This window comes from the organism of the source record quoted next, unplaced genomic scaffold (genome assembly GCF_019419815.1).
Source record: "Pyrus x bretschneideri cultivar Hongxiangsu unplaced genomic scaffold, Pyrus_bretschneideri_v1 Contig45, whole genome shotgun sequence".
Taxonomy (NCBI): domain Eukaryota; kingdom Viridiplantae; phylum Streptophyta; class Magnoliopsida; order Rosales; family Rosaceae; genus Pyrus; species Pyrus x bretschneideri.
In genome coordinates this window covers 3,890,145-3,960,879 of record NW_025999779.1, presented here as the reverse complement: position 1 = coordinate 3,960,879, position 70,735 = coordinate 3,890,145, and the positions used below count along the sequence as shown (strand labels likewise).

The following is a 70,735-nucleotide window of genomic DNA, read 5'->3' as shown; positions in this document are numbered from 1 at the left end:
TAATACAAAGTCTATTAGGAAAGATCTTCTAGATCTCGAAAGATTCAAATCTATCTCTACTTCGGATTTACACAATCACAATATGTATTAGAACATATGTCACAACACCCCCTAGAAGTAGTTGATGAAGTTGTCTCGTCTAGTCGGCACAAGTAGTGAATGCAAGTCTCAAAACAAACGGAAGAATGCATGGGTAGTAAAACTCACAAAACCTCGCTATGGCAAAATCCAAGGTGGGACAAAAGCCCATAGTCAAAAGAGAAAAGTGAGAAGTTGCATTCAGTCCAAACTATAGGTTTTCATGACACAAGTAGGACATACACAAGGGTATGACTAACCCAGGATGGGTGCCTCATCAAAACCTAGTCAAGTAGAAAAAACCCAGTGGGAAAAATGCTCCTAAACGTAGGGAAAATAGTACATTAAGGTCAAGTGAATATACTTCTGGATACTCTCCTTGAGTTTGACAAAACTTCCAAATGAAACTATAAGCATCGCAAATGAGAAAGTTATGCATACCAATTCCTCAAACAAGCTTCTGGAAGGTAGACTTCAAAAATGACTCCGTGTAGAGGTTAGCAAGGTTGTCTGGGATCGGATTGCTTGACTTCAATCTTCTGATGCTTGTGCTGATGTAGACACAATATGCTTGGTGTTGACTTATTGGATGTATCATGATCTAGTTGATATATGCGGTGTTGTTTTCATGGATCGTTGTTGGGACTCAACGATGGATGAAAATCGCATGGAGTTCGAATATGCTCAACAAGAGTTTTTAAACATATCTCTCACGTGATGAAATATAGTGAGTCTTGGAACCATTCAAAGGTTTTGCAACTAAAGGTTTATATTAGGGACCTCCAAGATATTGCAGTGGCCTTATGGTAAAGACATTACCATTCGGGAACATACCCTGTGCGGTCAGATAAATAGTCTGATTCAACGAATCCCACATCATTTCGAAGATCAAGGAGGTGTGATCTATTCAGAGATGCATAGGGATAGATAAGCCCAAATCTATAGTAATGGAAAAATGTCTTTAACACCAAATTTGGTGGTGGCGTGTAAGCGCAGTGTTGCTTTATGCGAAAAGATTATCAGCACATAAGATGTATGATTTAGTGCATTGAGCTAAGTACAACAAACGCTAATTGTATTTAGATATGGTTGCCTCACGTTCCAATATGGAACTTTATGCTCCATATCCTCCGTAAAGATCTCATTTGCATTTAGCGTACAGACGATTAGGATATACTTGAACGTAACACCTTTTGGGTCTAGTTCTTCTTTAGGTGCGAGTTAATGTAAACACGAATTTTCCTGAAACAAGAACACATGTACAAAATATATTTTGTATTAATTTTAAGGGTACAATCTCTTTTACAATTTGATCATCTGATTCTATCTTCGTAAAGTGTAGATTTGTGAATAAGCTGTTGATCCAAATGGTTGTCGGGGCTTGATCTAAGGATGAATAGTTGTGTGGATTTGTTAATGTTGTTGATCCATAGGGCTGTCGGGACTTGATCTTAGGATGAACGGATCTTCAAGGTCCTTCGCGGCTTGATCTTAATGAACAGTTGATGAACGGATTTTCAAGCGCTTTTGGGCTTGATCTTGAAGAATGGATGTGTGGATTTGTTGATGTTGTTGATCCAAAAGGCTGTTGGGGCTTGATCTTAGGATGAACGGATGATGAACGATGAACACTTTCTTCAAGGGCCATCGTGGCTTGATCTTGAAGGAGGATTTGACGAAGAACGAAGAGGGCTTTCTTGATTCTTCGAGATTTGCTTGAAAGCTTTAGAGTTTCAAAACTTCAAGGTTTTGGTGTGATGTGAATTGGTGAAGTGAAATGAATGAAATTAGCTTCTATTTAGAGACTTTTTTCAAGGCTTAATTTTGAATATAATATTAAGATGAAATAAATCATTTCTGCTAAGTGTTGACATATGTCGGTATCAGAAGCCAATCACAGCGCGACACGTGTCGATATCAGAGGCCAATCACAACACGACATGTGTCAATGTCAGAACAAAGCTAGAAACTCTCTTCTATAAAAGGGGATCATTCTCCCACAATAATCCCTAATGTCATTTATACTAAACTATTCACTAGAACTCACTAAAAGAGAGTTTGAACCTATGTATTTGTGTAAACCTTTCACAACTAATGAGAACTCCTCTACTCTATGGACGTAGCCAATCTGGGTGAACCACGTACATCTTGTGTTGTTTGCTTCTCTGTCTTTATTCATTTACATACTTATCCACACTAATGACCAGAGCAATCTAGCGAAGGTCACAAACTTGACACTTTTTGTTGTACCAAAGTCCTCGCCGATTTTGTGCATCAACACATTTAAATGGTCCTTCAAAGCATCACTTCTCAGTGACTCACCCATGCTTGGCAGCTTCAGTGTAAAGAGCCAACATTATATCAATTGTCCTGGAGTATTTGTTGAGGAAATTTAAGACCCACCAACAGTTGAAGACAAGCACTCGAGAGCAATTCTAGGTAAGCAATCAGGTAAAGGTTCTGGGCAATCAGGTCCAGATCAGAAGTTTGATTTCAGGTTCTGACTGATTGCTTTCTTTCTCCTTGTCTTGCATGCAAGAGCAAAGGCAAAAAAAAAAAAAAAAAGAGGAAAAAAACATGATACAAAATACCTTTGCTTTCACCCTTGATGATATGAGATACTTTTTCTTTTGAAGAAGTAGTGGATGAATCAGCAAATGTATTTGTTGCGCTTGTCTCCACATGCTTCGATCTACCGTTTCCATTTGCCTTATCCGTTATCCAAGCATCTGGTATCTTCTTTGGAAGTACCTCAACAATTTAAGATGTGTACTTGAGAGCAGTGCTGGGTAAGCAATCAGGCAAAGGGTTCCAGACAGTCGATTCCTGATAGGAAGCTTGATTCCAAATACCGACTGATTGCATTCTTTCTCCTTATCTTGCAGGGAATAACAAGAATAAAGGAAATGACATGGAGAATGCATGCTTTGAGATACTCTTGCTTTCGACCATAATGATATGAGATACTTTTGCTCTGGTGTGACCTAGTAGAAGAGGTGTTTTTAGGGAGGAAGAAAATTGAGTATGTTGAGAGGTTTGGTTGTAGATGCATAGAAAAGCCAGGCGTTTTGGAAGTGTGCCTTGCCGTGGAGGATGAATGTTGACATATATAAGGATTTTAATAGCAGGTAGTGGGGCGGGTGTGGCTTTGTTACCCACGCTTATTGGCAAAAGTGTGGTAGTTGGAATAGTGAACTCCATGCGTTTTCAACTTTGTCAAAGATCTTTGACAAAGTTGCACGAGTTATCTGACAAGCTAAGGTTGCGTCTGAAAAGTGTTTACGGATTTTATGCAGGAAAATCCAGCTTTTGAAATTCGGAGAGTGGTGTCTCTTCCATTTTTGGATTGGTGGCTGCATTGCCTCTCCTTTTATAGAGGTATTGATCATATTCAAGATGCACACTTTGAAGATTGCCGTTCGTGAAAGTTGTCTCTAGTGTATTTTTGAGATTTTACTCCATCTAATCATTTTCTTTTACCTTTTTTTTTTTTTTTTTTTTTTTTTTTTAAATGGTCTACCCATCTAACATCTACTTAGATTTGAGTCTCGGGAGCGATACAGGCATGCCGCATCAGGGAAATATATGGCGTCCATCATTCTTATCTTCGAATGACCCTCTTATAGTTGAAGACTCCGTGATAAGGGATGTAACAATGGCTCAGGTAGTAGCTAGGAACCTCCTTACTCCTAAAGATAATAGGCTACTTTCAAGACGAACTGATGAGTTGGCTGTTCAAGACTCCCTAGCTTTCAGTGTTCAGTGCACATGCTCTGTGTTTAATATGGGCTAACGTTTGCTTGCTCGAACTTGCCAAGTTGAATCATTGATGGCCAAGGTGGCAAATCTTAAATAAGAGATCAGACAGCTCAAGCGCGAGAATAGAGATTGGCACCTGCTTGCAAATAATTATTCGACGAGCATGAAGAGAAAACTTGATCAGCTGCAAGATTCTGAAGGTCGGATTCAAAGTGACCATCAGAGGTTTGTGGCTGTACTCCAAAGACACTTTTTGCCTTTGTCATCTAGAGCTTGACCAAGTATTGAGGCTCTGAATAATCAACCTCTGGTGCCTCTTCTCCTTGGAGTTCCGCCAAGTACTGTGGCGTCACGTGAGTAACCTTTGTGAAGGCTTCCCTTTCTCTCCTTTTTTTTTTTTTTTTTGGTAATTTCTCGAAGCTATCAATTGACATGCTTTTTTTAATTCGGTGTATTGTGCTAAATACAGATAAAACATACATCTCACTAAAATGTGTTACTTCCTTTTTTTTTTTTAATTATACTTTTCCAAGGTGGCGTCATGCACCATCCTTCCCCTATTTTCTTCTTTTCATTAATTCTGTCACCACCACCTCTTTTCCTTTTACTTCTTGACTTGCTAACAGTAACTTACACCTTCTTTTTATGTGCATGTACATGTTCTGATGACGAGTATGGTAGATTGACACTGCTGGGTTCCTTGCTGCACCGTATGCAGACCATTTTTACTTGCACAGTCACCGTATTGCACTATTCTTTGCATTATTCTCTGCATGCGGATCATTGTTTGCACATTCATCTTATTACATTTTTCATTGCATGCGGATTGCTCTTTGCACAGTCATCGCACCATTATTTGCATAGTCGCTGCATTTTATTCGCTTCTCTAGGTTCCTCGATGAGATTCTTCGTCTGCATCCTTTTTTGCATGCAGACTCGCACAGTCACTGGACCATTACTTGCACAGTCACCGTACTTCATATGCTTCTCTGGGTTCATGTACATACATACATATATATATATATATATATGGAATCGCACTATCACTGCGCGACCATTGCACAATCGCTACAATACCTGCTGTTTTACACCGTCACTGCACTGTTGTCCGTTTGTTGCTTGTGGTGGAGGAAAGAAAGAAGGCTTAAATCATGCAACCTTTTATTGAAGTCAAAGCAACCTAGTAGCTGGTGTCTTTTTAATGTTATTTTCTGCTTGTGGCGTTTTCGTCGAGGAAGAGGGAGAGAAAAGCTCCGCACACCAACTCAGCCATGGTCACAACTATGTCGTCGTCGAATCTTGACAGGGCTTGGAGTACTGCCGGGTTGGAGTCGAAAACCTTCACCAGCTCCAAGCCTTGGGATTTCAGAAGCTGCACCACCTTGTACACCGACGGCAGATTGTATGTGATTCTGCCATAGTTTACTCCCACCGAGCCCGCATCTGCTGGAGATGAAAAGACCAAAACGAGGAGCTGAAAGGCGATGACGTGGCTTTCCATATCTAGAGCTTCAACATCATTTGTGGTGGCTGCAACTTTGTGCTCTGCGTATGTGGGAGTGAGGAGAAGTGGCACATCAAGGGCTGGTGGGTCAGCGGGCCATGAAACCACCACTCGAGGTCGGGGGAATGCACGTGGATAAGCTACTGGTTATAGGTGGAAGATCTGGAACGCCTCCGTTTGAGGAAATTATCAGCCAAATTTATGCTCGTGAGATTCTTGATCGAGCCGAGAGAAGCTGGATATGGAGTTGGAGCTGAGGTTGGAGGAAACGTTTAGATGCTGTTGAGGAAGCAGACGGATTTAAAGGAGGGACAACGATGTGCAACTCGACACACTTTAGGTCGGCGATGAGAGCAAGCCGTGGCTAAGAGACATAGGAGAAGAATGAGCCAAGTGGGCTGCTTGTCCAACCAGCAAAACTAGCCGATCTCTAGGTTTTTGTAAAATGGAGAGCTGGGTCCAAGTGGATTTTGGGCTATGGAGGAGGAACTGCCTTTGGCCTTTGATGAAGGCCTGGATTTGTATATATATTGTATATATTTCCTTTTTTTTTTTTGAAGAAACTGTAATATTATTTTTTTAATTTGTAATGAAATTGACTTTCTTTTAATAAAACCTTTATTTTGATGTGACTGAACTTGAAATTGAATATTCGAGCTGTTTACATACCCCTCCAAAGAAGAGATCAAGTCATAACGTAGTTCAAATACATATGTTTTTTTTTTATGCTGTATGCAGTTTATGCTCTTGCAGGCCAGAAGCTTTTGTTGTCGCCTTTTATGCTCGTGCAGACAAGGAGCTTTTGGTGTTGATTTAGTGCCATTTGCAGTTTCAGCTCGTGCAGGCAAAAATCGTCTTGGTGTCATTTGCAGTTTTAACTCGTGCAGGCAATGAGCGTTTGTTGTCGCCTTTTAGGCTCGTGTGAATGAAGAGCTTTGTGAATTTGTCAAACGTTCTTGGAGAGGCATTCCTTGCAATCTTCATAGCAAGGAGTCTTGACCGAGTGATTGAATAAGTCTCTGGGGAAGAAATCGCGCATCGTGATGGCAACGGATGATCTTCGTGTCACAATTTCATCATCTTCAACATTTTCATGTGGCTTTGAAGGTTGACGATAGCTACTTTGCCCCCTTTCCGATTGGTGAACTTGTGGAGGAGACGTATGCTTCTTGTGCATTTTCTATGGAATGACATGAGTCCATCCTTCAACTTCACTTGACTTGACTAACACGGATTTGGAGCATGCCCCTAGCGGTTGAGGTGAAGATTTTGAGTCGAAAGAGCCAGAAGTGACGGTGGTATAGTTTAACTTCACTACATCATTAAGATCTAGCTCAATGATTCTTTTTTGAGCCAACTTCATGATGAGATCTTTCAGCACGAAACACTTTTCCGTTGGATAACTGATGAAACGGTGGAATTTATAGTGCCTTGGACTGTTAGTACGATTCATCTCTTCCGGCCGTTTGCACTCAGGTAGGTCGATCACCTTTTTGTCAAGCAAGTCTTTCAACACCACATCAGAGTAAGGGAATGGATAAGTCTTCTCCTCCAGCTCCTTCAAAATGCGTCTACGCATCTCTTGATCACGAAAAGCTTTGGTTTGAATCGCCTTGCCTCGTGTAGAGATTTTGACTGGAGCTGTGTTGACCGTCATTGCTTCCTTGGTGGGTTTCCACGCAGCCTTATCCACCTTTGGCCCCAAAACTTTGTCGTTCTTGTAGTTGGCGATCGGTTCTTTCTTCCCATGATGGGCGATGCTTAACTCCATATCATGGGTGCGGGTGGCTAACTTCTCAAAGGTTCGTGCTTTAATGCCTTGAAGGATGTGGTGTAGTCCCCATTGCATGCCTTGAACGCACATCTCAATGGCGGAGGTTTCAGAAAGCCGATCTTTGCAATCCAGACTTAATGAACGCCATCTATTGATGTAGTTGACGACAGGTTCATCATTCCACTATTTCGTACTGGTGAGCTCCAGCATGCTCACAATGCGGCGATTGTTGTAGAAGCGGTTGCAGAATTCCTTTTCTAGCTGATCCTAACCGTTGATAGACTTGGGCTCGAGGTCGGTGTACCAGTCAAAGGGGTTACCTTTTAGCGAGCACACGAACTGCTTGACGAGGTAGTCTCTTTCCGTTCGAGCATTGTTGCAAGTTTCAATGAAATAGGCAATATGTTGCTTTGGGTTTCCCTTTCCATCGAACTGTATGAATTTTGGCGGCTGATAACCTGTCAGCATCCGAAAGTTATCAACCTTCTTGGTGTATGGCTTTGAGTACAGTAGTGCATCATGCGAAGTGTCTCCCACCTGTGTTTTGACGGTGTTGGCAATCATATCCTGGATATGCTGTATGGAAAGATAACCTATGAGTGTCATTGCTTGGTCTGGCTTCTCCTCGACTTTCTCCACCAAAGGTTTCTTTTCTTCGTCGGCTTCTCTCTTTAATGGATCAAATCGGTTGATGAATGCAGTGATTTGCAAGTCTTTCTCCTCTGCGGTCCTTGTGAGCTTTGCAATTGCTTCACTTATTTGAGCTAGTTGTTTTTCAGTGGAGGTAACGCCGATGGTCATGACTTCTGCAACTAATAGACATGACTTTCCTTCAGACATCCAGGGTGCTGACTAAGAACCTCGTTGGCCGTTTTGGGATGTTATCTTGTGCGGCTCAGCAGCATGCTCCCCTTGCTCCCTTAGTTGCACCAACTTTGAAGCGGCATGCTGAGGAGCGGTTGTGGAGCCAATGGATTGTCCGTTTATGCCGGAAGTGCTCAAGATCCTTCCCTTGGTGGTTGTTAGAATGACTTGTCCCTTGTTTGATGCCATGGATTTTGAGGTGTGTTCGGATTCCTTAACGGAGAAAGAGATGAGAGGTAGAAATTGTCCCACTGGGCGTGCCAAATTTGTAAACACGAATTTTCCGAAAACAAGAACACATGTACAAAATATATTTTGTATTAATTTTAGGGTTACAATCTCTTTTACAATTTGATCATCTGATTCTATCTTCGTAAGGTGTAGATTTGTGAATGAGCTGTTGATCCAAAGGGTCGTTGGGGCTTGATCTAGGGATGAACAATTGTGTGGATTTGTTGATCTTGTTGATCCAAAGGGCCGTCGGGGCTTGATCTCAGGATGAACGGATCTTCAAGGGCCTTTGGCTTGATCTTGATGAACAGATCTTCAAGGGCTTTTGGGCTTAATCTTGAAGAATGGATGTGTGGATTTGTTGATGTTGTTGATCCAAAGGGCCGTTGGGGCTTGATGTTAGGATGAACAGATGATGAACGATGAACACTTTCTTTAAGGGTCGTCAGGGCTTGATCTTGAAGGTTAAGAGAAGTTTCTTCAAGAGCCGTCAGGGCTTGATCTTGAAGGAGGATTTGACGAAGAATGAAGAGGGCTTTCTTGATCCTTTGGGATTTGCTTAAGAGCTTTAGAGTTTCAAAGCTTCAAGGTTTTGATGTGATGTGAATTGGTGAAGTGAAATGAATGAAATTGGCTTCTATTCATAGACCTTTTCAAGGCCTAATTTTGAATATAATATTCAGATGAAATAAATCATTTCTACCAAGTGTTGACACATGTCTTATTTGATGACTTTTCTGATTTTGTTTGATTTTTTGTTGAGTTACATGATATGTGTAAAATTTATGTGATACGTGAACGTTGAAATTTTAATTATTGGTCAACATATATTTCACCGAAATTTCAATGTCTACAGTTAGTTTTCTCAACTCTAGCCATTTTGGATTTTGAACACGCAGGGGCATATATCCCTAATTGATCAAATATTCACTTAAACGGGTATACCACATCCGCTCGGATAATTCTGCATCCGGATAGTGAAGGCCTCATCAAATGAGAGGGTGTTCTTGTGGTCTAGAGCTATTTGAATCGGTACATGTAAGTCCTTTGGAAACTCCATGTCGGCTTCGTATTAGGATCCCAGAGATATTACAACCATGTTTGTAATGCTGCAATCAATCACATGACTCATGAGAGAAACCTTGTGCCACAAGGCGTCATATCACACTATTTAATTCATCTAATTCGTCATGGATTGATTCTTCTAATTGACCAATTAGTTCTATGTTGACATTAATCAACGAAATTGATTCTCCTAATTGACCAATCAGTTTTATGTTGACATTAATCAATTCGTTATCGTCGCTTTTCATTTATATTGGTAGTAACCATATAAATGAAACACCATATAAATGGAACAATTAATTGTTGGATTTGTTGGAAATATCAGTGATACGGATACTACTTCTCCTACAACAAATATATAAAAATAATATTAGTATATCACAATATGATTACCACAATTTATCAAATAAAATAAACCAAATGCAATAAAATACTTATCTTTTGTAGGGTAGAAATGCTCTTCGTCCATGCTTGATTAGAATAAGATTTTAGGTTAAGGCGTGTAATCACTGTCCTTAAGAGTAGATTTCGTCCCTCTAAGACAATGTCTTGGTGTAGCAGGTTATGGTGCCCTACCCTCCAGGATACAACAATTTATGATCCTTGTAAGCATACACTTGCAATACTTGGATCGGATGAACAACTTGATTTTCCTTTGGTATATAAAACTTGAAAGATATCACTTGGAAGAATGAAGAATCAATAATGGATAGATGGCAAACTAGGAGCTCATATTTGAAAAAGGAATAGAAGAGAATATTTATAAGAAATCAAAATGGTGTAAAACGTTATACTAAATAATTGCCCCAATTAATGGGTTAATCAAGTTGGAATCTTCAAACATAAAATGTGATTTAAGAGCCCCAACATTATAACTCCTTTAATGCGTCAGTTTTAGTTTGCAAATAAAACTTCAATTAAGATTAAAAGAAATCATTAAGAATGATATTAACATGACTAATGAGTTGCTTTGACTAATGAGTTGTATTTTGAAATACCCAATCAAATATCCAATAGGATTAAGTACCAAAAACCCCCTAACATTTTAGTGTCATTCTAAATTGGTCTCAACTTTTTTAAGCATTCCAAGCAAGTACCCACCTATTGAAAATTTTAGATTCGTTAACTCCCTGTTAATTTTTCATTAAATGAACATGTGGCAACAATGGGTCACACTTATTTTTTACTTGGGCACTAAAATAATAATAAAATAACTCCAAAAAAGATAGAAAGATGAAAAAAATAAATAAATAAAAAACAAATTCACGAATAAAATGGAAAACAAAAATGAAGATCCGGAAATCTCCTAACAAAAGAGAGGGTTAAGAATTCGCATAGGGTTTCAAGGAGCTTGTTTCTACTCATATTGATTTCCTCATTCGCCGATTTTTTAATAGTAAAACTTCCAGTTCTTCTTTGTGGGTGGTGAAGATGGTGGTGCTCGTATCATGATAGTCCATAATATTTCGGCAACCTTAGGACCTTCTTCTTGATGTTGGCGGCTTGAGTTGTAGGGTGGAGTTTGTGGTTATGCGTTGGATTTCGAGGTGATGGCCTAAATGGGGTGGTGTGACTGTTACTTGGTGTAGGTCATGCTTCCATGACATTCTATTGATGTTAGAGACAAAGTAAGCCTAGTTAATTTAAGAGAAATTTAATTAGGACTTACAGATGTGAGATTTTCAATAAGTTGGATACTTGTTTAGAATGTATAAAAAAGTTGATGCCAATTTGAAATGTCAACAAAAGATTGGGGGGTTTTAAGTACTTAATCCTTAATTGTTTTCCTTAATAAAATTTTATGCAACATAAATATATATATGTATATATATAGGGGTTGAGAAGGATGAAAGAGGAGAGAGAGGAGACAATCTGGTAAGCCTTGGCTACATACGGACGAAGAGGAGAATAGAGAAAAGAGAGGGGGCAGCAGGTTTGAAAAAGGAGCGCAACAACCTATTTTATGGTAATTTTTAACGCATGTGGCTACAAAGCAGGCAGCCAACCAAGTGGGAACCCAAGACAGAATCATTTGTAATTTTGTTAATATTTTATTATTTATTTTTATCCTAATCACTAAATAAATTTATTAAAGTATTTTTTAAGATTCAAGTTTTAAGATTCAAAATTTTGAATCTCTTTTCATTAATTTTTTCAAAATTTTAAGGTTATTTTCATTAGTTTTTCTATAAAATAAAAGATAAGACATTAAAACAGGAATAAAATCAATAATTGTAAAGTGATCTAAAACCTCATTTTAGAGTGTGTGTATCTCCAATTGAAAAATGAACTAATTGGGTGAATGTGAAAAATAATCTCAGGTCGGAAGGTTAAGAAATTTTGTAAGGGTTTATAAGAAGTTGCACACTCTGTAATGTGTGTGTGTGTATCTCCAATTGAAAAATGAACTAATTGGGTGAATGTGAAAAATAATCTCAGGTCGGAAGGTTAAGAAATTTTGTAAGGGTTTATAAGAAGTTGCACACTCTTTGTAATGAGTCTAATGACAATTGATTTTAAGGTGAAATATCAACTTTCTTCATCAATTGTTCATGTGTTATGCTTCAAATTTGCTGCACGTGAGAGACGTTTGAAGATGTAAAGAATTATCTCATATCAGAAAGTTAAAACCTTGTAAAGATTTATAAGCAGCTGATTCAATCCTCCTATTACTAATTAATTTTGAGGTGAAATCCCAACCTCTTTCATTAACACAACGCAATTTTCTTAGCCGAAATAGGCTAATTAAGTATAGCGCTTTACCTTACCCATGGACCAGCCATGACAAAGCATTTAATCTTTCAACCATGTCAGACTTTCAGTTGGCACTTTTCCTTTCATGCATGAATTTCTCACGGACTTTCAACTTCCTTATCTGCTTTAGGCTACCAGGTGGGCACATGACAGTTGAAACAAGATAACAATAACGTCCATTTCTTGACTCAGAAAGCAATACGTATTAGTCTGCATAAAAATTTACTGTATGTCTAAACCATCTGATGAGTTATTAATTAATTCACTCTGTTTTGTTTTACTTGTTAAAAAGAAAGAACATAAATTGCTTCTCAAATCTAAGCTTTGCTTTATGAATTGTGATCAAGGGACAATATCTTATCTGATGATGAAAGACTTACCTTTTGGTCTGCAAATCTTTCATGTATTACTCCTTAAATTACATGAACTAGATTCTCATGGTTTCTGGTATTTCTAGATTTTGGTGCGATCACAATCTATCAACTTCAAGGAATGGCTAAATTATGCAGCAGTGTAATGGTTTTTCATGGATAGTACATGTTTAAGAACATGGAATAAGAATTGAAACATCTTGGTGTTTGGATTCTTCGCGTTTATATTAACACTTCCGGACTTGAAAATTGGTGAGCTCTCCCTGAAAATCCATAATTAATTACTTAAAAATCAGACCAACTAGGGTGCTAGTTGATCTGATTCTCTTTCCTTACTTTCTTTGTATTTCTAGGTTCTCCAATTTCTTACTTCCCCCATTTTTTTAAGTAAATATGCCATAACTTCATTCAACAAGGGTGGAGAAACTGAATGTACTTGACCACATGACTATGTGGTAAGTTTATTGAATACTAGCCTCTCCACATGTGGTCTCGCGCATAAGAGAAGTCTTTTTTTTTTTAATCATGGCCGCTATGCACTTCTTAAGATGTGTTGCGTTAAGGTGTAGTCGTACCAGTTAGAGCAACATGCTTAGGCGCAACCATACTGGTTAGAGCAACATGTTCTCTCATATACACTTAAGTTTGAATTCCGCTCTTCATAATTTGGATTAGATTACTAATTACAACCGCTCGAATACAAGAATTTTGAATCTAAAATTTTATGGTTAGTTTGTGTGTGTAAAGGTAATCTTTTCAACTATTTTATTTTGTCGTTAATTATAAAGAGATACAACTTACCAAAATTAAAGAAATGCTAGCTAAACGATTGATATATAGTAGTGTCAAGATACCACTAATCAAGGTGCATTAGCAGAACTGGGTCTATTTTTTGACCTAATCACTAATTAGAACAGCAAACCATATATTTGATTGACAGTGAGAGATTGAGAGATTAATGTTTTGGGATCAGACAGAATCCCTTTAACTACGGTGAGTTTTTCTTAGTGAGACAACGAATGTTATTATAATGCAGTTGGTAATTCTTTTTTGTAATTTTTTGATCAAATCCAAATGTGGTTATTTTAAGAAGGTTTTAAACGTACCTTATACTCTTCCTACCATTTGCTGCCTCTTCATTTTTTACCCTTTTTGTGTCTCTGCATTTCCCTATTCTATTTAATTATTCTGCAAGTCTGTTTCTCTTATTTTGTGTCCGTGTGTAGAGAGAGAGAGAGAGAGAGAGATAGAGAGAGAGAGAGGGGGGGGGGAGCATGGTTAACATTTCGAGTGATCAAAATGTGAGTGATTTTATTCAAAATTTACAATGATTTCAGGTCTTTTTCATCTGGTTGCATGTTTATTAGGGTTTTTACATATTTCTGAACTTCAATCTTTTTTGATGTCTGACAGAGCGTTGATGAACTGAAACACAAGCTTCTCTGCAAAATATACGAACTAGATACAGTGAAAATGATGGCGAAAGAGGAGGTGAGCAAGAACGAAGAAATCATGAAGCAGTTATTTCAACTCTGGCAGATTACTTGCCAAGAAAGAGATGAAGCAAGAACCCAGTTGCAGAAACTTGTGAATAAGTTAGTGCCATCATCCATACTAGATGATCAAACTTCAATCTTCTCACCACAACTCAATATCGAAAACCCGATCCCCCAAAAAACCCTAGACCCTCCTATGCTCAAGGAATCAGATAGTAATTTTGTGCCCTCCCAATCTTACAACTTTCATGCCTTTGGTTCATATCCCACAAACAGCAACTTGGGTTCTTCTATCTCCTTCCCAGGCCTGCAGCCTAATCCAAACTTTCCGGATTCGAACAACTTGGGGTTTACGAAAAATGTTGTTCCCGTGGGTTCGAAGATCGATTTTGGTTCAGTTCTTATTGACAACATTGCTAGAGTGAGGCCACTGCCCAAAAAAGGAAGACTAATGCAGGCTGTGATGGAAACTGGCCCTTTACTTCAAACACTTCTTGTTGCCCCTCTTCCAAAGTGGAGAAATCCTCCTCCTCTTCCCTCTTTTAAGAATCCGCCTGCGCTCGTTAATGGAGGTGATCATTGTGCCTCATTGGTAGATCAGAAGGAGGAGTTTGATTCGTTTCTTGCGGCGCGGATTTCGTCAAGTGGGTCTGCTTCATTCCTTGAGAGTTCACCTGGATTTTCTCAGATACCATCTTCATCTATGTTGAATTTCGCTCGTGGTTCGGCAAGTTTGAGCAATGGGATGGAATTGCAATTTGGGAACAACAATGCGGATGCCATGCAGTTTCAGGTTGCAACTGGTAAAAGAAGAAGGTTGTGATCATGAAGTGGTAGGAGACTATAATCTTTTTTGTAGATGGACTTTTGTGACTAGTGTAAATGAATTTCTGAATAAAGTAATGGGTTTGGAGACTGGTGTAAATCAAATCTTGAATAAAATAAATTACTGTGTAGCTTTTTGGATTTGGTTTGAATTCCAGTACAACCAAATCAGTTATTGACTTTTTTTACGGTTATTTAATCATTATATTTAACAATGTATGTCATAGATTAATGTAATTTAAAATTTTTAATTAATTATGTACCAAAAGTATTTTTTTTTTTTGTAATCAATTTCCATTTAGTTTGAATTTTTTTTTCTTTTAATGGGAATCATTAGACTTAAAACATTGGATTTTCCTTCTTTTTTTTTTTTTTTTTTTTAATTCACTTATAATGTCTCAAAGGAAAAGCATGTAATTTCTTCTATGTTGCATTACAAGTAGGAAAACTTTCATGTCTCTTAATAATTTCTGTTTGACTCATCTTCTGCGTAATATTCACAATCGATCTATCTCACTAATTCCCTGAGTGTTATAGAGATAAATTCTTTGGTCTTGACACTCATATCACGTCAGTCGTCCAACCCTCTCACAAAAGAGGGATCCTCTTTTTGTTTGAGTTTGGTACCCTTTACATGAATAAATTTTAAGATATGAATGATGGACAACGTGCTTATGCGGCCACATACACAAAATAGAATATCCGCTACCATTTTCAACACCTAAGCCCATGCGTAATCCCACTAATAATCTAATATGATGTTGTACATACATATGGCCATGTAAAAAAAAATTATACTGATGTCCGTGCACAAGAATTTCTCTAGTGAAAGAGGCACACTTGCTATTCATTAACGTTATGTTTTTGGGTGTTGCACCCACAATTAGGCCAAAAATTGGACCGAACCCGCCAATTTTTAACGCGTTCAAACGCATGAAGTTACATTTCTGAGGCTACCCAGCATGCCCTTCCCGCATGGCTATTTGACCCCCAAAATTACCCGCCAAAACACAAACACATGAAAACCCTAATTTGCAGGTCCCCTTTCTCTCACTTGATACCGAGGAAATCTCACTCTTCAGCTTGCTCCCTTCTTACTGAAACCCAGAAAGCACATACCCATTCTCTGAAAGCAAGAAACTCGGATGCATTCTGGCATGCACGCCAACTGTTCGACGAAACGCCTGACTTGAGCGTGGTATCGGCCACAACAATAATAGGCCAATTTGCTCGGCAGCACCGTCATGAAGAAGCTATCTATCTCTTTTCTAGAATGCTTGTTTTGAATATCAGACCCAACGAATTCACATTCGGCACTGTCTTTCACTCGTCAACCGCACTCGGAGACCTATCAATAGGCAAGCAGCTTCATGCCTGTGCAACAAAAACGGGTTTGCATTCGAACGTCTTTGTGGGGAGTGCAATTTTGGATCTTTATGCCAAGTTGAGCGTTACCCAAGATGCTCAAATAGCTTTCGAAGATACCCAGTACCCGAATGTGGTTTCTTACACGACGTTGATATGCGCATACCTGAAAAAGGAGAAGCTTGAAGATGCCCTGCTTCTTTTCCGAGAGATGCCGGAGAGGAATGTTGTTTCGTGGAATGCAATGATTGGAGGGTACAGCCAAACAGGCCACAATGAAGAGGCTGTAAATCTTTTCGCCGAGATGCTTAGAGATGGATTGGTGCCTACCCATTCTACTTTTCCATGTGCCATCATTGCAGCTGCCAACATAGCAGCACTAGGAATGGGCAGGAGCTTTCATGCCTGTGCTGTCAAGTTCTTGGGTAAGCTTGATGTTTTCATTGGCAATTCATTAATAAGCTTTTATGCAAAATGTGGAAGCATGGAAGATAGTCTCTTAGTTTTCGATAAACTTGAGGGAAGAAACATTGTTTCTTGGAATGCTATGATATGTGGTTATGCTCAAAATGGTAAAGGAGAGGAAGCCATTGGATTTTTCGAAAGGATGAGGGTTTCTGGTTGCAGACCGAATAGCGTTACGCTTCTTGGTTTATTGTGGGCTTGTAATCATGCTGGTCTTGTCGATGAAGGTTACTCATATTTCAATCAGGCAAGAACTGAGGACTCTATCATTCTAAAGCCTGAGCACTATGCTTGTATGGTTGATTTACTCTCGCGCTCGGGGTGTTTCACACAAGCTGAGGAGTTCATCTGCAATCTACCTTTTGAACCGGGTATTGGGTTTTGGAAGGCGTTGCTTGGTGGCTGCCAAATCCACTCGAATACGGAATTGGGGGAGTTTGCAGCTAGGAAAATCCTGGATTTGGATCCGGAAGATGTGTCATCGTATGTTATGGTATCCAATGCACATTGTGCAGCTGGGAGATGGCAAAGTGTCTCAACAATACGGAGAGAAATGAAAGAAAAAGGACTAAAGAGGGTTCCAGGCTGCAGTTGGATAGAAGTCAGAAACAAAGTTCATGTATTTGTTACTGGGGATAAGAATCATCTGCAATTGAATGAAATTTTCACTATGTTAACAATTTTGTATAGAGCATTTAAGGGAGAATAAATCCAGGTAAGTAGACAGGCTCCAGCATCTCCTACCGATATGTCAAATTGCCACAAGGCTTCTAAGCTCTTGCAATGAAACAACAGATTGATAGATCCAATTCATCATAGAAGATGCTCAACACTGCTTTCATGTTTTGGTTTTTGAATCCGAGCATGTGTGTCGCCGGATACCAACAACTCGAGGTTGAGAGTGACTCGAAGGTGCTGGTCGATATATTGAAGCAAGCACGGATTCCAGATGGCGCTATCGGGTGTATTGTGTATGACATTCAACTTTTGGCAACGCGATCTCTACATGTCTATGTCCCGAGAGCGGGTAACCGTGTTGCTCACCTTTTCACTTCCTTTGGTTAACCGTTTGGGGGGTTCTTCCTATAGCTGGGGTGTTTTTCAAGTGCCGGATTGGCTTTGCAATTTCTTAGCTGAAGATTGCAACGTCGTCTAATTGATGTGAATGCCTATGTAGGTACCTGAAGAAGCAAGCAGTCATATTGGACTTTGAGGTCACCAGTTGAAAGTTTTAGGTTTGTTAAAAATAAAAAATAAAAATTTTATCACAAATAGTCCTTAAAATTGATCCACCCAATCAAGATGGTCTCTGAAATTGAAAATCAATAAATGTAATCCCTAAAAATGAGTGTCGCAAATCAATGTGATTCATCTATTAAAAATCTATCAAAAATTCTATTATGAGCTGATGTAGCATATAATTGGATCTCACAAGTATAATTAACTATTATTATAAGAATTAAAAATATTTAATTAATAAAAAACAAATTTCTTTTTGTACAATTAAAAACTAAAAAAAGCTAAAAAAAAAAAGAAGATGAACCGTTGATGCTTCTTCTTCCCCTCCTACCCCAGCAACCGCTATACACACCCCACCCCAACCCCACCCCACCCCACCCCATCCGCACCCCTACCCGCCCCCACCCCCACACCACCCACCTCCCCCCCACCCCCCCCCCCCCCCTCTTCAGATTGTTTCAGATCTAATGAAAAATGCACACTAAATGTGAAATGTTCAACAAACTATTCTAATTTGTACGTTTTAGAAAATGGTCCTTTGTATTTCTGATTCACCTTGAATTTTGGAGTGAACACAATTTCTATATTTATGACACAAGATTGCAGTGGGTTTTATTCTAATGTCCGTCTTGTGTGTGTTCTTGATGAAATGTGCTCAAGAATTTATGCACTTGATGCAGCTGATTTCTGCGTGTAACTTCACATCGCATTGAGTCGTCGACTGTATATATCATTCTGATCAATTTGGCAAGAAAGATTTTTGGGATTTCTCTGTCTCTCATTCTTTTCAATTTGGCTGCTATAATGGAGGGTGATGACGAAAATCTGGGTTGAGGTGATGTTGTACTGGTTGCGCGGGAGGGTGGGGAAGAAGAAGATGAGCTATACATCTTCTTCTTCTGTTTTTCCATTTTTATTTTTCAAGTTTTTTATTATATAAAAACAAAAATTATTATTTTTATTTAAATATATGTAATTCTTATAAAAATATTTAATTATAATTATGAGACTTAATTATGTGTCACATCAGCACATAACAGAAATTTGACAGATTTTTAATGAAAGAACCACATTGATTTCCGACATCCATTTTCAGGGATTATATTTATCGATTTTCAATTTCAGAGATCATCTTGATTTGGTGAGTTAATTTCAAGGACCATTTGTGATAAAAACAAAAATAAAAATAAAAAGGCTTAAGGTAGAATAGTAATAGGAAGATGAAATAGTAAACTGGCTGAAAATCATTTTTGATACTATTTACTTACACTTTTTTTTATTATTTTGATTAAAATTCAAAATTTTCAAGTTTTTTTTATTAGTTTTCGTTAAAGAAAATAAAATTAATTAATAAAAACCCATTTGGGCTTCTTGGTACAACTTGTATGTCGGTTCAAAAGTTACAAAGCCCAAATCAATAAAATTCGAATATGCGCGTGACTTCTCGGGTCCACTTATCAACACGTGTCAGCAAAACGCAACAGAAAGGTGCGCACGACACATAAAACCGGTCCCGCGGGGACCGCACGCGCCTAAGCAAATCAAAATTTGCGGGGCCCATTTATCTAACCATGGTTGGAAAATCGGAGAGTTAACTTATCGTCTTGGTTCCCCAGTTAACCCGAAGCCCAACCCCTTAACCAGGGTTAGTTTCCGTCCCCATCTCATGGTTTGGAGCTTTCAGATCCAAGATTAGGGTTTTCAGAGCTCAAAAAAATCCCCTCTCAAATTCCCCCAAATCTTATATCAATTTCTCCCAAATCCTATCTCAATTTTTCAAATTTCAAATTCGCGGAAACCTAATTAGGTCCTGAATTTCTGATTCGTTGAAAATTTTGCTCTCTCAAGAGAGAATTTGTGTTTCGCTGAGGAAGCGAAAAAATTAGGGGAATAATGGAAACGCAGAGGATAATGGAATTTCCTCACAAGAATATGGATAAGCGGCCGAGGAAGAGACCTCGATTAGCATGGGATATGCCCCCTCCTCTTCCTCCTCCCGAGGTTTGTCTCTCGTAGTTTTTTTTTATTTTTTTTTATTTTTTAATTTTAATTTTTTGTAGTCACAAATTTCAGTTTATTAAATTTGTTATGTAATCGCAATTTTCAATTCGGAATTGTTTGAAATTTTTGTGCTTTAGGGACGGAATTAATTTGAATTTTAGGAATTGGGTAATTAGGTTCTAGAATTGAGATTGTTGAATTATGTATATGTATCTGTAATGCAGTTATCTGATAATGCTTAATATGTTTTGCAGCTGCTCCCGGCATTTTATTGCGGGCAGGAGTTTGGGAATGGGCCGATCCCGAATTACACATACACGTCTATGTTTTATGGGGGAGTGCCTCGAAATGCTTCCCCTCCATGGAGACCTGATGATAAAGATGGTCATTACGTGTTCGGCATCGGAGAAAATCTAACCCCTCGATGTAAGTCCCTTTAACTAGTGCGTAATGTAGGTCTTGTTATATGTAAGGAGGTGATTTTGCATTACCACATGTTGAAAATTTGATTGAGTTCTTTTGCTTGGTTGGTAATTCGTTAGTGTTTGCAACTATGTGGGCTTATTGGGAATATTGGTTTGTATTCGTAAGATATTCCATGATTGGGATAACTGACAAGGTTTGTGACTTTTGAAAAGGTATCTCATCAACATGTATGTTCATGATACAAGTTCGTGATTCTAATGTCATGATCATTTACTAAATAAACAGTGCAGGTGCTTTTGTAGCCTAAGTAAATGTATGGATTCACAATTTGAAATTTTGAATTTGGGTGAATAGACTACGGGAATCTACATGTATGTTAATGATACAGTACATTTACTTTTCCATACGTAGAATCACACATTAGGTTTCTGCATTCAAGTTTGCTGTTAAAATGTTAATTATTCATGAATTGAATAGGGTTAATTTTGTTTTTTTCTTATCAATTATACTTATTGATACAATTTCCTCATCATACTTGCAGATAGAATTCTCAGCAAAATGGGAGAGGGTTGGTATTTCTTGCTTTCTTGGGTGAAAAATCTACACTCAGAATAAAATTTTAATATTTTGGCTATGAATTTCCAGGGACTTTTGGGCAAGTGTTAGAGTGTATTGACAACGAAAAGAAAGAACTTGTGGCAATCAAAATTGTCCGCTCCATACATAAGTATCGTGAAGCTGCGATGATTGAAATTGATGTCCTACAAAGGCTTGCAAGGCATGATATTGGTGGCACTCGGTAAGGATGTTTTTATTTCTGTCACCCTTATTGGTTGTACAAGTTTAAAGTGATGGTGGTATAAGCGGTTTTATTCTTTGCAGTTGTGTGCAAATACGGAATTGGTTTGACTATCGTAATCATATTTGTATTGTAAGTATTTATTGGTACTTCTGATTTAATTAGTTTGGAAGGGCAGTATATGCCCCTTTATGCCTGAATTTTCTGTGAGTTAAAAAAAACTTGCGGATGGGTTGAAATGGTTTCAACAGGTGTTTGAGAAGCTTGGACCTAGCTTATACGATTTTCTTCGCAAAAACAGCTATCGTTCATTTCCCATTGATCTTGTTCGGGAGCTTGGCAGACAACTTTTGGAGTCTGTAGCATGTGTGTGGACAATTCTTGCCATTTTATCTAAATTTTTGCAACATGTTACTCAAACATTTAAGTATAAAGCTGAATTCTAGGCATGATACATTATTGCATGACATGCATCTATAGCATGTATTTGATGATATAATGGTTTGCTGGTTTGTTTTTGCAGTTATGCATGATTTACGCCTTATTCATACTGATTTGAAGCCAGAGAATATTCTACTTGTGTCCGCCGACTACATTAAAGTGCCAGACTATAAGGTATCATTTCCTAAATCATGCTTTTTGTCTCTTGTCTCTCTATATTTTACTTTTGTTCCTCATTACATTAACTTGTAAGTTGGCAGCATCATTTTACATTATATTTTTTCATCCCAAGCCATCTACAGATCTTGTACCTCTTAGCCTGGTAATTTAGTAAAGCTCAAAATCCTGACACTTTAATTTCTTTCCTTAATTTCAATCAAGTTTCTATCACGTTGGACTAAAGAGGGTTCCTATTTCAAGAATCTGCCCAAGTCAAGTGCCATTAAGCTCATTGATTTTGGGAGTACAACATTTGAACATCAGGATCACAGCTATGTGGTGTCAACACGCCATTATCGTGCACCGGAGGTCATTTTGGGTAAATACAGTTCTAGGCTACTCAAGCGATATCTTGATTTCATATTTTTACTCTTTTAGATGACAGTCATCCGATGTTACCTGCAGGACTTGGATGGAATTATCCTTGTGATATATGGAGCATTGGCTGCATACTTGTTGAACTTTGCTCGGTAAGTACCATCGAGTTCATATGGGCCGATAATCTATAGTTCAGTCGGTTTTATTTATAGTTCAAAATAAGTTTTTACTGCCTAGGGAGTGCCAGAGCTTTTTTCTTTACACTTGTTTTTCCTCCAATATTGTCTTTTAACAGGGTGAGGCCCTTTTTCAAACACATGAAAACTTGGAGCATCTTGCCATGATGGAGAGGGTTTTGGGCCCACTACCACAACATATGGTGGTTAGAGCTGAGTAAGATTCGTACTGCACACGGTCCCCTATCGTTTTGTATGTTGTGTAGAGCTCATATACTGTTCTTGATTTTTGCAGCCGTCGTGCTGACAAATATTTTAGAAGGGGAGCACGACTAGATTGGCCTGACGGTGCAACTTCTAGAGAAAGCATGAGAGCAGTTTGCAAGTTGCCCCGGCTTCCGGTAATGTTGAAGAAGTTGAAATGTCTCTTATCTTATTTCTGCCAATTATAACGCCGCTAGGCATATTGCGTAGGATCGTTAATGAAGTCTTCTGACTTTGCGACTGTTTTGATCCATCGGTTGCAGAACCTAATAATGCAGCATGTGGACCACTCTGCTGGTGATTTGATCGAGCTCTTGCAAGGGCTCCTAAGATACGACCCGGCAGAGCGCCTCAAGGCTAGGGAAGCGCTAAGACATCCCTTCTTCACTAGAGATATGAGAAGGGGTGGCTACCCCTTGTAATCAACGGCCCTCATCTATAGATCACGAGCACGAGCTTACCAGAAAAGATTGAAAGATGTCAAATGAGTTGAAAAACCAGTTGTGAGTTTTCGATTGTACGATTGTTAATGTATAGTAAAGCTTACCCCATACCTGTCTCCCTGCAATTTCTTATACTGGTTGTCTTGTTCTAAAGCGATCGCTTCTGGTTTACATTTTCATGATTTTCAGCTTGACCAGAAAACATAAATATAACTTGCGTGTTGTTTTTGTGTTTTGTTCGATGTGCCATTCTTACCCAAATTCATGGTAAATTTGGGATTCTCAGTTGGAAGCAATGTATTAAAAGCGTGAGGCGTGGGCGAGGCGATCGAGGGATAGCCCAGCTTAGGCGTGAGGCGAAGCTTCGCGGGACCTAAATTTTTTAATATATACACTAAGCGGACACATATATTATATTAAAAAAAGAAGAAGATTATTAATCAATAATTACCCTAAGCACATATATTATAAACACAAATACACACATATATATACATATATTATATTATATATATATATATATATATATTTAAAATAGATGATGTAAATCACAATAAGCATATATATAACAATACACACAGACAGCACACACATCCATTATATAAAAGAATAAAAATCAGAAAAAGGTAGGGAGACGATAATGCAAGGAAGAGGTATGAGGTAGTTAAAATCCTGCCCAAAATTTGTGTTTAGGAGTTTTTTTTTAAAAAAAATAAAAAAAAAGAAAAAAAAACCCCTAAGGCGTGCCTACGCAGCTTCAACGAAGCCTTTCGCCCACTCCAGCAAAATAGAGGTGTTAGCCTTAGCACCTAGCCTCAAAGGCGCCCTAGGTGCGCCCCGAGGTTAGTTTTTTAAAACATTGGTTGGGAGATAAACGAACATTTGACGGTATATTAAGTCAATTACTTGTTGCTATGCGTAATTACTTGAGATGCTGTTACAGTGGTAGATTGTCTATTTGGATAGCGGGTTTAGTATTTAAATTTACTAATGTACACTTTCAAGTTGCTAACCAGCTCCTAGGCTGTAAGGGCTTAATCTCTTTCAAACATCTACGATATAGTTGTATAAATAGTTTCGTAGCAGTATTATAAAGAATATTAAAAAATTCACATTGAACTATTGTTTGGAATTGGATTCCATCCGGATCCATTTTGTGGGAATTCTAAGGATCTTTATATCATAGTCATTCATCATGTATCGTGCAGTTAGAAATCATTTGACCTTTTTATTATTTAAAATTAACATAAATAGTATCTGATGAAAACTGACTGCACGATGTACGATGAAAGGTTAAAATGTGGGAATCCTTAGAATCCTCACAAAGTGGATCAGGAAAGGATTGTCTTCCCTATTGTTTGATGATTTGATCTTTGTTTAATTCGGTCATATGCTCTTGTTGCATTCTGATAGTGACAAGTGGTAGATTGTAATTCTGAATAGGGTATTACTCAGCTTCTACTGTTTCGTTTTCAATTTACTTTTTGTCCTCGGAATAACTTTAGAAGAGTAACATTGCTTATAATAAAAAAATAAAATAAAATACACAACTGGAGTTGGTAGTTACAAACCGTGAATCAACATCATAATTGCCCTAACAAATATATCATACTAGGTCGGTGTAGCTTAAATGATATACCTGTAATAGAAGATTAAAGTCGACAAAGCAATCATGTGTTGGAATATTGGATCATATTTAGAAGGGATTTGATAAAAATAATTTCCTTTTAGCTAAAATAGTCCCGTTTGGTCCTGGAGATTTAAAATTAATAGAAATAACCTCTGAAAATGTTTACCATCAATTATTTTGATTATTCTGTAAAAAATCTCTGTTAAATTGAACAAACCACCAATTCAAGGGAAAAAAATTGATTTGACAAAAATACCCTTTAACGGAGATTTCTCACATATCAAAATGATTGACGGTTAATAATTTTATAGACCATTTCTATCAATTTTAAATCTTAAAAATAAAAAATAAGGAGTTTAGCCAATCTCACGATCATTTTAAATAAAAAGCCAAAACTATTTCGTTTGTCGTGCTATGCAGCCAAGGATGATTATTTACACCGGTGGGACAAGGAGGAATTTCTTGCCCAAGTTCTATCAAATTTTTTTTGGGATAAGGATAATCAATATATTATACTCATTTTGTTTTTGATGTTCAATATATATACAGATTGAAGATATATATGAAACGTATTTTTGAGTTCGAAAAATTATGATTAAATTTTGCATATAAAGTATGATGATTTTTTTTTTCTTTTTTTGTTTGTTTTTTCCAGCAAAAAAACATGATGGATCTTTGCAACAGTTAAAGTTCTTTAAATTATAGAGGAACTGTTATATGCTAAATGGTAAACCCGTAAACCATGGAAAAAAGGAAGAGAGAGAAGGTGTTTTTGGGATTTGGATCATCTCTGGAACTCAGCCTGCTGAGCTTCTTGAGCAAATCATAATGGCCGTATGGCCGTTGGATCAAAATCCAATGGCTACAAACAAAATCTAACGACCACAATTATTATAACTTTTAGAGGAACCCCTTGTTTGTAGCCGTTGGATCAAAATCCAACGACTCGTGTGATTTGCTCAGGAGGCTTAGGAGACTGAGCTCAGGAGAGGATCCAAATCCGTGTTTTAGATAAAGAGCGGATTTGGTTTGAATTTTTAATGAGTAATAAAATATTCGAAGTTTTTTTTTCCCTTATCAAACGATAATATCTACATGGGAAAGGGATGACTTAAATTCATAATGGGTTAGTAATAATATGGTTCAAATTCATATTTGACGAGAATCGAAGCTAAGATTTCTCACTTACAAGTAAAAAAAAAAAACCCACTAGACTGTAGTATCTAGTGGCTTAAAGTTTGTTAAAATAAAAAAAGAACAGTTGCTCTCTCTTCCTTTTCTCTGTAATAGTAAATGAATAGTTGCTCTTTAAATTTGTTGTCTAGAGCTTGTCCTTGTGGTGTACACTCTTTTAAGTCTAGGCTTTATGTCTATACCTCTGTCATCCTCGTAAAAATTACCTAAATTTGAAATAATAGAATTAATCCTCGTAATTAGCTGTCTTAATAGTCGTGGATTGCAAGAGTGATATATGAATGAAACCTTGAACCACAAAAAGTTAGGCTCATATGCTTATTTTGCCTCTTTCTCTCTATCTCCCCTAATCAGTTGTTTCTATCGTTGTTTATAAATGGCAGGTTATATGCCGACTCATCAAAGAATGCCAGGAAGCCAACTTTGGTGTTGGAGGGACAAAACTTTACACAGTTGGGAGTCTTGTCTTAATACGTACAAAGGAAAATGGAATCACATGCAATTAGGTCCACAACTTCAACACAAAACAGTACTGTAATAAAGATATGCATGCAAAGGATTAAAAACTGAGAGCAACAACTGATAATCTGATATGTACCCAACTAAAGATGTTGATCATGCTCTTTAAAAGATCATTAAACTAATAAAAGATCAGTAAAGGGAAGCGTTGAGAGTTTGAATCTCACGTATCGGAGAAAGAAAAGGCTTTGCAAATCACATGCCTGTCCCATGCATCAGAAATCTCTTCTGCAATGAATCCCATGAAACGATCATTTTTATGGATTATATACGTTATCCATTATTCCATAACCATGCATACATGCAAACAAAACTGGCTGAATGCAAAGAAACACATAAAATGCAAAGGAATACAAAAGGCACCGATCGAAATGCTTAACAAAACACCAAGGGCATGTTTACGTATCCGTAATCAGAATGAAAGTGTAGAATTAGATTCCGATTACGGAACACTCCGGTGTTTACTAAACATTGAGAAATCAAAAAAGCAGTGGGGCTCACATATATTTTGGAATTCAATTCCTTGTATTGGTGGAATTGGATTCCTTACACTAGTAGGCACTACTACGTTTTACTATTTGCATGACGAACCAAAGTTGGTCACGCAAAGTGTATTTCTGTCGCACGAACTTTAGCGTGATAGAAACTTTGTCGCACAGAATCCGTCGTGCAAAGATCATGAAGAAAGACTTTGCGCGATGAAAAACATCATTGGTTGCAAAAACACGGCGTGACGGTTTACCCTTTGTCGCACAAAATTTTTAGGAACAAATGTTTTCGTCACACAAAATACCAGGATACATACGTGGGACGACTATTATTCGTCTCTCTAAACTTTGCGTGACGACAATTTATTATTGCGCGACGAAACCTAGTTTGGCACTTGAGTTTTGCGAGATGAAGGTTTTCGTCGTGCAAAAATAAAAATATTTTTTTTTAATTTAATTTTACATTTTGTTTTTTTCTTTAATTTTGTAAGAAAAATAAATTGCATTTTTTTTTGGTAATAAAATTAAATTGCAATTAAAAAATGTAATTAAGAGAAAAATAATATATTTAAATTAATATAAATGTATGTACTATGTACAAGAAAAATGTTTAAAAAGTAAGAAAGTAAAAAACTAAGAAAATAATGCGGCGTAATCTACGTGATTGTCATGCGAAGGCGGCTAGAAGGTCTCAAGGTTGTTGACATGCTCAGAGGTCGAATGGGCAGAGGTGTGGGCATGCTCGGGTTGGAGGGGCTCAAATGTCGACAGGGGACGAAGATCCAGGAAACGAATGACAGACTGGCTGAGGGCCTGTAACAGTGGAGTAAGCATAGTGGCTAATATAATGCAAATTTGAAGCGCTAACGATAAGAATCATGTTATTGCGGATATGACTTTTTATAGGGTGATTCAAGAGATATGGGAACTTAATTATAACATATTCACGCATGTGGTCATTAAGTGTGATTGGGTTGAAAATAAAAGTGTCATCTGATTAGAAAAGTTTGAAATCAAATTAATTAACCTTAACAAAATTGAACATAAGTCAGATAGTTTGTTTTTGCTAGTCAAGTGAAGTAGATGTTTTACATTAAAGATCCAGAGGATTCAAGGTGGTTGGTTATATTGCCAAGGCTTCAGTATGATTGGCTACATGATGATGAGCTAGGAGATACTATAATTGAACGTGAATGTCTTACATCTGTGACATCTGGCTCCTATACGAGGTGAGCTCAGTCCTAAGGTTGGCCACCTATGTTGTCAAAGCTGTCACTTGACTTTTTGATTGCGATGATGAAAGGGCTCTAGGTTCCCCCCGCCGAGCATTCCCCGTCCCCCTACAATATGTCCCCAGCCTCCACCTGAGAGTCTGATCCAAGGTCTCCGTAAAGATCTGAAACCTCGCATCCTTTGGGGATCCACAGACTCAAGCAGAGTCTCGGGAGGAAGCTGGGAGGTGGACTCCTGAAGAACCAATTGCCTCTTCTCCATCATCGTCGCCTATGTAATATAACATCAAATATTAATTATAACATTTATATAATAACCATGAAACTTGAATGCGTAAGATAATAATTAAAATTGAAGAATACTTACATGAAGGCACTTGGCCAACTCATCCCCGGGTCGAAGATAAATGTCGCTAAAGACATCGATCTTCGGTAATTTTGAACCCTTCTGAATAGAACAAGAGAAGAAAAATGTTAGTACGAAAAAAAAATTTAATATTAATGACATATTAAAAATTGAATATAAAAAACTTTATTATTACCCGTCGTTGCGCCTCCATCCTATATGAAAAGGGCCTCGAACCAGAATGGTAGAGAAGAGTCTTCTTCTCCCTATTGCTCTTATTGGCTTTTGCCTTCTTCTGTTATACAAAAAATAAACATATTAGTTCAAATTTAAATGAAATATAAAAAAAATCAATAAACATTAGTAAGAAACGTATAATAATTTTAAACTTAATATAAAAAAATACCACATAGACACCCAATTATCTTCCCGGCCCTCAAACTCCTTCGAGCAACCCTCCTCAAGAGTGACTTGCGAATCATCAAATGTCTCAAAATATTGGTGCAGGTCACTCTTCCATTGCTTATACCGTTCAGAGAAGAGCTTGTTGACGTACGCCAACATATCGTTGTTGATGTCCTCGAAATTGTAGTTTGTCTGCAATGTAACAAATTAATTACATACATTAAGTAATATAAATACATAAAATTTGAAGGAAAAACAATTAAAAGGTAGGATACTTACCGACAACTGTGCGCGCACCTTCGTCCTCACCTCGTCTGGCATCACCTTCCAAGACTTCCATTGCATAGGGCAATAGGTCCGAACGATGTGACCAATGTTGTGGGTCAATGTGCTATGATGCTCCATCGTTGGTGCAGCCTGATGCCAGTCGTTGTATCCAATAGTGATACGTCCGTTGGTTACCCGGGTGATCTTCGCCGTGTTCAACTAGCGACAAGGTCCCCGGGTGTTTTTCTTGGCTACAAAGAAATATAAAATTAACGTTAACCCAAAACTAATAACAAATCCTACTAAAATTTCGGCATAACCTCCCTATAATTAAAACATTTCCCAAAACCCTGAAAATAACATAAACAATATATGTATCCAAACAGAATGATCACAACTGTTTAATAATAGGTTCAAAATGATGAGAACAATAAACAATATATATATATATATATATAATAACTTTTTAATCTTTAAATGACATAACTTAACAAACTAAACCTAAAATAACAAATAATCAAATTCTTATCATATTTCATATTTGGTATTCCTTGTAAGGTTTGTACTTTTGCCAACATTGTATGCACTACAAAATGTAAATACAATCCAACTCCACGATTTGCATAAGTAAACAACAATTACATTCAGTTCATCGAAGCATATGCATTTGAAAAGCACAATGATACGTCCGCTTTACACATTCTCTTTCTACTTACCTAAATAACTAAAGATTGAACTTAGAGCAGCTGGAGCTTACCTAAATAACTAAAGATCAAACTTAGAGCAGCTGGAGCTCAAATTTTTGAACAAAATTAAACTAGCAAAACTCAGAATTAAGCAGAAAAATTAAACAAACATTTTTAGAGACACGTTGTTCTCTACAAAGAAATAATGACCACCCTCCTAGGATCATTAGGCAATCCAATATCACATAGAACAATCTATATGGAGAAATCACCAAGGCACTATAGGAAAAAAACAATTATCAACGTGCGGGGTTTTATTAAACTTTACCTTGTTGTGACCTCGAGGCATTAGTAGTGGATGTCGATGGTGTGTCGGGCATGCAGGGGCAGCGGTGACCATGCCTGGAGCTAATAGATAGCACCATCGATAAGGCTGATGACACCGACGCCTGGTGTGACAGCCCGTCCCGAATTATTTTTATCGATGGCATGGAATGACGATTTTGCCCTTGAATGTTGTGTGGTTGTGTGTGTAAATGGGCTAAGCTTTTGGACCAATCTATTTTTCTTCCTAACTTTTTGGACTTAATTGGAAGTAAGATTTTGTTGATTTTGTTTGGTTGTCAACTGGACCACACTCACACGCACACATCCAATCTCGTTGACCCTCTCTCTCTCGGATTTTTCCATTCGTCGGTACACTCGTACGGTCATCTCTTCAACTCTCTTCATCTCTCAAAAATCGAGTTGTTTCAAACCACCATCGTACTCCTCGTGACTTCACGAGTTGAGTGGTACCCTTAGGACGACAAATGGTTCACAAGAACTCGAGTTACCTGAACTTTGGTGAGGGGTGATTTTCCTCCAACGTGATCGCGAGGCTTTTAAGTGGTTTTGAGACTTAAGAAGGTAATACTCTTGCTTTTCTAGCACGTGGGTTCAATTTTGGAGTGGTTTTGACGTAAGAACACTCGGGTTTATTTAGTTGCAGGGTTCAGTCGGTTTCCTCGAATTTTTCCAGCGAGTTTCCGTTGGTTTTAGGACCCCGAAGTGGTAAGATTGTGTTCGTCTCATCCTAAGCTTCATTTTGGTATAAATGTCATGAAATTTGGTTGAGAAATGGCGGAGATATCAAACTTTGAAAAATTATTAGTTTCCGGTGACACAGACGGTGGCCGGCGGTGGAGTCCGGCGATTCACCAGAGAAGAAAGGAAAATATTCTGTTAACTTTAATGGAATATTTCTAATGGCGATTAACGACATCAAGCATGTTTAACGGAATATTCCTAATGGCAGTTAAGTTTCCGTCAGGTTGGCCGCGCATGGGGGCGCATCTGGCCCTGCCTTACCGGCGCGTGGCGGCGCGTGGGTGGTCCAATTATTTTAAAAATATCAGGATGTTTGTGGTGTTGAGTAGATCATGTTGGTATATTCAAACACCCCATTTGAGCAATGTATGAGAAGTTATTAGCTAGTTTCGTTTATGTGCTTTAAATTAACGTTTATATAGTTGTTTCACATGTATGTGAGACCTATCCTCAAGACGAGTGCAGTCAATCGAGGCTTGAGGGCTACGACCCTTCCACATACCAGTGAGTGGGCTTTTGGTTTTCCGTATATACCTATATAGTTGAGATTTTTCCCAAAAAATCGATTTAAATGAAATTATGTTTAGAAATGTCATGCATATTGATTTATACGTAGATCATTGAATTAATATAGTATTCATAAATGTGATCTAACGCTGTGGATGCTCAGGTAAGTACCAGATGAGTATAGATTGTTTATGTTACTTGATGATTATGTGAGATGTTTTGAGAGCTCATAAACCTGCACCCCGGTGTTAGTGCTCCCGCCCGTGGTTAGGGCACAGTCCTTCACATGAGGTTCACCTCCCGCACCATACGCTCATCTTGGATCCAAGTTAGGTGCATAGTCCAGTCATACAGACCATTATAGGTGGTTCCGACTCGTAGGTGACCCGCGATTATTCGCACAGTCTTCACATGGTCGTGGCACTTGAGCGTATTTATTTACACCCAGTCCTATCATACAGACCACTTTAGGTGGTTCCGACTCGTGTGCAGGTATATTTTTTGAGATGTGGATTTGAGTCGTACAGGTCACGTTAGGTGACTCCGGGCTAGATGGATGAGCTCTAGATTCAGCCGTACAGGTCACGTTAGGTGACTCCGGCTGATATATCATTTACATTGATTATATCATCTGGCTTACATATTTTTATGCTGATATATTCGAAATGGCATATTTGTGAATTTTGCTATTCTGAGCATGGTTGTGATATAGATATGTATTCTATTTTCTGGAAAATTATACAAGTTTTAAGACGAGGGGTTACTATCTTTGATAATTGAAATGGTTTTGAAAAGCTTTGTTTTTGCCCACTCACACTTTCTATTTTGCGCCCTTCCAGGTTCTAGTTAGGAATGCTTTATGGTGGCTTGCGAGGAATCCACGGCAGCTCTGACAGTTATCACCATTGCAGGATTACTTTTGGTGTTGTATAATTAGTATTTGTCCAACTAGACTGCACCTAGGCTACTTATGCTCTGGTTGTGAATACACACTTATTTCGTCTTGCACCTTATCTTATCTAGTGCTCTAGTTAGTTTGGTTTTTATTTATTCACATTTCTTATTTTATTATTGCTTTCGCACTGTGCACATGGCTACGTCACCCTTACGTGACGGCCAGCACGCCTTGATTTTGGTTGGGGTCTGTCAATTTGGTATTAAAGCGTAGGTTTGGCAGTCCTGCATATTTTGTGAATATTCTAATTATTTAGGTGTCTTCTGGCAGAACTATGCCGCCTCTTAGAGAGCCACATCGTTCAGCTGAGCCTAGTTTCCCCAATATAGCTCAGTTGGGGGAAGCTATAGCCCATGCGATTCAGTCTTCGCTTTGCCATCTTCAGAGGATTCCCCTGGAGACTATGTAACTTAAAGTTGGATAAGTTTGAGGGTCCTAGATTCTAGAGACAGATGGGTGCTATTAGAAGAAGTGCTCCGTTGTGTCGTAAATGTAACAATAAATATTTTGGGGAATGTAAAAGAGGCAACAATGGATGTTTTACTTGTGGTTAAATGGGACATAGAGCTTTAAATTGTCCTTAGAATCAGCAGAGGCCCCAACAGCCTTCCTTGCCACCACCAGCGCCGATCCAGCAAGTTCCAGGGTCTGGTAGTTATGGTCAGATGGGTCGTGGTTGTGCTTACCATTATCAGGGTGACATTGTTCCTTATGCTTCATGGTAGTATCAGTATTCCCAGGATCCTTATTATTAGAGTGGGTATCCTTAGTATTCTAGAGGTTATACGCCGTATCCTCCCATTCCAGCTGGTGGATCTCAGTGGTACCAGGGAGGATAGCCCCAACAAGTAAAGATTGCTTCCAGTAGTGCATGATCTTCGAGGCAACCTTGTCAGCCAAGTCAAGGCCGTGGTGTGCAGGGGCGAAATAATCAAGCTAGTAGAGGTCGTGGGGGACGACAACAAGCCCAGGGACGTGTTAACAATATCTCTCTGCAAGATACGCAGAATCATCCGAACTTGATCATGGGTACATTAAACATTCTTGGTCACTTTGCTAGAGTTTTAATTGATTGTGGTGCTACGCATTCTGTCATTTCTCATAGATTTGGTCAAGTGACACAACCTCATCCTACACCTCTAGTTTATGATTTAGAGTTTGCTATGCCTAGAGGGGAGAGATGTTATGTTAAATGTGTTTATCCAGGATGTCTAGTTACGGTGGAGGATATAGTTATGCCAGCTAACCTTATCCCGTTAGATATTGTTGATTTTGATGTGATTTTGGGCACAGATTAGTTGCATTATAATTGTGCCAATATAGATTGCTACGGGAAAATAGTTATTTTCCATCATCCTGGATTACCTGTGGTTACTTTTGTGAGTGAGCAGAGTGGGGTGAGGCATGGCTTTATTTCTGTTGTGAGAGCAAAAATGTTATTATCAAAAGGTTACCATTGATATTTAGCTTATGTGGTGTTGAATGATGTTGCTCCTAGTAGTGTGGAGGATGTAAAAGTAGTCAGGCATTTTCCTGATGTATTCCCTGATGATTTACCTGGGTTGCTGCCAGACTGAGATGTGGAATTCACTATTGATTTGCTTCTAGGTACGGATCCTATATCTTTGACTCCTTATTGAATGGCTCCTGCTGAATTGAGGGAATTAAAAATTCAATTGTAGGAATTAGTTGATAAAGGTTTTATTCGGCTTAGTACTTCACCTTGGGGAGCTCCACTGTTATTTGTGAGGAAGTAAGACGGGACTTTGAGGCTATGCATTGATTATAGGCAATTGAATCAGGTAACAATTAAAAACCACTATCCATTGCCGTGTATAGATGATTTATTTGATCAGCTTCAAGGCGCCTACGTATTTTCTAAGATTGATTTGAGGTCAGGTTACTATCAGTTGATGATTAAAAGTGAGGATGTTCCTAAGACGACTTTTCCCTTTACGCGACACTTTCCCCTTCCCCGCCCAATATGTCTCCAGTAACATCTTTTCCCTTTACGCGACACTTTCGCGACACTTTCCCCTTCCCCGCCCAATATGTTTCCAGCGACGGCTTTTCCCTTTACGCGACACTTTCCCCTTCATCGCCCAAGGAGTTATTCCTAGTAGTGTTAAATGTAGGTGGTAATCCAATTCTTGATTGCTTGAGCAATCAAAATGACACTTTGTTCCCTTTATACCCTCACTTACTTTTTTTAGGAAAAATTAGTATCCGGTCCCTAGTTACTAATGTTCATTGACTGAGACCTTACTAGTTTTCAGATTTTGATCAAAGTCCCTAGTATTAATGTGTTAATGAATTTATATGTAAGTTACATAATCTTCAAAATAAAAATTAGTAGTTGATTTCGAATTTTAATACCATCCTTATTGAACTCCTAATTAATTTTCAATTCAAAATATTTCCATAATAAAAAAATAAATATGAAAAAGTTTGTACCCATTAATTTTTTTATAAAAAGATTTTTAATTTTAAATCTTAAGTGTACCTATTCATATAATTTTTTTGTAATTTTTAAAATCTTAAATGTACCCATTTGTAAATATATCAATTTGTTATATGTAAAATATATCATTTTTAATATAAAATGTACCCCCTTTTTTTGTATATAAAATTCATTCAATTTTGTTAATCTACTTTTTTAACTTACATGGGTACATTCTATTTCGTTGATTTGAGAATGTATCCATGTCAAGTTTAATTGAATAAATTTAATAATGTTATCAAGCTTAATATCTATTTTTTTTTAAATGTACCCATGTTTTGGTACAATATTTTTTTTTGGTTAAATTTGATGAATGTACCCATGTTTATACATACATACAATATACTGGACAGTATAATTTATCATTTAATATTTTTAATTCCACAAATTATGGGTTTTATTTAAAATCTCGTTAATATAAACAACTACAAATATTGTTTTTTAATTTAAAAAATCTACCTAGAAATACATTATTGTATTAATGTTAGGGACTTTGATAAAAAACTGAAAACCAACAATATTTCGACCATAGAACATGAACAGCTAGGGACCGTGTCACAACCCGTCCCGGAATTTTAATTCCGAGGACGTGAAGTTATGAAAATGCCCTTAAACGGGACTAAGGGGCATAAAATATGTTGTAACTTGATGATTTGGGGATTGGGTAGGATCCCACATCCCTCAAAACTCTCCCTCATTCCCGTATCCTGTCTCTCTCTCTCCTCCTCCCTCACAAATCTCTCATTCTCTGTCAGTTCTCTCTCTCTCTCTCTCCTTCGAACTCACACAGACCACCCACAAACCACCCCAAAACTATACCAACGAAGGATCTAAGACCACCATCGTACTCCTGAAGACCACACGAACACGATGGTACCAATTTCAGGTGAGTTTCACTTCAGAAAACATGGATTTCAATTTCACTATGCGTGTGCACTGTTCATGCACACGTAAAACTTGATGTTTTTGGGATTTTGAAGCTTGTAGGAAGCTTGGTGAGGTCCTAAGGAAGCTCGGAGTGCTTCGTTTGAAGGATTTGGACGTCGGGATAGCTTGGTTCAAAGTTGGCCGGAGCTTTCGAGGCTTTTTCCGGCGAATCCACGGCGAGTTAGGGGTCGAGGCAGGTATGGATGTGTTCGTCTCATCAATACCTTCATTTTGATATAAAGAACGTCGAAAATGGTTAAGAAATGAAGAAGTTATGACACTTTGAAGTTTACCCAGAAATTCCGGCAAAACACCCACCTCCGGCGAAACCAGTCCGGCGACGCGAGAAAGAAGACGCGCGCGTGGGCAGCGCGTAGACTGGGCGCGTGGTGGCGCGTGGGACCTCCAAATTGAGTTCTGAAAATTGTCACGCGTTCGTGACGTCGTGTAGATCACCGTGGTATATTCACACACCCAAATCGAGCAACGTATGAGAAAGTTATGGACGAATGTGAATGGACGTAAATTTGGTTACTTTTTGTATAGGTGAAAATTATACAGAAGAAGAATGTAACCAATCTAGAGGAGGCTCAGGGACCTACGTGACGTCGATGTGATCTGTGAGTGGGCAGTTATTTTTCAGTATATAAATATATACGTATGCTTGACGTATTTCTCAGAAAACGTATTTTAAAAGAAATACGAATTAAATATCCTGTCATATATGCATCATATTTTAATATGTGCGTTACCATAATTATGCATATTGTTGCATGGTGCTGAGGAGGCCCAGGTAAGCTACATTTGAAATACCTTTGAAATACATTTGAGATACGTACGAAATACATTTGATATACGTACAAAATACATTTGATATACGTATGAAATACGTTTGGAATACGAATGAAATACTATCATCACATGCATTAGTAGTGGCATACATTTATATATGCGTATTTGGTGATGTGGACGCACAGGTAAGTGCCAGGTAAGTGGTATTCATGTTTGTATTCAGTAGTAGCTTGAGATGCTTAGAGAGCTCATAATCTGCACCCCCGGTGTTAGTGCTCCCGTCCGTGGCCAGGGCATAGCCTTCACGTGATGTTTACCTCCCGCACCACACGCTCAGCTTGGATCCAAGTTAGGTGCACAGCCTGTCGTACAGACCACATTAGGTGGTTCCGACTCGTAGGTGACCCGCGATTGATCGCACAGCTTCACGTGATCGTAGCACTAGAGCGTATATATATTACACCAAGCCTGTCGTACAGACCACGTTAGGTGGTTCCGACTCGTGTGCAGATTCAGTTATTGAGTTGAGATTGGAGCTCTATATGCAGCCGTACAGGTCACGTTAGGTGACTCCCGGTTGCCAGATTATATGTTATTGATATGAGTTATGCTTGAGCACTTACATTTCATTATGAGTTTCCGACATGGCATATTCTTGAGCATGAATGATATACCCTTGAGCATGTTTGGCATATCTATACATACGTATATATGTTTATTTTCTGGGAAGTATACTTGTTTTACGGCGAGGGGTTAGTATATTCAAAGAGAAAAGAAGGTTTTGAATAAGTTTGTTTTACTGACCCACTCAATTTTGGTTTTGCGCCCCTCCAGGTTTAAGATATCAGAGCTTGGTGGCTACGAGGAATCCAACGGTGTTCTGACAGAATGGACAAAAATTAGGACTCACTTTTGGGTGTTTCATCTTAGAAATTGTATCTTTAAAGCTTCCGTACTGTGTAAATGGTTACGTCACTCTCACGTGACGGCCAGCATGCCCTCCTTCGGGACGGGGTGTGTCAGACCGTATTTAAAGTCTCCCTTTTTTTTTATTTCCAAGGCTATCCTTTATAAATCCATTAACCTAGTTTAATTATGCACAACTCCTTCCTTTTTTTATTTTCATGCTCATTCACATTATGCATAACTCCATGCATATGCCGAAGAGAAGAAACTACAACTTGAGTAAGAAAATTTAAATATTAGAGTAAATACTTAAATTTATAATAAAAAAAATAAACAAAAGCATTTTAGTATGTCTATGAAATAAAAAAGCAATTTAATTTTTTTCTTACTATTATATATTATATCAAATTTTATTAAAAAAAGTATATAAAATATTTGATTTGGGACAAGGGCATTTTAGTAATCATACTGGTTTATATTCCGATTTTGCTGAATTAGTAAACAACTTTATGAAATTAGTGTCATTTCTATTCCGATTCCAAAACATTTAAGTAAATAGCTTCAACAGGAATCCAATTCTGACTTCTCTTCATTCCAACTCCTCTTCAATTCAACTCATTCTATTTTCATTACAATTATGTAAACACGCCACAAGAGCGAGCTCAGTAGTAAAAATATCGTTCAGAAGGCAGGAAAGCTCTTCTTCTGCTATGTGCCCATAAAATGTTCAGTTATTATAATATAAGCGTAATTGTTATATTCCAACCAATTACTTGCCATACTTCCCTAGTTTCTACTGTATGGTTGCTTGGCAAGATACATTTATATCCGATTTGATAACTTATGTTGTTAGACTTGGAGAATCTTTAACAGACGTGCACCAAAACAACATGACAAGTAAATATTTCTCGTACTACGGAATTACCAACAAGGTAAATATTACTTATCTTTATGACTATATGTCATGAAAATATAGTACATCATGTTCAATTTGATTGGTAACAAAAAACTTTATGAACCAACAAATATCATTTATGAGATTTGAACTCAGAATCTTATGTAGTTAAAGCGAAACTATATCGATGCTGCTTGACCTAACGGTATTGTATATCTGGTGACTAAGACTTTGAGAGTAGTTGAACCTTGAAATGCTAAAGGTAACTTGGAGAGGAGGAGGTATGAGCACGGGAAGCGCAAGTTGCAATGGAATAAGGTTCAGGTATGTAACAAACTAACATGTGTGCAGGCAGGGGGACCCCACTTGTCACGTGTACAGTAGGTCATTGGCCACGTAGAAGAGACAAGCAAAGGGCTGCGTGTGGAATCTGCTCTAATCCCCTCTCCACCAATCATCGTCGTCCTCCCACGTGGGCATTGGAGCCCCCACACCCAATTCCCATATGACATCACCGAAGAACTCACTTGCGCTTTTTATTTGTTTATTTATACGATCCACCGCCCTTATGATTTTTCTTTAACTTTAACCTATTAGTGTTCACTTTTTTTATGATCATCCAGCAGCTGTCTCTAGCCTCTCGAAATCTCCCACTCTCCCCTTTCTTCTTTTCAATTTTCCTTTCAAATTTTTCGTTGTTCTGCAAGTCTTCTGCAGCTGGGGTAGTAAGAACCTTAGCTATTTATATATAAACATGGGAGACTCTTCTGCTTCATACATTCACTTGGTAAGCCTTGTTGTAACTTTTATGAAATTTTTTCTGCTTTTTCTTGATCACCAATATGACATATACCCTTGATTCGGTATATAGAATTGGTAATGGTATTATCGCTATTATTATCACTCTAAAAAGTCATAAGCAATTCTCAAAATTTAGTTTTTTCCCAAATACACGAAGAGTACATAATGATTTTTTTGCAGTGTTATTTTATTTTTCAATATTTTGTGGTGAAGAAAATTAATGGTGGCATGGTGACATGCATGATTATATAATTAGGTGCAACATTTAATTGAGGAGTGCATCATATTCAATATGAGCAAAGAGGAGTGCATGGAAGCCCTCTCTAAGCATGCAAACATAAAACCCATCATTACCTCCACAGGTCTCTCTCTCTCTCTCTCTATATATATACATATTATGTTACAATTGTCTTTGCATGGGATTGAATGGTTAGCTAATTAATGGATTAACTGATCAATTAACTGCAGTGTGGAAGGAGTTAGAGAAGGAGAACAAGGAGTTCTTTGAGGCCTACAACAAGAGCAGGGAAGCTAGATCCTCTGAGATGGTCACAGAGCAAAGAATCCAGAAGATGCTTTTTGATCTTTCTCAGAGCGGCAACAACTCCACCACTGCCGATGACGGCGGCGATGAATCTGATCAGTAGTAGATCCTTTGGTTACTTATGCAGAAAACGATCGATAAGAGATGGCCTTTTTGGCTTCAAGTGCTATTAACTAATCTGTAACATCGGGGAAAAAGTTGCTTAAAACGACAGGCAAAATAACAAGTTGTCCAGCACAGCACAAGGGCAAATACGGACGGCGCATACGACGTATCGTGTAGCAGTCATCAATAGTAGTTGGGAATTGTAATTTGAAAACCCTTGAGAGTGCGTGGGTGGCTGGGGTTAGCTGACGTGCACACGTGGCAGAGCGTGATGAATCCCATTTGTGAGAAATTTCCAGACCGTCGGAAACGCGATCTGGTATATTAATTATTGATGTGTTAATATTAAATTCTAAAGCAATGAGTTCTGCAAATTCTTTTTTCCTCCTTTCTAAGCTTAATTCTCATTCAAATTATTTCATCTAAAATACAAAATATTGTACAGAAAGAACTTCTCTATTTTATTTTTTTTTTATCTCGTTTTGATTTCACGAGATATTCTACACTGAAGAGACAGAAAAAAAGTTTAAACTCACAATACAATGAATTCACGAGCAATGCCCCTAACTACCTGATCAATCACAACTCTCCATATTTATTGTTCAGGCAGCTTTGGTTATTGGGCTATTTCGTTTTCTTTCTTGTGTGAATATGTATTAATAGCATGGACATTTTGTTTGTTTTCTCCAATAATTTTGGGTGTGGGTCATTTGAATTCGTCGTTACCCTACTTTTTCGTTTGAGTTTGGCGGAGAAGGACCGAGTGATATCAACGTTCTAATTCTACTAGAATCTTTCCATAGCTGCACGGCATGAATTTATGTTTGATTTTTGTCTACAGTATTATAATTAATTAGTATTGGGTGGGATCCGGTTAAATGTATAAAAAGTATCGATCCAGATGATTTGAAAACGAATAATATTAAGGAGATCAAATTTTGTAAATCAAATAATGTGGTTGTTGATGATTAAATTATTACTTAAGTGTTGATTAACGAGCTTTTTTCATATTTGTGACAAATAATTTGATTTGCAAATTTAATTTAAAAGTTTCATCTACCTGACATTACCTTTGAAGATAGTCTTTCTTTCTTCTAATGAAATCTTGGGGCGGGTTCAATTTGGTAAACGAGCTGATATCCCCCACCGATAATTGACTAAAGTGTATTGATATGGCTTAAAACAAAACGGATACTGAATTGAATTGGTTGGTTTACCTATATTTGGTTCAACCAAAAAAGTTAGTCAATTTCGGGTCGCTCTGGTATGGTGGCAGTCCTTATGGTTGCTTTTGTGGTGGTGGGTGTCTTGAAGGTGTCTGGGTTGTGGTGGTGGCTTGGAGGTTGTGATGACTGAAAACACATCCGCTCTAGCAAATTAGGCTATTGCTTTTTTTGGTTTTACAGTGGGACTCGAACTTTACTTTCGTTGCCAAAAAAATAAATAAATAAATAAATAAAAATAAAGTTTACTTTCACATCCACTTTGGGCTTGTTTAGAAATACTTTAAAATGGCAGAAAGCTCATTTAGTGAATTTGTTTTTAGAACCAATCGTTAGTAAAATGCAAATCCTGGAAATACACTTGAAGTGCTTTCTATAAACAGTACATAACTGGTGCTTCTTGCATGAAGCATTTTAAGTGCTTTTGGTACCTAAAAACATTTTCTCTAATTGTGCTTTCAGTCATTTTAGAAGCATTTCCATACGAGCCCTTTTGATGCATTAGGAAAACTTAATAATAAGCCCACATTCGCCACTTAGTACTACGGTCTAGTGATTTCCTCTTCATTTGTAAGTAAGACGTCTTAAGTTCGATTCACGCCAAAGGTAAATTTGAAGTACATTATTGCTAACTGACTGTGAGGCTAAGTCAACTCTCCCAATTCCGTATATAAATAATATCGTTTGTTCAAAATAATAAGCCCACATCAAAATAGTGAAAACTCATGCTAGTTTCTAATGAACCCACTTCAAAACCCAAAAGCAAAAGAAAAGCAAAAGCTTAACCCAATCCCAAGTTGTCAAATTCCAGCCCAATAAAACGCCCATCTGAAAGCTCAAGCCCTCGACCCCTACGGCACCGTTTCTCACCTCCCTGCCGACTAATTTTGTTCTGTTGGACCAACTTGCCGAAACGGCATATTCTCGCAGCTTTTTGAACTTTCCCCTGTTTCCTATATCTCTTCCTCCTCCTCCTCCATCTTCTTCGACTTCTCCCACCTCCATTGCAAGGTTTTACAAAACCCTAATTCTCTCTCAATCCATGGAATCTCTCGCCAAACTTCACCTCCGCCACCAACCCCTCACCCTCTCGCTCAATCCACACTGTTCCTCGTTCCCAAAACCCCTTTCTTCCTTTAGACCTCCGCGCCAATCGCCAACCTTCAACTTCACCACCCTCACTATCAGAGCCTCATCCTCATCGCTTCCGCCGTCCTCCGCCCACCCACCTCACCAAAACCCCCCAAACCCTAAACCCATTTCCTCTTTCAAAACCCTAGCCCCTCTCGCCGCCCCTATCATCAAGACGACCTGCGCCGCCATCGCTGCCGCCGCATTCTTCTTCATGAGGTTCAATCACCGAACCGCTATGGCCGCCACCGCAGTCGCACCTTCCATGGTGGAGCCAGTGGAACAAGAATCTCCCGCTGACAGCGTTTCGTATGAAGAGAAAGAGAGGGTACTTGAAGAGCAATTGTCACAGAACCCGGACGATGTCGAAGCTCTGAGGAATTTAATGGAGGTCAGGATCAAATCCAACAAGCTGGCCGAAGCGATTCAGGTGCTCGAGCGCTTGATCGAGCTGGAACCCGAAGACTTTGAGTGGCAATTGCTGAAGGCCAATGTTCATAGCTACATGGGCGAGGTAGATCTCGCTAACGCCGAGTTCGAGGACATTTTGTCGAAAGACCCTTTCAAAGTTGAGGCCTTTCATGGCCTTGTAATGTCCGCTTCGCAATCACCGGAGAAATTGAATAGTGTGATGAAGAGGGTGGAGGAGGCAATGGTGAAGTGTAAGAAGGATGGGAATATGTCGGATGTGAGGGATTTTAAGCTGTTAGTTGCGCAAATTCGTGTGATGGAGTCGGAGTATTCGGATGCTTTGAAGCTTTATCAAGAGCTTGTGAGGGAAGAACCGAGAGACTTCAGGCCTTATCTGTGTCAAGGAATAATTTATACAATGTTGAGGAAGACTAATGAGGCTGAGAAACGGTTTGAAAAGTTCAGGAAGCTTGTTCCAAAGAACCACCCTTATAAAGAGTATTTCGATGACAATATGTTTGCGACAAAGCTTTTTGGGCAGAAGATGGAGAGGGAAACAGCAGCGTCGAACGTCTGAGGGAACTGGAGTTGCTGAGTTTTAGCTCATTGTGGTGGCTGGCTTGTGTAATGTGGTGGTTGCCTCTTGGTTTCTCTCTGCCTCTGTTTTTGGTTAATGCTTTGGCTAGTAGTGTTCACTCAAACTATAGGTAATTTTTGTAGTATTCGCCATAGCAAAAGTAGTTTCAGAATGTAGAGCTATCTGCGCATTGATCAGCGAAATTTAAATCTTGTTGAACCATTTTTGTCTCAACATTTGAAGTTATACCTGGAATGAAACTGTTTTTGATGTGCTGATGCTGAAATAAATAACATCCTGTATTGGTTTAACGTGTTCATAGCTCAAGGGCATGCTGTGCTATGTCCCATAAGGCTAATTGTTTGGTGCATATAGTTAATTGTAGGAATGTTTCTCTGCCAATGGGACTGCTGCAGGAATGGTTGTAGTAATCTTTACTGATGGAAAACACTTTGACAACTGTATCCTGCAATTTAAATTAATCATACACAACAAATTCTGGATTTACTTTTTCGACTCTAGTTCTGCTGCATAGGATAAATTATATAGTATGCCCCAGATCCCAAGTTCTGGTTTTCACTTCTTCAAGTCTATTTCAGTTCATTGGTTTCCTTGGCATGTAATACTAATATATCCTTTGTGTAACTTTCACATCGTCTGCCCTGGTTCCCAAGTATCGGGTAGCGATGTCAGTTACAGTCAATATTATGCAGTCGGTTTCTTTTCAGAAAAAAGCCTTAGTGCTGTTTTATTTTTCAGTATCATGTGCGGCCATTCATGCTGTGCTTCATTCAAAGTTGTTCCACATCTCGTTAGGGGTTGAACTTGATGCGAATGTTCTTAACATGAAAGGGTATGTGAGTCACATAGAAATTCAATTTTCAATATAACTTGTAGTAGTTAATGAATTTGTTTTGGTTTATGTAATGCGGTGGAGATGTTGAGTCGTTCACAATTATGATGATTTATATTTGTGCTTGTATAATTTGTTGCATATTCTAACATGGATTACAAACTGGATTTCTTCCAGAGCAAATGGAGATTTACATCACAACGTTTTTGTGGTCTCTACTGCAATATTGTTCTTTCTGATGTCATGGCAAGTCTATGCGTCCTTTATACTTTCTTACTTAATGGAGCTTCCATTCCCTTGCTTGAGACAATCTTTACTCTTCCTTAACAACTGTCGGGCGTGATAGTTAATGGTTAATTAGCTGAGGATTGGCGTAAGAGACAATCTCTTTCGTTATTGTGCTCTTTTTTTTTTTTTTTTTTTTTTTTTTTTTTGTTTTGCAGTGAGCAGATAGGCAGCAAGAATGCATATGATTATTTCTGATTTGAACTGTTTTTAAATAACTACCAAGTGAATCAAAGTAGATGTTGGACTGACCTGACTGTTTTTTAACTTCTGGTTAACGGTGCGCGATGTCGACCCAGCTGGTGCAGAAATGAAGACGGTTTTGCAGACAGAAAAGTTTGTATAGATTCTTGCTGCATTCTTGTAATTTCCAACCAACATAATGCCTCTCTCTTTCCCCCCCCCTCCTCTCATTCTTGCTTTTACTGCGGTTATTTGATCAAAGACGGATCGAGCAGCAGCAGGTTCTCTCCCTGTTGCTGATATCAATGGAGGACAACTTATTAGTAAACCTCAACCTGCAGCTGCAATCAACTTGGAAATGATGAAAACATGTCACAAGTGCTCGCACGGGCACCTAGGTTGTGCGCATGGCCTACACTATAATGACGATACAGTATCTTATATGGTGGGCATACGTTGTCAATGCGCTAACTGCTTGAGTCATGCGTAAATCCCAAGTGCGTGGTTGAGTAAACTTCCAGAAGATTCATGAAAGGGAATTGACTAAATCTGTAGTGGCCCATTATTTCTTTTAGTTTTGGCCCCAGAGGCCATTAGCAAGAGTGCACTGTATCATAAATGTAATAACAAAGCTTTATTTTCTATCATTATTTAAATACTATTTTTGCAAAAAAATTAATAAAATTGGCGATGGTTTAGTCATCTTTAATGTACATATGACTGATGATAACTACATTCTTACTATGAACTACTCGGTTGATAGATGTGGATGATTAAACGAAACCAATTGCCAATTTGATTGTTTTCATTGTAGAGATGAAAATGGATGGTTATTAGGATATTTGTACAATTAAAATACGTCAATCACAAATAGACAGACAAATGGACACAAATAGACATGCAAATGGACAAAGAGATACAAAAAGAGATACAAACATGTGGTAGGTTGAAAATCTAATCTCCATCAATGAAATTTAAGGGGATAATGCACATTAATAATCCAAATTAAGAAACAGGTACTTATCTTTGAGGAGCTAAATCTCTCATGGCAATCCTAAAATGTTCACGGATTTGTAAAGAATTGAGCTTCAATGTTGTCGGATACTAGGACACGGAGGTTGCTCTTTCGGTGTCCTCCTATTCCTTGCTACCTCGTTTCTCAAAACCTACGGCTACTAATGTCCTAAACGCATCATTGCAACTTTCCTCCATTTCCATGTTCACTCATGTTCATCTAGTGGAGTGCAGTAGTGTTTTGACGCCTAAAGGGCCCCGCAGAATCTCACTATTTTTAGTCCTCACAGTTAAGCGATCATACCAACTCATATGCACCGAATTCTATCACAATTCTGAAGTTAAAAGCTAGTTGGGGTCGCCCTTTTTATAGTTCTGACCGCGCAGTCATTCATAAGATATCTTCTTTCTACTGCATTCGTGCAAATCACACATTATATATACTAAAACCCAGTTGGGTTCCGGCACTGTTCAGCAATAGTAAAAAGACGGAAATGCCCCTAATTTTTTGTTTGCTTAGCCGTTTTGCTGCAGCTTTGCACAGTTAAATATCTGTTATGCCCCTGATTGCCACGCGTTGATCATCCTTTGTCTGTGTGGTTTGATTCCGTCACAGCGAATGCACGACGTTTCCCTTCTAGCCCACGCGTCCATCATCGATGGCCCTTTCAGTTCGACTTCATCCCAATTTCGCTTCTCTCGCCATTCTCACCTTTTGGGTATTTTGGAACCTAGGTTTTTTTCTCTCCCGCATTGCCGTTTTACTTGCTGTTTAGCGTTGCCATCTTTCTCCAGATCGGCAGGCCGATAGAACCCGGCAAGGTCAGCATGTAGTTCTATGGAAGTACCGCCTGTGATCTCAGCCATCTCAGCCATGCTCGCGCCGCCGTCAATTTCGTTGTTTTGTTCAGGTTCGCACATTCAATCTCATTATTTGCATGTTTAATTTAATATTCATGCAATTAATTGTGCTTTCAATTAGTGTGGAAGTTGATATGTTTGATTTTGTGCATGTACTTTATTTTTTCTATTTTCTGTTAGAAATTAATTTACTTTTCCTTGGAAATCGTTGAGCTCCTAGAAGTTTTTGCCTTTTTTCTTAATTTGATCGAAATCCATTTCTTACCCACATAACCTAGAGTCTCCTGATGAGTTTTTTGTCGTTCTCAGTGTGTCTGATTTAATATTTTATTTTTTTTTTGGTTTTCGATTTACAGATGGATTTTGTGTTTAAATTTTCTTTTTATAATTTTGGGGGTTTTGTTTATGTGCTCGGATGCTGTGTGTGGCTGTCTGATTTCGTTCTTTTTTTGCTTTCAGCAAACGCTGGTGTTCTTATTTTGGGGTTTTGCTAAGGGTATATAATTTGTTGAAATATTTAGTTTTTAATACATTAACAATTTTGCTGGGTCGATTTTTGTTACCGACTGTTTTTTTTTTTTTTTTTTTTTTTTTTAACTTTCGATCTCCTTCTATTTGAGTGGTATGCTGGTATACAATTTATTGTCCTAAATTCACAATCTTACACTTCACAAATTTCACTGCTCAACCTATACTCAGGTAATCAGTTCAAAGTTGGACTATTTTAACCCTTTCAGTTTTTAGACTCTATAATGTTAAATCCAGTGTTTTATTTTGATTCTACATTCATTTTGATTTTACTTTTGACTTTCAGTCTACGTTCATTTTGATTGAGTTGTTTTAAGGATTTTGTGGGAGGACTCCCTTTGGAATTACCGAATGTTGTTATTTGTCGGGTGGATGCCTTGGACGTAGAGTTAATTCCTACTAAAAAGGTATAGAAGCTTAGCTAGACCTTGATTATCATGTAAGGAAATAAATAACTATGAAAGTAGCTTCACTATGGTCTGTAGTCATCTGCCACACCTTTGCATGACTCTTATATACCTTTGAAATTGAATTTGGGTTTTGATTATTTCAATTAGTTTCTCTGGTTTATATTTCAAGGTCAGCCGGTTTTGTATTTAGCATCAATCAATTGCTTTTTTCTTGGTGAGTACCTAAACGTTTACACTTTCAGTTTAACAGAAAATGATAAATTGTAGCAAACCCATAAACTTATTTCGTGACTATCACAATATTCTTTTAATATTCTATGTTTTGCTTACAATTCTGTTCTCTCTAGGATGTTTAAGTGCATTTTTGGTTTTTAAGTTTCACCGCCAAATACCGACTGTGTGATTGTGTTTTCTAACCCCTATGTTCTCAATAATGTTAATGTTTTTTGATACCGTTTTTACATCTTTCAAACACAATGTTTAATACAATTTTCAAATCCGCAGTCATTTCGAACTCGGATTCAGCCAGCCTGTGGTAAGCCTTTATTTTTCAATTGCTTTCATTTGTTTATATGTGAATCAATAACTTTTTGGCAAATAATGAATGTCGCAATTGCTGATAAATTGATTCTTTGTTTAAAAACTTGAACTGTAGATCTGTGCAAAATATCCATATATGGATCAGTGCCATGGACTCTTCTCAACCTATGGACCTCAAATCTCAGTGCGTCTTCCATCATTTCTCCAACCTCACTATATATGGAACTATTACATTTGCAATCATATTAATTCCTTGAACACAATATTTATATTTCTCTGTAACCTGCTAATTTTGGAATATATTATCGTTTCCTTACTGGTACATGAAAATGAAAATATAAAAATACAACCGGTTTAAGAAGCTAATCTCTTTTAATGTTCTTGGTTGCCTACAATAATTTTTAGTTATGTGAACTAGAAACCATGTGTGATTTAACTTGCAAAGTTTCTCTTATCACCCCTCTGGATAGTTTTGTGAACGAAAATAAGCATGTCTCTGTTTGTCTTTGAGTTTTCTCTAATTAAAAGTCGGAACAATGTCAAAACAAGTAGAAAATCCGTTTCTCTACAAAAGAGGCAGTTGTCACTGGTAATCTAGGGAAAATAATTCAATCAAAGATGAAAATAAAATTATTAAAGTAAATAATAAACCTTATATAATTTGTTTCTAATCTTTGAATAATTATTGTTGTGTCATCCTGAGAGCACGATTGGTGCAGCTCAAATGGATCTGTACCAGAGCATCTTGCGCAGTAGTATGGTGGCTCTGCAGCTCACAACACTCTGTTCTTATGTTATTTTTGGGTTAGAGCATGCATATATTATCAGTTGCTAGATGTCATGATCAATCCCTATATTATATGTGAAATAAAAAAAGAAGGAACACTTTATAACTCTAATCAGATGTCCACTGAAAAGAAAACAAATCACATTATAGACCAATACGTGTTAAAATTGTGTTGAAATAGAAAGATGAATAGAATGTTTCTGATAGAGATTACCCATGATAACAAAATGGTCAGACACTATTTAATGGTTGTCAAGGTTGGATCTTTGTCTTAGTGAATAACAGTACATCTTATATCAGGGAAAAACACTAAGATCTGATACACTATCAATTTCGTATGACAGGAGAAATAAAAGCTTTAGAACGCACTCCCTTTTTTTTTTTTCATGTTTCAGTTTGGTTTTCAAATCAGTTGTCGATGCTATATGCTTTTTACTAACATATGTTTTTTGTTTTTAATAGTATACGAACATAAAAAAAAGCCTCCAAACCTCCAAAGACAGTAGCAAGATCTTTGTTGATGGTAAGCTATTATTCTCTGAGATCTGTTTCTTTTTGTTTATTTCACATGTGTGGCTATTTATTGAAATTTGATTTGTCAAGAACTGGAGATGGTCTCGATTTTAAGGTTAAAATTGAATCATCCATGATTTTAAAATAATGGTATTTTTATTAAACCTATAACAATGGACGTGTAGGTTATACATGCGGATTGTCACATTATTGTAGTTCTCAATTGATTTATGGTAGGTAGTCTTAACTCTTCGTCTATGTACCAATTTTTTTTATTTTAGTGCTCAGGTAGAAATTACAGAGGAGCTTATTTGTTGGAGATTTGAAGAGTAAAACTTAGCAGCGTGGTACCGCCGAAAGTGGTAATTGCTAATCAGGTTTCCACTCTTTTTTCCACACACTTTGGTTCAAAAGCAATATCATTTGAATGATGAAACATTAAGTTAGCATCTTAAGTGAACTGTATTTGCCACTTCTCTTTTAAATGAATTTAAGATCAGCTCCAATCCATGTTTGTTTAACAATATTGTATCATTCATTATATAGTTTCACAAAGATCGTGCATAATTCTTGCTGAACTTGGTTTGGTTTTCTTTTGTTTAGGGATAGAGTGAGCGAATCATAGTTTGACCAAGTCTTGAATGATGAATTGAGCCAGATCATTGAGGTCTCTTTGTCAAGTTAAATTTTCATTCGACTTTTTATTTGTAATGCTCAGTTCTTCACTCAAACATTGCTTATGAAGTGAACGAATTTGCATAAGTTTGAATACATTTCCAATCCCGCAGCAATGCGCGGGCACCATTGCTAGTGTTTTCGAATTTCGACTTTCTGTGTTTGGAACAATGGAGAGTTCACATTGTCATGGTAGGCCCATTTTGAGTAAATTCCTTCATATGTTCGTTCTGATTTCGTGCATGAGTGCAGGTCTGGCGATCATTGATTTTGGAAATGAAACTGACCGCCTGGCCCTGCTCGACTTGAAGAAAAGGATAACAAAAGATACTCTCCGAATCATAAGCTCGTGGAATGATTCCGTCGATTTTTGCAGTTGGATTGGCCTCACGTGCCAATATTCTATCAAAAGAGTCATGATTTTGGATCTGGAAGCTCAAGAATTGGTAGGTTCCTTACCACATTCTATAGGCAATCTTACTTATCTTGCCGGAATCAACTTGAGACACAACCACTTTCACATTTCTAGCTTGTTGGTTTGTTGGCTAAGTTTGCATTGAATCCTAAAAAGTCAATGGAACATATGCTTAGGAATAATTTTTTCATTAGTGTCCTATAATGCATATATGACCATCAATTCTACCGCTTAAATGTCCTAAGAACACAATTTTTTAAGATCGAATAGCTGTCTTTGCACGTCAACACAATTATATAGTTAAACTTAGTAGTGTTCGAAGACAAAGTCACTAACCTTTTTTTTTTAAACAGTTTTTTGAAGAGAAATCTTGACAGTACGAAGGTGAAATTAAACTTCCTTGCTAGGCACGGGAGCAGCTGGCTATTTTTGGCCCCACAGCTATAGTTTCCATTATTGTATTCCCACGTAATCAACTTTTTTCTATGTTAATGGATCTGTTCTTGCTATATATAAATTCGTGTAAATTAAACCTTGGTTTCTTATTTTCTCTGCATTTAGAAAAAAAAAAAAAAAAAAAAAAAACGAATGGAGCATTCATCACCTAGCACTCATGGCAGACTGATTTTGTTTAATTTCCTTCATGCGTTCATTCTTTTATGGATGAGCACATGTCTGGAATCTGCAACACTAGGCACCACAACTCTTGGAAATGAGACGGATCGCCTGGCGCTTCTCGACTTCAAGAAAAGAATCACTGAAGATCCTCTCCATGTCATGAGCTCGTGGAATGATTCCATCGATTTCTGCAGTTGGGTTGGCGTTACATGCAACCGCGCCACCAAAAGGGTTGTGATTCTGAATCTCATGTCTCAAAAATTGGTAGGCTCCTTACCGCCCTCTATAGGCAATCTTACTCATCTTACTGGAATCAACCTGATGGAGAACAACTTTAGTGGTGAAATTCCTGGAGAAATGGGTCGTCTACGAAGCTTGCAACATCTCAACCTGTCTTACAATTCATTTGGCGGGAAAATTCCAGCAAACATATCTTATTGTACTCAACTTAGAACGCTCCGTCTAGCTGTCAATCAGCTTATTGGTTCGATCCCGGACCAGCTCAGTTCTCTGTTGAATTTGAATTTTCTACTGCTTGATGGTAACAATCTCAGTGGAACAATCCCAGGTTGGATAGGAAACTTTTCATCTTTGAGAAGTCTCTTTCTTTCCCGAAATAATTTTCAAGGGAACATACCCATTGAACTGGGGCATCTAACAGTCTTGCAGAATTTCTCGCTTGGGGAGAATAATTTGTCTGGTATGGTCCCTTCTTCTATCTATAACATTTCTTCCCTGTACATTTTCAGTGTTGTTGGCAACCATATGCATGGAGAGTTACCACCAAATGTCGGCGTTACTCTTCCTAATCTCCAAGCATTTTACTGTGGTGCCAACAACTTCACAGGACCTATTCCTGCATCATTCTCAAATGCTTCTGGACTTCAGATCCTCGATTTTGCGATTAATCGTTTCTCTGGACCATTCCCTGCTGAAAATCTTGGAAGCTTGAGGAGCTTGGTTAAAATAAACTTTGGTCGCAATCGACTGGGAAGTGGGGAGAATGGCGACTTGAATTCTATCAGCTTCTTGACTAATTGTACTAAGTTGAAGCTGCTGGGGCTTGACAATAATCAGTTTGGAGGAGAACTGCCGGGATCTATAGCCAATCTTTCCACTCAACTGACTCTTCTTACTTTCGGAAGCAATTTGATATATGGAAGCATCCCCAACGGTCTTGAACATCTTCTGAACTTGACCGGTCTGGGAGTAGAAGATAACTACTTGGGTGGTAGTGTCCCTGATGGCATTGGGAAGCTCCAGAAGTTACAGATACTAGCTTTGGATTACAACCAATTTTCGGGGCCAATCCCGCCCATGCTTGGCAACTTGACTTCAGCTATAACAATCTACATCAACGAGAACAGGTTCAACGGCAAAATACCTCCAAGTCTTGGGAATTGTCAAAATCTCATATTACTTGACCTTTCTAGTAACAATTTAACGGGCACCATACCTAAAGAGATTCTTGGGCTTTCGTCCCTTTCAATCTATTTGGACATGTCTAACAACTTTTTGACAGGTTCACTACCATCTGAAGTGGGTCATTTGGTAAATCTCGCGGAACTAAGTGCATCAGGAAACAAGTTTTCAGGTGAAATCCCAATAACCCTTGGTAGTTGTGCTACTTTGCTGGTACTGAATTTGGGTAGTAATGAATTTCAAGGAACAATTCCTCAATCTCTTGAGAATTTAAGAGGCTTGGAAGAAATTGATCTTTCAGGAAATAACTTGTCAGGGCATATTCCTCAATTTCTAGGCAAGTTGACATTTCTCAAGCATCTCAATCTTTCTCACAACGATTTTGAGGGCGAATTGCCCAAAGAAGGGGTTTTTCTAAATACAAGTGGTCTCTCAATTCTCGGAAATGATAAACTTTGTGGTGGCATCTCGCAATTGCATCTACCTGCATGCCTAAAAAAAAAGGCTCAATCATCTAGAGGAATACTTGCCCCCAAAGTAATCATTCCTGTAGCTTGTGCACTTGCATTCATATGTGCTCTGTCCTGCTTCATTGTTGGTCGTTCAATGCTGAAAAAATCAAAAGCTGTATTTGTAACTTCACCTTCTTATAAGGATTGGAAATCAGTATCTTACTTTGAACTCGTTGAATCAACTAATGGGTTCTCGGTGGATAATCTGATTGGTTCAGGAAGTTTTGGTTCCGTATACAAAGGAGTACTTCCTAGTGATGGAACTATAGTTGCAGTTAAGGTATTAAACCTTCAACAACCAGGAGCTTTCAAGAGTTTCATACAGGAATGCAAAACTTTAAGTAGTATAAAGCACCGTAATCTTCTGAAAATTATAACTGCCTGTTCAAGCATTGACAATCATGGTAATGACTTCAAAAGTCTAGTTTTCGAGTACATGGTAAATGGAAGTCTAGACATGTGGCTGCATCCAAAAGATAATGAGGAATCTGAAAGTAAGAGGTTAAGCCTTATCCAAAGACTGAATATTGCGATTGATGTTGCTTCTGCATTGGACTATCTCCACCACCATTCCGAAGCTTCAATTGTTCATTGTGATATGAAGCCAAGCAACGTTCTTCTTGATGAAGATATGGTAGCTCATATTGGTGACTTCGGTTTAGCAAGGTTCTTGTTGGAAGCATCGGACAATCCCTCTCAAAGTCAAACCATGTCAGCTGGGTTAAGGGGTTCCATCGGCTACATTCCTCCAGGTACGTAGTTCTAATATTTTCCTTTTATCTTCCTAATATTTTAATAATTGGCAACTTTATTCTGCAAACTTCATAATTAAATCTGAATTTAAACATTTGAGTTTGACATCCAATGGCAGAGTATGGCATGGGAGGCCAAGTCTCGACACTGGGAGATGTGTATAGCTTTGGAGCATTGCTGCTAGAAATGTTCACAGGGAAAAGACCTACGGACGACATGTTTGGAGATCATCTAAGCATTCTCCAATTCACAGCAATGGCAATGCCTGACCATGTCATGGACATAGTTGACCCTTCATTATTGGTCATTGAAAGAGAAGATGAAGATACTACCAATGATGACAGCAACGACAATGACATACAAGAAAATAAATTACAAAACATCAAGATTGCAGCCTGGTCCAATGAAGAAGCTTGGAGAAATGTTTTGGTTTCAGTGATACAGATTGGACTGTCTTGCACTGCAATATCCCCAGGAGAGCGGATGCATATGAATGTAGTTGTCAACAAATTGAATGGAATACGAAACTCATATCTGAACTTAGAATGAGAAGAAACGGGAGCTGGCAACATACAAAATGAAATGGAATACGAAACTCATATCTAAACTCAATCTATAGGTTCATATTAAGCAAGAATTCATTTGAATAATAGATGTTATATGTATTATTGTGTGTGATAACTTGTAAGCTTGAAATAATATAGCAGAAAAAGTGAAGGATTTTTCGTTATCCCCCGCATTTGTTTTGGTTTACTGAAGGGAAACTGATACACTATACTTCTCTGTTTAATATTTTGTTGAAATAGTTTTGTCTCAATATTTCGAGTTGTGGACAGAAGGAGACAATTTTTTTTTTTTTTGCGCTCCATTGCTGAAATATCCCCTTTGGTTTTTGTTTATATCTTAATAGCTTGCTATGATATATCGCATATGCTGGTTTCTCAATCGGGTTGTTAACAGCAACTAAATTAAACTGAATTCAAAATTTTAGAAATTAAATTGGCCATATGTTTGTGCCCTTCATTGTCTTGACTAGAAAGGAACGAAGTTATCCGAAAAATGTAGAAGCCTTGAGTAGTGAATAATTCTTGGGATGAGTTGGAGACTAAGTCGCTCTCTTTAAGACGTTTCGCGGCTCTGTCCAAAGTATGCAAGCAGCTCACAAACACTACGTCGTCCTCAAGATAAAATAGCCTAGAACCTTCTTCTGATAAAGTTCTTCCTTGCACAGTGGAAAAACCTTCGAACTCACACCCTTCTATATATTGCTTTAGAACTCAATTTAAAAAAAAAAACACATACGCTATTGTTTTTTTCTTTTTTTCTTCGAAACAGGGAACCTATATATATGCAAGAATATAAAATATACGTTGCAAGTTTGAGATATTCAAGGGCTTGAAATCTTAAAGAATCAAAACTGAAGAAAACCAAAACGGTCAAATCAAAACCGTAAATATTCAAACAGAACAAAAAAATGTATAAGAACATAATCTGACCTAATCTTCTTCTCTGTTCAGAGAATGGATCCCATCAATTAATGTGAGAAAGCTATCTCACGTTTCAAAAGTAGTGGAGATTACTCCTCATCAAAAAGTAAGATTAAAGACAATTTAGGTTATATATATGTATATATATATATATACATATATATATATATATATTTAATGATTGTAATAGTGAGGTGGATTGCCTACCATCCCATTTCCATATATACTCTTCCCATGCCTTTCTGTTTATGTGGTTATGGTTGAGTCACGTTAACATTTTATATTCCTATTACTTTTTGTTTTATTATTTTTATAAAAAATTAATATAAAATATTGACGTGACTTAACCGTGACCACACATCACATGAGGGTATGGGAGAGTGTGTAAATGGAAGGGCAGACAATCCACCTCCTTGTAATAAACCCAAATATAAAAACCACAACGGACAAAACATAGCAATTAAAATATTTAAATAAAAACATATTTATTCCAACAATTCCCCACTTGTTTTTGTTTAAAAACCGTAAATCAAGCAAGTTATGCATAAGTAAAGGGGTTTCTCAACTTGAACCTGTACATAGTGTTAGTGATCCAGACTATATTAGAGTAACTTATACTTTTGAACTCTATCTCTGACAACACTACACACAAAACTTTATTAAGGTGAAGTTCAAAAAGCCAGCATATTACGGTCATGTGCTTGTATCCTAGTATAGTGAACGCTCTAGAAACTTGCCCAAGATTTCATAGGAAGCGGCCTCACTTCTACATTCACATAGGTAAGACTACTTGGGATATTCCTATAGCTAGATATCCCACTCAATATAGAGAATAGACCTTACTAAGAGAAAAAAAAATCTCAACCTAAAAAAGCTTCAGAATGTCATGCTTCTTAGGGATGGACATCGAATAATATTCCAAATTAAAATTAGCAAGATTTGTTATTACCCTTTGAACCTATTTCTTGGGATCTCCAGTCTATAGGTTGGGTTGCTATCACAAATGACTCAATTTTCTACGGGCTTTAGTCCCATCCCTTTCGAGGTTTTCCAAGCCTTTTCTCGTGCTAGTCCTTTCGTCAAATGATCAGTCAAGTTTTCTTCAGACCGTATATGATCCACTCTTACAGCTCCATTAGAGAGATAATCTCTTACAGTGTTGTGCTTACGACGTATTTGTCGCATTTTGCCGTTATAATAACGATTTTGCACTTTAGCTATTGCCGATGTACTATCACAATGGATCAAAACTATTGGAATCTGTTTCTCCCATAAAGAGGTATCTGACAGTAGGTTTCTCAACCATCTTGCTTCTTCACTTGCCGTAGCTAGCGCTATTAATTTTGACTCCATAGTAGACTATAGGTTTCTTAAACTTCCATGACACAGCCCCACCACCAATACTAAAAATATATCCATTAGTGGCTTTAGAGTCATCTAAAAGAGTATTCCAATCAACGTCACTGTAACCTTCTAGGACATCAGGAAACTTCTCATAGTGTAATCTGAAATTCATCATTCTTTTAAGTTATCTCATAAGCCTCTCTATAGCATGCCAATGCTCCAAACTAGGTCTGCTAGTAAACCTGTATAAAACTCCTACGACATAAGATATATCAGGCCTCGTGCAATCAGTAGCATAACGAAGGCTACCAATAATACTTGCATACTCAGATTGTTCAACACTGTCTCCAGTGTTCTTGAACAATTTTACATTAGGATCATAAGGAGTACAAGCTGGTTTACAATCAAAATAATTATACTTTCTTAAAAAAATTTCTATGTAGTGAGATTGATCTAAAGAAAACCCACGTTCATACCTAGTTATTTTCAAACCAAGTATTACACTAGCTTCACCCAAGTCTTTCATATCTAAATTAGCACATAACAAAGATTTGGCATTATTCACAACATAAATATTCGAACCAAAAATGAGCAAATCATCCACATATGGGCATATTATAGTGCATATATTATTTTCAGACTTATAATGGATGCATTTGTCACTTTCATTTATTTTAAAACCATTTGAAGTAACCAAACTATCAAATTTCTCATGCCATTGTTTAGGAGCCCGTTTCAATCCATAAAGTGACTTATCTAACTTGCAAACTTTATTTTCTTGTCCTGGAATAATAAAACCCTCTGGTTGATCCATATATATTTCTTCCTTTAATTCACCATTTAAGAAAGTTGTTTTAACATCCATTTGGTGCACAACAAGATCATGAATAGATGCTAAAGCAAACAATACACGAATAGAAGTTATTCTAGTCACAGGTGAATAAGTATCAAAGAAATCTATATTTTCTCTTTGTCTATAGCCTTTGGCAACAAGTCAGGCTTTAAATTTTTCAACTGAACCGTTAGGTTTTAATTTTCTTTTAAGAATCCATTTGCAACCTATTGTTTTGCAACCAGGTGGAAGATCCACCAAATGCCAAGTTTGATTTGACTCCAGGGAGTCCATTTCATCATTTATAACTTCTTGCCACAAGTCTGCATCTAAAGAAGTTAAAACTTCTTGAATTGTATTAGGATCTTCTTGTAAGTTATATACATGAAAATTAGGCCCAAAATCTTTAGCTATTCGAGCTCTTTTACTTTTCCTAGGTTCTAATGCAGATTGAATATGTTCTACAATAGTAGGTTCATAAATTTTAGAAGAATTAGAACCCCCACTATTTCGAAGACTAAAAGAAAATTTATTGTCATAAAAATCAGCATCAAGTGACTCAATTATGACATGGTTTTTCAAATCATAAAATCTTTATGCTTTGCTATTACATGCATAACCAATAAAAACATATTCATATGCTCTACTAGCCAATTTCGATCTTTTTGGATCAGGTTTTCAAATCGCCTTCTAAGAATCGTCGAAGATCCTTTTCTTATCATGAGCTCATGTAATGATTCCGTCCATTCTACAGTTGGGTAGGCCGTACATGCAGCGGCGGATCCATGATAAATTATTTAGAGGGTCATATGTAAAAGTTGACAAATATTTATTCGACATATAATGACCTTAAAAATTAAACCATAGTTTCATCATTCATAATTTATAGAACAAATAACAATATAAACTACAATTGTCAACGACCCTTTTTCACATTTTGAAAACGCTGCATTATGGCTTCATTATTAATGAAAGAAAAATAGTGCTCTTAATGTAAACCACCATGCTATCACTCTACCATTGATCTCCCATTCGATTATGCAATGGACTTTTCACAATGTTCATAGCGGAAAATACTCTCTCCACTGAAGCAGTAGCAAACAATAGAACCAAAGCCAACGTATATTAGCAAAATACATGTGATTATATACTCTATTTCTACAGTCTGCAATTCAGAATTAGGAAACAAACATTGCGTTGCAACGCTTTAATCCAAATGTAAAAAACAAAATCAGGAAATGGACATTGCTTTGTACTGTTTGAATCCAAATATAAAAATCAGGAATCTCATGAGGTGTGAAGCATAGGAGGCTTGAGAGTGACGGAAAACACAAAACCAGAAAACAGACATTACAACACACTGTCTGAATTTAAAGGTAAAAAATAAAATCAGAAAACAAACACTGCATTCAAGTGTTTGAGTCCAAATATAAAAACTAGGAGTTGCATAAGGCATGAAACATAGGATGTGTGTGAGTGATGGAAAAAACCGAATCAGGAAACAGACACTCCATCGCAGTGTCTGAATCCAAGTGTAAAAAAAGAATCAGGAAACAACATCTTAATCCAAATGTAAAATAAGAATTTATAATTAACAATTTTTTTTAACAAACGATATTATCTACACTAACGGAAAAGAGGTGAGCTTAGTCTCACAATGAGCTAGCAATAATGTGGTCCAACTCCATTTGGAGAGAATCGAACCTAAAGCCTCTCACTTACAAGTGAAGATGAATACCACTAGACCATAGTATTAAGTGCATTTATAATTAACACTTGTTGATATATTGTTAATATTCTAACTTTTTACTTTACAAAATCACCCAAACAATATAGATGGTCAAATGGTTTGGATTGAAATACAAGGGTTATATGAAAAGGAAAACAAATGAAAATGATTTCAAATTTTTGAGTTTTAACCAAAAGTCATCTTAAACTCTATTTAATGATAAGGACAAGATAATGAAAAAAAAATGAAAAAACAAAAAAAAACAAAATTTAAATAAAGTGGGGGCAATACTTCGTCATAGCCTTGTTGTTTTTCATTTCCTTCTCCTCCAACAACTACTCTTCCTAACAACAACGCCCCTCCTCTTTCTCTTTAACAATTTTATATTATCCAATATTTTCTTCGCATCTGTATTAGACTACTGCTTGTGCACGAATTTAGTCAAATTCGTCCCTTGTAGATTATATACACAAAAATAGGATTAGGAATTTTCTGTTGTTTTTACACATATATATATTATTATATAACTACATATATAATTAATCTTCATCTCTTAGAAACAGTGTAGAAAGTTTCATAAATAGTGAAGTAAGTTTCATAAACAATGAGTAAGTTTCATAAACATGTACCTTTAAGTTTCATAAACAATTTGTGTGAGGACGCGCACAGCGTCAGTTTTTTTTTTTTTTTTTTTTTTTTTTGTATAATTTTTTTAATATTAAAATTATGTCTTCTTTCATTAAAATTTAAGTTCATAGTAATAGCATAGTTTTTTTTATTAAAATAAACTTAACCCAAGCCCTTTTCGTGAAAGTTTCCTGTCCATATTTTATTCTGCTGGAATTTTATATCATTGTCATGTAGTCATTTAGGTAGGGAAACAATAATGATGGTCTAACGATTTGCATTGAAATACTAGGGTTATATTAAATTGAATTGCGATCTTTTCTAATCTCTGTGTTCAAAGCCCACGAATGCAAAGATCCGGATCACTAATTTAAAATCATGCAGTCCCTTTTTATGCATCATACTGTCTCACCTCACACATATTAGGATCCTGATCTCTCTCTCTCCTGCATCTTTGAACGAACCAGATTTTTGGGTCCACGGGATCTGGACTTGGAGATCTGAAGAGGATCTTGATTCTATTAAATTGGCCTAATTGGATTACAGTCAGGAACCTCACTATCCGGTGGTAGTACTTTTGTTAATGAAACAGATCTCGTGAGTCATGACACTGCTAAACTTCAAGAGAAGAATAATTCGAGATCGTCTTTGAATCATGAGCTCATGGAATGATTAATTCACCTGAGAAACTATTAGTGTATGTGTGTTTAGTGTGTATTTCAATGGAGGTTTTTCTGCAACCTTTGAAAATGGCAGAGAATGTAGAGAGAATTTTAGAGAGAAGATGATGGAATATATTTCTAATTTTTCACACTCTACTAACATGTGTGTGTTTGTTACCGTTATACATGGAAAGGAAAGGAGATCTTTCACTCACCAAACCAAGATACAATCTTAACCCTTAATTGCTATCACCCTATGAGATGATGCCACTTGTCTTAATCTATTACTTAAGCTAGTTATAATAAATATATATATATATATATATATTAAATTAACTATAAAATTTATAATAATTATAATAATTATATATACTATAATAATTATACCCCCAAAATATTAAGTCTATCTATAATAATTATATATATATATATATATATATATTAAATTTTATAAAAACTATAATAATTATTAATTAATAATTTAATATGCATGATGCATTGCATGATTTTGCATCCATTGAAATTTGATGTGATTTCTTTCCATTTAAATTTCAATAATCAATTTCTTGCCGTTGCCAACTTGCCGCCCTTTTTGAAAAAAAAAATGGAGGGAAAATGAAAATGTTAAGAAAAGTTGAAAATGAAACAAAAAAGTGAGGGAATTAGGGAAAGATGTTGGAGGGAAAAGTGAAAATGATAAGAAAACAATTGAAAAGGAAACAAAAAAGAGAGGGAAAAATGAAAATTAATAGAAGTGGTGAGAATTTTTTTTTTTTTTTTTTTTAAGTTATTAACTTTTTATCACACACATGACTGTCATAACATATCTCACTATTTTTATAATGACACACGTGACACGTGATGTATGTACTATTCCGTGTACCAGTCAATTATAATTTATACGTACAAAATAAATAGATTTAAATCTACTTAATAAATATATATATACACACACACACACACGGAACTTGATTGATGGCATACAAATTCTCCAAAACTAATTTCAACGATCCAAACCGTCAAAATTGTTTGTATATGCTTGGAGATCACATCAGCAAAAAATCACAAAAAAAAAAATTCAGAGATCAAGTAACGGGACAAAGCTTTTCAACGGTTATGAACGAAAAATCACGATTTAACGGTTATTTTAACTCCGATTTTGATGATTTTTTATAACTACACTCCTTGACCCTATATGAATACAATGAATGAATTCGATCTTCAATTTAAAATATTTACACAAGTGGATACCACAAAATCTTATGTTATACTTAATGAAAGTATAAATAAACTCTAAGTGTTAGTCAATCTATCGTTTTACGAATTCTCCAAAACTAATTTCAACGATCCAAACCGTCAAAATTGTTTGTATATGCTTGGAGATCACATCAGCAAAAAATCACAAAAAAAAAACATTCAGAGATCAAGTAACGAGACAAAGCTTTTCAACGGTTATAAACGAAAAATCACGATTTAACGGTTATTTTAACTCCGATTTTGATGATTTTTTATAACTACATTCCTTGACCCTATATGAATACAATGAATGAATTCGATCTTCAATATAAAATATTTACACAAGTGGATACCACAAAATCTTATGTTATATTTAAGAAAAGTATAAATAAACTCTAAGTGTTAGTCAATCTATCATTTTACGAATTCTCCAAAACTAATTTCAATGATCCAAACCATTAAAATTGTTTGTATATGCTTGAAGATCACATCAGCAAAAAATCACAAAAAAAAAAACATTCAGAGATCAAGTAATGGGACAAAGTTTTTCAACGGTTATAAACGAAAAATCACGATTTAACGGTTATTTTAACTCCGATTTTGATGATTTTTTATAACTGCACTCCTTGACCCTATATGAATACAATGAATGAATTCGATCTTCAATTTAAAATATTTACACAAGTGGACACCACAAAATCTTATGTTATACTTAATGAAAGTATAAATAAACTCTAAGTGTTAGTCAATCTATCGTTTTACGAATTCTCCAAAACTAATTTCAACGATCCAAACTGTCAAAATTGTTTGTATATGCTTGGAGATCACATCAGCAAAAAATCACAAAAAAAAAACATTCAGAGATCAAGTAACGGGACAAAGCTTTTCAACGGTTATAAACGACAAATCACGATTTAACGGTTATTTTAACTCCAATTTTGATGATTTTTTATAACTACACTCCTTGACCCTATATGAATACAATGAATGAATTCGATCTTCAATTTAAAATATTTACACAAGTGGATACCACAAAATCTTATGTTATACTTAATAAAAGTATGAATAAACTCTAAGTGTTAGTCAATCTATCGTTTTACGAATTCTCCAAAACTAATTTCAACGATCCAAACCATTAAAATTGTTTGTATATGCTTGGAGATCACATCAGCAAAAAATCACAAAAAAAAAAACATTCAGAGATCAAGTAACGGGACAAAGCTTTTCAACGGTTATGAACGAAAAATCACGATTTAACGGTTATTTTAACTCCGATTTTGATGATCTTTTATAACTACACTCCTTGACCCCATATGAATACAATGAATGAATTAGATCTTCAATTTAAAATATTTATACAAGTGGATACCACAAAATCTTATGTTATACTTAATTGAAAATATAAATAAACTCTAAGTGTTAGTCAATCTATCGTTTTACGAATTCTCCAAAACTAATTTCAACGATCCAAACCATCAAAATTGTTTGTATATGCTTGGAGATCACATCAGCAAAAAATCACAAAAAAAAAACATTCAGAGATCAAGTAACGGGACAAAGCTTTTCAACGGTTATAAACGAAAAATCACGATTTAACGGTTATTTTAACTCCGATTTTGATGATTTTTTATAACTACATTCCTTGACCCTATATGAATACAATGAATGAATTCGATCTTCAATTTAAAATATTTACACAAGTGGATACCACAAAATCTTATGTTATACTTAATGAAAGTATAAATAAACTCTAAGTGTTAGTCAATCTATCGTTTTACGAATTCTCCAAAACTAATTTCAACGATCCAAACCGTCAAAATTGTTTGTATATGCTTGGAGATCACATCAGCAAAAAATCACAAAAAAAAAACATTCAGAGATCAAGTAACGGGACAAAGCTTTTCGACGGTAATAAACGAAAAATCAAGATTTAACGGTTATTTTAACTCTGATTTTGATGAATTTTTACAGCTACACTCCTTGACCCTATATGAATACAAAGAATGAATTTGATCTTCAATTTAAAATATTTACACTAGTGGATGTGGATATCACAAAATCTTATGTTATAATTTATATACTTAATAAAAGTATGAATCAACTATAATATTAATAATTATATACATTAATTTAATAATTTTATATCCCTAAAAAGTAAAAACTATAATAATTATATAGATGTAGGTGTAAATTGAATACAATTTCATGATGATCGATGTAAATTGAAGATTTTGTAAATGGAGGTGTAAACTTTTGAGAAAGACTTACAATCTTAAAAACAAAACCTCTTTATCCTTGCACATTTAATATTTGTAATATATTAGTAGTGTATGTATTATTTTTTTTATTAGGCTTTTATTTTCGAGTGTAGATATAGTACTTGAACGAGAAATGTTTTAATGTTTTGAAGTAATATTTATGTGGCAATGTGTGGTATGTGCAAATTTTAAAAAAAAATATTTTTTTCTTAACGGGTCATAATGGGTCATAACGGGTCGTGTCACTTTACCCGTTAAGGACCCGTTAAGATAATGGGTGTGACACGACACGACCCGTTAAGATAACAGGTGTTACACGAAAATGACACGAACACGATAGACACGACCCGTTTGCGAGGCCTAAGTCAAATAGAGCAAGCTTCCTACAATCTGCATATATTCTCCTTCATTTGCGGCTTCACTTCCATCAATCTTCCTTCATTTGCGGCATATATTCTCCTTTTTTTTTTTTGAACAGTTTTTTGAAGAGAAATCTTGACAGTACGAAGTTGAAATTAAACTTAAATAACTAATTTAGTCTTCAAAGTTCCTTGCTAGGCACGGGAGCAGCTGGCTATTTTGGCCCCACAGCTATAGTTTCCATTTTTGTGTTCCCACGTTATCAACTTTTTTCTATGTTAATGGATCTGTTCTTGTTATATATAAATTCGTGTAAATTAAACCTTGGTTTCTTATTTTCTCTGCATTTAGAAAAAAAAAAAAAAAAAAAAAAGAAAAGAAGAAGAAGAAGAAGAAGAAAAAAGAATGGAGCATTCATCACCTAGCACTCATGGCAGACTGATTTTGTTTAATTTCCTTCATGCGTTCATTCTTTTATGGATGAGCACATGTCTGGAATCTGCAACACTAGGCACCACAACTCTTGGAAATGAGACGGATCGCCTGGCGCTTCTCAACTTCAAGAAAAGAATCACTGAAGATCCTCTCCATGTCATGAGCTCGTGGAATGATTCCATCGATTTCTGCAGTTGGGTTGGCGTTACATGCAACCGCGCCACCAAAAGGGTTGTGATTCTGAATCTCATGTCTCAAAAATTGGTAGGCTCCTTACCGCCCTCTATAGGCAATCTTACTCATCTTACTGGAATCAACCTGATGGAGAACAACTTTAGTGGTGAAATTCCTGGAGAAATGGGTCGTCTACGAAGCTTGCAACATCTCAACCTGTCTTACAATTCATTTGGCGGGAAAATTCCAGCAAACATATCTTATTGTACTCAACTTAGAACGCTCCGTCTATCTGTCAATCAGCTTATTGGTTCGATCCCGGACCAGCTCAGTTCTCTGTTGAATTTGAATTTTCTACTGCTTGATGGTAACAATCTCAGTGGAACAATCCCAGGTTGGATAGGAAACTTTTCATCTTTGAGAAGTCTCTTTCTTTCCCGAAATAATTTTCAAGGGAACATACCCATTGAACTGGGGCATCTAACAGTCTTGCAGAATTTCTCGCTTGGGGAGAATAATTTGTCTGGTATGGTCCCTTCTTCTATCTATAACATTTCTTCCCTGTACATTTTCAGTGTTGTTGGCAACCATATGCATGGAGAGTTACCACCAAATGTCGGCGTTACTCTTCCTAATCTCCAAGCATTTTACTGTGGTGCCAACAACTTCACAGGACCTATTCCTGCATCATTCTCAAATGCTTCTGGACTTCAGATCCTCGATTTTGCGATTAATCGTTTCTCTGGACCATTCCCTGCTGAAAATCTTGGAAGCTTGAGGAGCTTGGTTAAAATAAACTTTGGTCGCAATCGACTGGGAAGTGGGGAGAATGGCGACTTGAATTCTATCAGCTTCTTGACTAATTGTACTAAGTTGAAGCTGCTGGGGCTTGACAATAATCAGTTTGGAGGAGAACTGCCGGGATCTATAGCCAATCTTTCCACTCAACTGACTCTTCTTACTTTCGGAAGCAATTTGATATATGGAAGCATCCCCAACGGTCTTGAACATCTTCTGAACTTGACCGGTCTGGGAGTAGAAGATAACTACTTGGGTGGTAGTGTCCCTGATGGCATTGGGAAGCTCCAGAAGTTACAGATACTAGCTTTGGATTACAACCAATTTTCGGGGCCAATCCCGCCCATGCTTGGCAACTTGACTTCAGCTATAACAATCTACATCAACGAGAACAGGTTCAACGGCAAAATACCTCCAAGTCTTGGGAATTGTCAAAATCTCATATTACTTGACCTTTCTAGTAACAATTTAACGGGCACCATACCTAAAGAGATTCTTGGGCTTTCGTCCCTTTCAATCTATTTGGACATGTCTAACAACTTTTTGACAGGTTCACTACCATCTGAAGTGGGTCATTTGGTAAATCTCGCGGAACTAAGTGCATCAGGAAACAAGTTATCAGGTGAAATCCCAATAACCCTTGGTAGTTGTGCTACTTTGCTGGTACTGAATTTGGGTAGTAATGAATTTCAAGGAACAATTCCTCAATCTCTTGAGAATTTAAGAGGCTTGGAAGAAATTGATCTTTCAGGAAATAACTTGTCAGGGCATATTCCTCAATTTCTAGGCAAGTTGACCTTTCTCAAGCATCTCAATCTTTCTCACAACGATTTTGAGGGCGAATTGCCCAAAGAAGGGGTTTTTCTAAATACAAGTGGTCTCTCAATTCTCGGAAATGATAAACTTTGTGGTGGCATCTCGCAATTGCATCTACCTATATGCCTAAAAAAAAAAACTCAATCATCTAGAGGAATACTTGCCCCCAAAGTAATCATTCCTGTAGCTTGTGCACTTGCATTCATATGTACTCTGTCCTGCTTCATTGTTGGTCGTTCAATGCTGAAAAAATCAAAAGCTGTACTTGTAACTTCACCTTCTTATAAGGATTGGAAATCAGTATCTTACTTTGAACTCGTTGAATCAACTAATGGGTTCTCGGTGGATAATCTGATTGGTTCAGGAAGTTTTGGTTCCGTATACAAAGGAGTACTTCCTAGTGATGGAACTATAGTTGCAGTTAAGGTATTAAACCTTCAACAACCAGGAGCTTTCAAGAGTTTCATACAGGAATGCAAAACTTTAAGTAGTATAAAGCACCGTAATCTTCTGAAAATTATAACTGTCTGTTCAAGCATTGACAATCGTGGTAATGACTTCAAAAGTCTAGTTTTCGAGTACATGGTAAATGGAAGTCTAGACATGTGGCTGCATCCAAAAGATAATGAGGAATCTGAAAGTAAGAGGTTAAGCCTTATCCAAAGACTGAATATTGCGATTGATGTTGCTTCTGCATTGGACTATCTCCACCACCATTCCGAAGCTTCAATTGTTCATTGTGATATGAAGCCAAGCAACGTTCTTCTTGATGAAGATGTGGTAGCTCATATTGGTGACTTCGGTTTAGCACGGTTCTTGTTGGAAGCATCGGACAATCCCTCTCAAAGTCAAACCATGTCAGCTGGGTTAAGGGGTTCCATCGGCTACATTCCTCCAGGTACGTAGTTCTAATATTTTCCTTTTATCTTCCTAATATCTTAATAATTGGCAACTTTATTCTGCAAACTTCATAATTAAATCTGAATTTAAACATTTGAGTTTGACATCCAATGGCAGAGTATGGCATGGGAGGCCAAGTCTCGACACTGGGAGATGTGTATAGCTTTGGAGTATTGCTGCTAGAAATGTTCACAGGGAAAAGACCTACGGACGACATGTTTGGAGATCATCTAAGCATTCTCCAATTCACAGCAATGGCAATGCCTGACCATGTCATGGACATAGTTGACCCTTCATTATTGGTCATTGAAAGAGAAGATGCAGATACTACCGATGATGACAGCAACGACAATGACGTACAAGAAAATGAATTACAAAACATCAAGATTGCAGCCTGGTCCAATGAAGAAGCTTGGAGAAATGTTTTGGTTTCAGTGATACAGATTGGACTGTCTTGCACTGCAATATCCCCAGAAGAGCGGATGCATATGAATGTAGTTGTCAACAAAATGAATAGAATACGAGACTCATATCTGAACTTAGAATGAGAAGAAACGGGAGCTGGCAACATACAAAATGAAATGGAATACGAAACTCATATCTAAACTCAATCTATAGGTTCATATTAAGCAAGAATTCATTTGAATAATAGATGTTATATGTATTATTGTGTGTGATAACTTGTAAGCTTGAAATAATATAGCAGAACAAGTGAAGGATTTTTCGTTATCCCCCGCATTTGTTTTGGTTTACTGAAGGGCAACTGATACACTATACTTCTCTGTTTAATATTTTGTTGAAATAGTTTTGTCTCAATATTTCGAGTTGTGGACAGAAGGAGACAAATTTTTTTTTTGTTTTGTTTTGTTTTTTTTTTTTTTTGTGCTCCATTGCTGAAATATCCCCTTTTGGTTTCTGTTTATATCTTAATAGCTTGCTATGATATATCGCATATGCTGGTTTCTCAATCGGGTTGTTAACAGCAACTAAATTAAACTGAATTCAAAATTTTAGAAATTAAATTGGCCATATGTTTGCGCCCTTCATTGTCTTGACTAGAAAGGAACGAAGTTACCAGAAAAATGTAGAAGCCTTGAGTGGTGAATAATTCTTGGGATGAGTTGGGGACTAAGTCGCTCTCTTTAAGACGTTTCGCGGCTCTGTCCAAAGTGTACAAGCAGTTCACAAACACCACATCGTCTTCAGGATAAAACAGCTCAGAACCTTCTTCTGATAAGATTCTTCCTTGCACAGTAGAAGAACCTTCGAACTCACACCCTTCTATGTATTGCTTTATAACTCAATTTAAAAAAAAAAAAAAAAAAACACATACGCTATTGTTTTTTTATTTTTTTTCTTCGAAATAGGGAACCTATATATATGCAAGAATATAAAATATACGTTGCAAGTTTGAGAGATTCAAGGGCTTGAAATCTTAAAGAATCAAAACTGAAGAAAACCAAAACGGTCAAATCAAAACCGTAAATATTCAAACAGAACAAAAAAATGTATAAGAACATAATCTGACCTAATCTTCTTCTCTGTTCAGAGAATGGATCCCATCAATTAATGTGAGAAAGCTATCTCACGTTTCAAAAGTAGTGGAGGAGATTACTCCTCATCAAAAAGTAAGATTAAAGACAATTTAGGTTATATCCCACTCAATATTAGGTAAGACTATTAGGGATATTTCTGTAGCTATATATCCCACTCAATATAGAGAATAGACCTTACTAAGAGAAAAAAAATCTCAACCTAAAAACGCTTCAGAGTGTCATGCTTCTTAGGGATGGACATCGAATAATATTCCAAATTAAAATTAGCAAGACTTGTTATTACCCTTTGAACCTATTTCTTGGGATCTCCAGTCTATAGGTTGGGTTGCTATCACAAATGACTCAATTTTCTACGGGCTTTAGTCCCATCTTTTTCGAGGTTTTCCAAGCCTTTTCTCGTGCTAGTCCTTTCGTCAAAGGATCAGTCAAGTTTTCTTCAGACCATATATGATCCATTCTTACAGCTCCATTAGAGAGATAATCTCTTACAGTGTTGTGCTTACGACGTATTTGTCGCATTTTGCCGTTATAATAACGGTTTTGCACTTTAGCTATTGCCGATGTACTATCACAATGGATCAAAACTATTGGAATCTGTTTCTCCCATAAAGAGGTATCTGACAGTAGGTTTCTCAACCATCTTGCTTCTTCACTTGTTCTAGCTAGCGCTATTAATTTTGACTCCATAGTAGACTATAGGTTTCATAAACTTCCATGACACAGCCCCACCACCAATACTAAAAATATATCCACTAGTGGCTTTAGAGTCATCTAAAAGAGTATTCCAATCAACGTCACTGTAACCTTCTAGGACATCAGGAAACTTCTCATAGTGTAATCTGAAATTCATCATTCTTTTAAGGTATCTCATAAGCCTCTCTATAGCATGCCAATGCTCCAAACTAGGTCTGCTAGTAAACCTGTATAAAACTCCTACGACATAAGATATATCAGGCCTCGTGCAATTAGTAGCATAACGAAGGCTACCAATAATACTCGCATACTCAGATTGTTCAACACTGTCTCCAGTGTTCTTGAACAATTTTACATTAGGATCATAAGGAGTACAAGCTGGTTTACAATCAAAATAATTATACTTTCTTAAAAAAATTTCTATGTAGTGAGATTGATCTAAAGAAAACCCACGTTCGGACCTAGTTATTTTCAAACCAAGTATTACACTAGCTTCACCCAAGTATTTCATATCTAAATTAGCACATAACAAAGATTTGACATTATTCACAACATAAATATTCGAACCAAAAATGAGCAAATCATCCACATATGGGCATATTATAGTGCATATATTATTTTCAGACTTATAATGGATGCATTTGTCACTTTCATTTATTTTAAAACCATTTGAATTAACCAAACTATCAAATTTCGTATGTCATTGTTTAGGAGCCCGTTTCAATCCATAAAGTGACTTATCTAACTTGCAAACTTTATTTTCTTGTCCTGGAATAATAAAACCCTCTGGTTGATCCATATATATTTCTTCCTTTAATTCACCATATTCACCATTTAAGAAAGTTGTTTTAACATCCATTTGGTGCACAACAAGATCATGAATAGATGCTAAAGCAAACAATACACGAATAGTAGTTATTCTAGTCACAGGTGAATAAGTATCAAAGAAATCTATATTTTCTCTTTGTCTATAGCGTTTGGCAACAAGTCGGGCTTTAAAATTTTCAACTGAACCGTTAGGTTTTAATTTTCTTTTAAGAATCCATTTGCAACCTATTGTTTTGCAACCAGGTGGAAGATCCACCAAATGCCAAGTTTGATTTGACTCCAGGGAGTCCATTTCATCATTTATAACTTCTTGCCACAAGTTTGCATCTAAAGAAGTTAAAGCTTCTTGAATTGTATTAGGATCTTCTTGTAAGTTATATACATGAAAATCAGGCCCAAAATCTTTAGCTATTCGAGCTCTTTTACTTTTCCTAGGTTCTAATGCAGATTGACTATGTTCTACAATAGTAGGTTTATAAATTTTAGAAGAATTAGAACCCCCACTATTTCGAAGACTAAAAGGAAATTTATTCTCATAAAAATCAGCATCAAGTGACTCAATTATGACATGGTTTTTCAAATCATAAAATCTTTATGCTTTGCTATTACATGCATAACCAATAA

At 36.9% G+C, this 70,735-nt stretch overlaps 8 protein-coding genes and 2 long non-coding RNA genes across 11 annotated transcripts; all 10 read left to right on the top strand.

Annotated features, from left to right (window-relative positions):
• Nucleotides 1-13,641: 13,641 nt before the first annotated feature.
• Nucleotides 13,642-15,368, top strand: LOC125469759. Its single transcript, XM_048567523.1, has 2 exons — nt 13,642-13,701; nt 13,814-15,368. Exons 1-2 carry the CDS (start codon nt 13,675-13,677, stop codon nt 14,717-14,719), a joined length of 933 nt encoding a protein of 310 aa, XP_048423480.1. The 5' UTR covers nt 13,642-13,674; the 3' UTR covers nt 14,720-15,368.
• A 154-nt stretch (nt 15,369-15,522) lies between these two features.
• On the top strand, nt 15,523-17,798 carry LOC103933576 (pentatricopeptide repeat-containing protein At5g42450, mitochondrial). Its single transcript, XM_009343272.3, has one exon. It carries the CDS (start codon nt 15,740-15,742, stop codon nt 17,258-17,260), a length of 1,521 nt encoding a protein of 506 aa, XP_009341547.2. The 5' UTR covers nt 15,523-15,739; the 3' UTR covers nt 17,261-17,798.
• Nucleotides 17,799-19,475: 1,677 nt separating this feature from the next.
• LOC103933587 (serine/threonine-protein kinase AFC1) lies at nt 19,476-23,112 on the top strand. Its single transcript, XM_009343281.3, has 12 exons — nt 19,476-19,791; nt 20,046-20,217; nt 20,759-20,785; nt 20,863-21,016; nt 21,100-21,148; nt 21,268-21,382; nt 21,540-21,631; nt 21,839-21,995; nt 22,082-22,146; nt 22,290-22,387; nt 22,466-22,571; nt 22,698-23,112. The coding sequence occupies exons 1-12, from the start codon at nt 19,684-19,686 to the stop codon at nt 22,854-22,856; spliced, it is 1,302 nt and encodes a 433-aa protein (XP_009341556.1). The 5' UTR covers nt 19,476-19,683; the 3' UTR covers nt 22,857-23,112.
• Nucleotides 23,113-35,932: 12,820 nt separating this feature from the next.
• On the top strand, nt 35,933-37,435 carry LOC125469808. The gene is made up of 3 exons (XR_007252075.1): nt 35,933-36,082; nt 36,169-36,242; nt 37,249-37,435. It is a non-coding gene; the product is annotated as an uncharacterized LOC125469808 (long non-coding RNA).
• A 1,344-nt stretch (nt 37,436-38,779) lies between these two features.
• Nucleotides 38,780-40,053, top strand: LOC103933636. The gene is made up of 3 exons (XM_009343325.3): nt 38,780-39,002; nt 39,273-39,378; nt 39,485-40,053. The coding sequence occupies exons 1-3, from the start codon at nt 38,970-38,972 to the stop codon at nt 39,661-39,663; spliced, it is 318 nt and encodes a 105-aa protein (XP_009341600.1). The 5' UTR covers nt 38,780-38,969; the 3' UTR covers nt 39,664-40,053.
• A 1,722-nt stretch (nt 40,054-41,775) lies between these two features.
• On the top strand, nt 41,776-45,041 carry LOC103963542 (protein SLOW GREEN 1, chloroplastic-like). Of its 2 annotated transcripts, XM_048567536.1 has the most exons (3): nt 41,776-43,137; nt 43,767-44,508; nt 44,670-45,041. In XM_048567536.1, exon 1 carries the CDS (start codon nt 41,931-41,933, stop codon nt 43,005-43,007), a length of 1,077 nt encoding a protein of 358 aa, XP_048423493.1. In that variant the 5' UTR covers nt 41,776-41,930; the 3' UTR covers nt 43,008-43,137; nt 43,767-44,508; nt 44,670-45,041. The 2 variants fall into 2 exon arrangements, with proteins under 2 accessions (XP_048423493.1, XP_048423492.1); XM_048567535.1 differs by having other exon boundaries at nt 43,767-45,041.
• Nucleotides 45,042-45,876: 835 nt separating this feature from the next.
• On the top strand, nt 45,877-49,716 carry LOC103933606. Its single transcript, XR_665144.3, has 6 exons — nt 45,877-46,253; nt 47,646-47,676; nt 47,797-47,865; nt 48,931-48,991; nt 49,263-49,358; nt 49,585-49,716. It is a non-coding gene; the product is annotated as an uncharacterized LOC103933606 (long non-coding RNA).
• A 1,018-nt stretch (nt 49,717-50,734) lies between these two features.
• On the top strand, nt 50,735-51,968 carry LOC125469776 (probable LRR receptor-like serine/threonine-protein kinase At3g47570). The gene is made up of 2 exons (XM_048567552.1): nt 50,735-51,863; nt 51,925-51,968. Exons 1-2 carry the CDS (start codon nt 50,735-50,737, stop codon nt 51,966-51,968), a joined length of 1,173 nt encoding a protein of 390 aa, XP_048423509.1.
• LOC125469766 (probable LRR receptor-like serine/threonine-protein kinase At3g47570) lies at nt 51,787-54,113 on the top strand. The gene is made up of 2 exons (XM_048567534.1): nt 51,787-53,375; nt 53,495-54,113. Exons 1-2 carry the CDS (start codon nt 52,007-52,009, stop codon nt 53,923-53,925), a joined length of 1,800 nt encoding a protein of 599 aa, XP_048423491.1. The 5' UTR covers nt 51,787-52,006; the 3' UTR covers nt 53,926-54,113.
• Nucleotides 54,114-64,391: 10,278 nt separating this feature from the next.
• On the top strand, nt 64,392-67,844 carry LOC108866190 (probable LRR receptor-like serine/threonine-protein kinase At3g47570). Its single transcript, XM_048567551.1, has 2 exons — nt 64,392-67,032; nt 67,152-67,844. The coding sequence occupies exons 1-2, from the start codon at nt 64,392-64,394 to the stop codon at nt 67,580-67,582; spliced, it is 3,072 nt and encodes a 1,023-aa protein (XP_048423508.1). The 3' UTR covers nt 67,583-67,844.
• The last annotated feature ends 2,891 nt before the right edge of the window (nt 67,845-70,735 follow it).

Bases quoted from the DNA above. Each gene is read 5' to 3' on its own strand.
- LOC125469759 (XM_048567523.1), top strand. From the start codon at position 13,675: ATGGTTAACATTTCGAGTGATCAAAAT. The intron at 13,702-13,813 runs GTGAGTGATTTT...GATGTCTGACAG, and splicing joins ACATTTCGAGTGATCAAAAT to AGCGTTGATGAACTGAAACA.
- LOC103933576 (XM_009343272.3), top strand. From the start codon at position 15,740: ATGAAAACCCTAATTTGCAGGTCCCCTTTCTCTCACTTGATACCGAGG.
- LOC103933587 (XM_009343281.3), top strand. From the start codon at position 19,684: ATGGAAACGCAGAGGATAATGGAATTTCCTCACAAGAATATGGATAAG. The intron at 19,792-20,045 runs GTTTGTCTCTCG...TATGTTTTGCAG, and splicing joins CTCCTCTTCCTCCTCCCGAG to CTGCTCCCGGCATTTTATTG. The intron at 20,786-20,862 runs GTTGGTATTTCT...ATGAATTTCCAG, and splicing joins TCTCAGCAAAATGGGAGAGG to GGACTTTTGGGCAAGTGTTA.
- LOC103933636 (XM_009343325.3), top strand. From the start codon at position 38,970: ATGGGAGACTCTTCTGCTTCATACATTCACTTG. The intron at 39,003-39,272 runs GTAAGCCTTGTT...TTATATAATTAG, and splicing joins CTGCTTCATACATTCACTTG to GTGCAACATTTAATTGAGGA. The intron at 39,379-39,484 runs GTCTCTCTCTCT...AATTAACTGCAG, and splicing joins ACCCATCATTACCTCCACAG to TGTGGAAGGAGTTAGAGAAG.
- LOC103963542 (XM_048567536.1), top strand. From the start codon at position 41,931: ATGGAATCTCTCGCCAAACTTCACCTCCGCCACCAACCCCTCACCCTC.
- LOC125469776 (XM_048567552.1), top strand. From the start codon at position 50,735: ATGAGCACATGTCTGGAATCTGCAACACTAGGCACCACAACTCTTGGA. The intron at 51,864-51,924 runs GTCTTGAACATC...CTTGGGTGGTAG, and splicing joins ATATGGAAGCATCCCCAACG to TGTCCCTGATGGCATTGGGA.
- LOC125469766 (XM_048567534.1), top strand. From the start codon at position 52,007: ATGCTTGGCAACTTGACTTCAGCTATAACAATCTACATCAACGAGAAC. The intron at 53,376-53,494 runs GTACGTAGTTCT...ATCCAATGGCAG, and splicing joins CATCGGCTACATTCCTCCAG to AGTATGGCATGGGAGGCCAA.
- LOC108866190 (XM_048567551.1), top strand. From the start codon at position 64,392: ATGAGCACATGTCTGGAATCTGCAACACTAGGCACCACAACTCTTGGA. The intron at 67,033-67,151 runs GTACGTAGTTCT...ATCCAATGGCAG, and splicing joins CATCGGCTACATTCCTCCAG to AGTATGGCATGGGAGGCCAA.